The sequence below is a fragment of the Hippocampus guttulatus genome, chromosome 23, assembly GCF_054856545.1.
Source record: "Hippocampus guttulatus isolate MCC_2025c chromosome 23, RoL_Hgut_1.0, whole genome shotgun sequence".
Classification (NCBI taxonomy): Eukaryota; Metazoa; Chordata; class Actinopteri; order Syngnathiformes; family Syngnathidae; genus Hippocampus; species Hippocampus guttulatus.
The window spans coordinates 1,534,430-1,604,720 of record NC_141283.1 but is presented as its reverse complement, the minus strand read 5'-3'; the positions used below and the strand labels follow the sequence as shown (position 1 = coordinate 1,604,720).

Here is a 70,291-nt window from a genome sequence, read left to right as displayed (position 1 = left end):
CCTCCACTTTGGCTGAAAAGAAGGGAGGGCGTACAGAAAAAAAAAAAAGGAAGTCTAGAATTTACCAGAGGAAAGTTCTCTTTCTTTTCCCGGACAGCTGAGCGTCTTATTATGGGATTAGATTTAACCAGTGGCCCCCCTCCCCCACTTGGAATGTGCAACAGAGGGCTGGTGGTAAAGGGTGTGTGTGTGTGTAGGGGGGCACTGTGGGGGGGTTCGGAGGGGGGTGGGGGCGGTGCCTGCTTGACTGCTGAGGTGTAATAAGGGCGGCCCTGTATGGTTTGGGATGGCGCTTGGTTGTGGTAGTGGGACGGGTCAGGGACGTAGCTTGCGGGGAGGCCTTGGCAACATGCCCCAAATGTAGGGGTGTGCTCAGTGGTGGGGGTGTCCAGCCGCAGCACAGGGGCCCTCGTGGAGTCATGCCAACAGTGCAATTACTCCTCACGCTGAACAGCTGGCACATCACAACAGTTGTACCAAAATGTCAATACTCAGATATAGAATTTTGGAAATAAAATAGACCTGTATATTTTTTTTAAAGTTCGCAAACCAAGAAAAATAATAATAATAATAACGAGATACAAAGACATTCCCAAAATCTAAGTCAATCGATTAATTGTGCAGCTCGAATGTAACTGCCTCTCGACTTCTGCTAGTTACACGCAGAAACGTAAGCCTCACGAGGCTTACGTTTCTTAACTTGGCGGTATAAAGTTACTGACGTTCCAATGAAAACGTCCGACGACTCACTGTGTACTGCGTCCAGATATGAGCTTGTTTTGGTCCGTTTTGGCACAACCAAAACAATGGCAGACCACAGCGTCGCTGTTGCATTTGTGTTTGCTTTGCAAACATTTACTCGATAGCACGGTGGAGTCGCAAGACTTAACTGAAGCGCTCATACAAAAAACCAAAGCATGTTAAAAGTTGGTCTTGGCTCAAGATCCAACAGGTTTGTTTCTAGAGTCGCCACCTTGTGGCCTGGCATGCATATTATTTTTATTTTTTTTTTCCTTTGCCTAATAACGTGATCATCGTTTTGCAAGCCGAGCGCAAAACGTCATCAGTTGCGCTACTGTCAAAGCAGGAATCGCAAGAAGGTGCAAACACAACGCAAGCAGAGACAAAAGACCCAGAGTCATCCAAGTGCGGCGATCGGATCGGCCTGGCCTGGGTTTGATCCAAAGTAATATGTCAGCGGGCTGCGAGTGAAGAGTGTGTGTTGGGGGGAGAGAGTAAGGGGGGAAGACGGGGGGGATTCCGTGTTTATAAATTCCCTCCGTTTGAAACTCAGTCCAAGTTTATAATCCACCCACTGTGCGGTGGGCTTTGTGCTTTCCCCTTAAAGCACTCACACAATGTAAACACCACATTTTAAAAAAAAGGGGGGGGGGATTCTCTCCCCGCACTAACCCCCCTTAAAAATATACGCGCTAAAACACAGGGAGCAGAGGAAATGGACTCCTTTCTAAAAGGGGAAAACAAACAGAGCATCTGTCAGTCAATCTCATATGGTGCCGTGATGTCACGGACGGACGAGATGCTGTGTGTTCCTGGCCACCAGCCAGCCGGCTCGCACATGGCGAGGGCATGTGCGCGCGCCGATGGCCGCAACATCCGCCGGCGCTACAGCTGACTTCCTGTGTGCGAGCGCCTCTGGTTGGCAGGTGGCGGCGGCGATTGAGGTTGGCGGTGTGCGGCGCTGAGGTGCTGAGTCAACAGCGGGAACTCAATTTGGACAAAGCCTCACTCCCTCGGTTGTTCCTTGGGCGTTGGCGCATCTAAAATGTGTGAGCGTGTGCGCACGTCACGGCCAAGGCTCGAAGTAACGTTTTTCACCCAAGCATTCAACCCTTTCATGCACAAATAATAACTTGGAACCTGATAAGCTGTCCACTGTCGTAACCGCTGTCCCTGAAGGGGTTCATTCTGAGGTTTCACCATTTTGTTAGCTTAGCAATTAGCATGACTTCTCCGTCTTGTTGATTACTGCTCTTCATTCCTCTGTGAGAACAGGACAAGCTTATTCGCTGCCACAGAGGTGATGATGACTGACTTAGGAGTGACCCCCCCGCAACGTATTTCGACCCATCGGTAGCCCGTCGAAGCTCGTTAGCTCGCTAGTCAAATTTGACCCCTATAAATTCTGCTACTCAAACGCTACCCTTAAATCCCAAAGGGTCAAATTTGGCCCTAATCCTAAATTAGGATTAAAGCATTAAATATTTGAAAAAAACATATATTTTGGTCTTCAGTGAACATAGAGCAGCCATTTCATGTAAAAGTCATCATTTTCCAAAGAAGAAAACGGTTCTTGGGTTCTCCAGGGTTAATCAGAAAAAGCAACAGTGGGAGTTTTGCGAGTCTGTGTGTCTTTATCAGTATGCAAAATGTGACTTTTGACTGACTAATACGAAAACGATTATTTTGCGCCTTGTTTACGCCTATACAGCTGTGCGGAATACAAAACAGATGATGACGCTATGCCAAGTACTTAGTGTAAAATACACGCACGCAGCCATCTGAGGGAGTTTAACTGATGTCATCCGCTTTACAGCAGCGGTAACAGACACGGAGACCTCAAAGCCGACACAATCTGCCTTTTACATACGAAAACACATTTGTTTGGGCTTTATGGATCTGCTCTTGATTAAAGCGCAAAAAAACGTAATCCAATTTGTTCATCTTGATTCGTCTTTGAAATGTTTATCCAGGCGACGTGGTCGTTTATCCGGTGGCACACGAGCTCGCTAAGGTCTTCGACGGGAACTGTGGCTTCCAAAGACATTTCGAAGGCTAAATTCTTCTTACATTTGCGTGTTAGTACGGGTTGGACAGGCAAACAGCCGTAATGCTAACCCGAAAATGATCATTCTTTCAGAAATTAATCCATGACAGGATCTCCATCAGATTTTGATCTGGCCTATTTTGTAATCATATATTGGACGCGCTGGATTATAATACGCAATCTACAATGCATCCACTAGATGGAGCAACGCTCCTTCCGTTCGACTTGAGAGGCGTTCATGACCGCCTCCCAAAAACGTAAATTAACGATTAATTCAACGAAACTATGAAAATAATGCATCAAAACAGAAAGTCAAGCGAGGAAATCCCAAAATAAATTCTATAGCCCCCCCCCCTACAGAATTTATTTTGGCATGCAACAAAAACGTATTGAATAAAGCAGTGACAGTTCACTGAACCAACAGCAAGTTATAACATTTTAAGCATGTCTCCAGCAAGGAGCCATTTTGGGGTCGACATATTACCGTAATGACCATAGACAAGCGCAGCGGATTTTAAGACGCGCTGTGAGCTTTTAAGAAAATGGAAGACTTTTCGGTGCACCTTAGAGTGTGGAAAATACGGTTGATAAAAGTCATGGTAAATAAGCTACAGAGGGGGGTGGGGGGGGGTACTGGATGAGTTGCAGTTTCTTTCTCTTGCGCTTTTGGCCACACCTCCGAGCATTGACAACAGTTCATAAAATTTCACGACACAGCAGTTCTTTGGGATTCTTTTTTCCCTAACCTCATTGACCTCAACACTGAAAAGATTAGAAAAAGGGGAATTCCTCCTCGTATCATTCAGTCACTGGAAGCCGGGGTGGTTGCGGGGCTGCAGAGTCAAAGAGGCGTGTCAAACGGGGGACTGGGGGGGGGGGCGTGCCAAGAACATCGGCTTTCGGCAGCTGACTGTAATATGATTAGCGGGCCACAACATAAGTCACCGCCAGCCTCGAGGTGCAACCATGACTCCCATGCTCATGGGCAGGATTATGATAATGTTCGCCAGAACTATTGAGACAGGGGAGTGTGTGGAGGAGGGTGGGGGGGGGGGGGGGTTGTATTTGCAATAGGAAGTGTAATTACCATGGGGGAGGAAGAACATTGACCGATTTATTTTGGGTCTTATGATAAACATACAATTGGGTCGTTCGATTTCCATACACTCGAGATAAATGCATCATTCTGTATCTGTTGCCCAAGCGTGCTTTATACCGATTCACACAGCACCGCGTAACTGACCAAACATGCCGGTATATTCTAAAAGGCCCTCGTAGCATTTCCTGTTCAACGTAGCGTAAATATTTGAGGGAGGCGTCACTAAACAAATGCTGTTTGCTCATAGAAGTGAAGCTTACAAAAAAATAGTTTTTTTTTTAACCGTTCCTTAGGTTGGGGGCGCGCCCGACAACTGCAATGTAGTGTGAACCAGTCCACAACACCCCTGCGATAGACTCCCACTGAACAAAAATATATTCAAGAATCCCAATTCAAATCGACACCATATTGTACAATTTCAGAGACGCGCATATTCTGCATATGCCTGATGATTTTTTTTTTTTTTTTTAATGCTAAAACCACATCTTAATCCAAAACCGGTCCAGAACTGAATTCATTCATTCCTACCCCACCGTAAGTATTGTGGAAATGATTTACGGGACAATTTGCATAATCTTTCAAATTAGTCATGAAAATGATTTCATTTCCTCAACTGAAGACGTTAGATTGCTTTTGATTTTTTAATCTTGCGGGTCAGTTTCAAGGAAATGACCCCGAAACGGCGCAATCCCAACAGATTCGTCTTTCATTTGGAACGAGTCATCAAGATGCTGCAAATGGACCGAGGCATACATCAATCAATCGAGACGCCGTTTCATTCCCATTGATGTTGCCGAGGTGAAACTCAAGGACACATCTGCTTCTTTAAGGTCACGGGGACTCAAGTTGGACTGCGACTGCACCCACCGGACCCTCCCCCTGCACAGCTGGCTCCCGTGCAACCCCTCTCAGATATCAGCGTCTAAAACAAAAGCCCCGATGGGCTTTTAACACCCGACGTGCCAAACAAAGAGTGACCTCGGAAGCCGCCTAACTATGTTTCTTAACGCCGGGAGACATCTAGCCGGGGGGGTGTCAGCAAAGCCAAACTCGAGGCTGGCTTTCAGTGTCTGGGGGACATTTATGACGTCTGGGTACCCCCCGAATGGGGATGGCGGCCGTGATTTACAGCACTTAATCTCGGAGGTTATTCAAGCCCGTGGAGCTTACAACCTGACGAGCTTTGATGTCTTCGCTTGTTGTAGCATCTGACCGCCTTCTCTGGTGCGAAGACGTGATTGGATTCGGAGGAGAAACATCTGTGCGCTGGTCCGGCTTGGAATAATGGCTTGTTGCGTCACACTCGATTCTTGCTGCTTACTGTTTTGTTTTTTCAGTCGGGGTGTGGGGAAAAACAAAATCAGAATATCAATTTTGATTTAAAATGTCTAACTATATCAAGAGACGTATCAAATCGTCTTTTATTGGAGAACCCCGCGCTACTAAGTGTCAGTGTGTACATATGTGCCTGTAAGAGGCGGGGCTTGGCGGGCTGGGGTGTGATGTCAGTTGAGGCTGCATGCGCGTGTCCGCCTGTGAACCCCCCCCCCCCCCCCCCCGGCATGAATGTGCTCCTTTTCTGTTTCACTGCTCTCCACGCCGTTCAACAAATGCTGAAAAGTGCATGGGCGCCTTTGGCTCTCCTTTCCAGTTAACCTAGCGGCTCAGAAAAGCGGCGGCTCAATTCCATGCAACTCCCCGAGGAATCGTAATTAATTTCCATAATTACTTTGGGGGGGGCGGGGGTCGACTGGGCCAAAACAATGGGTGAGAAGTAGGCTATTGTGTTCCTACATGTCTACGCAAATGTGTGAGTGGACCGCAACCAGTCCAATTTCCTTTTCCTGTCAATTTTATTTCTTGCTCCCCCTTCGGCTAATAAAGACAGTGACCTTGCGGAGTTCCCCTACTTTGCCGCATCCCTGGCGTTTCATTGCTCCCCATTGTGGGTCCAATCTGCAGGTCAAAGTTCATGACAGGAGGTCATTAGGCAGTAAAGGGGTCCAGACAGCTCACTCCAATGCTTTTATTTATTTTTTTAAATATTATTTTTCAATAGCATTTTTGTTTTAGCTAATCACTCCGTGGGACGTTGAGATATTTATTGTTCCAGATAAGACATGCCGTTGGATTACAAATTACTAACCGCCCAGAATCTGGCTGCAGCTGGCGTCGCAGAGGTGTCAAATAGGGGAAGGGGAAGCATGGCTGCACTTGCACAGGTGGGGCTCCATGAACCGACACACCCCTCCCCAATTGAAGTGCAGAGCAACGTGGGAAGTGATATAATCCTCTGGACTTCGGCCAACGTTTTTCCACAGTGTACTTCTGCCACTGTGGATGAACATGAGTGAGTGTGCATCTGTCTGCGCCTTCCTCTTTGTGTCATCGATGCAGTTGCATTGTGAGGTCATAAAAAGCGGCATGTGCTATTGGGGGTTGGGGGGGGGGGGATATGGTACATGGCACTGGGGAGCTGCTAACCTCAAGGGATTGAGCAGAATTCCTGCACTCACCACCCCCTTTCCCCGAACGCTTTCCTCGCCCGCCCACTCGCTCGCTGCACACACGAAAAAAAAATCAAATAAATAAAATAACACTCCCGCACACGACAGGTGCAGGCTTAAGTCCACTCTCCTTCCGTCTAACGTTTCTGTAATTTAAACTGCCACCGGCGCATGGTGCGAGCATTTTAACACATGAAGAAACACATACGAATATTTGAGCCCATGCCCCAAAATTACAAGTTTAAGGAACGTTACAACGAGGTTCAATGACAATTTTTTTTTCCAGAAAGATTGAAGTACAAGGACTCAACTCATAGTCTCAGATACCGATATCAAGTATCAATACCATTAATACTTTGCACACATTTTTTAATTGAAAAAAAAAGGTAATTTTGAAAAATAACCTAAATATCCTAATGAAGCATTTGTTGCCTTAAAACTGAAAGAAATATGATATATACAGTATATATATATACACACACTACAATTTCCTTGCTTGATTTTCTGTTTTGATGCATTATTTTCAATTTTCATAGTTTCATTGAAGGAATCGTTAATTTACGTTTTTCGGAAGCGGTCATGAACGCCTCTCAAGTCGAACGGAAGAAGAGAAGGCACGGAGACTGACAAAGACGTACCCTGTATTTGTTGAGACTGTAAAAACCATAACGTGTGTGTTTTAGAAAAAAACAACACCACACAGCTCTCCTTTTTTCGGAGCTACAATAAAAACATATTTGATAAAGCAGCGACTCAGTTCACTGAACCAACAGCATGTTAAAACGTAAGCATGTCTCCAGCAAGGAGCCATCTTGGGCGTCGATATATTACCGTAATGACCATACACAAGGCGCAGCGGATTTTAAGGCGCACTGTAAGCTTTTAAGGAAATAGAAGACTTTTTGGTGCGCCTTACAGTGCGGAAAATACAGTACTTTAGTGTCAACATGACCATTTTTTCCTCGTAATATCAAACCTTTTTTTGCTTATTGCAAGTGTATTATTTATCAACTTTTTAAATTTAAAAAGCCAACATCCAAGTGTGGCTCTCGTACACCAATGCACAGAAATGTGTCTTTTTTTTTTTTCTCAAACGGCGTATGAATACTGTCGCCTTCTTGCACAACTCCGCAGACATAAAGAACCCAATGCAGTTGAGATCCTCTGTGGACCTCTCTTGTGCACGTCTGGTACATTCCAAGCACATCTGTCTTGAAATCAGGCCCCGCTTTTCTTTGTCGTTCTATATTTGTCTCCTGCCTTTGTCTATTTTTGCCTCGTCCAGAGTTCTAAATCATTTCCGCCGAATGCCTCTTGAGCATCCAATTGTGTCTGTCTCCATCGTTTTTTTTTGCTCTCTCTTTCTCGCTCTCCCCATCGTTCCATACATCCCCATACACCCCCTCCCTTTTCCTTATATATTTTCTTTGTCCTTTTCTTCGCCAAGCACTCTTTTTCTCCTTCCCCTCCCTCTGTTTGTCTCCTATTCCTCCTCTCTCCTCCCTGGTGTATCTTGTCGAGAGTCGATGCCAGACTGTAGCGAGAGCAGCGGCGACTCCAGGCGCTTTCTGTTCCTGTCAGCCGTTAGACACGCGCGCACACGCACAAGCGGAGTCAACGAGGACATCGTGTCTGGGCTTGTGGAGGACAGGCGTGCCGAGGCTGCCACCACAAGGCGGCGACGGGTATTGCAGCAACACAGGCGAGTTCATCGGTTTGGGGTGGTGTGGGGGGGGGATTGGGAGGATGATGAAATAGTGGCAGCTTTTCAGTAACGGCTAGTTCCAGGCGGGCGGGGCGAAGCGCTGTGAGCTCACCGCTGCAAGCTCACCGCTGCAAGCTTTGAGCATCAGCAGCTATTATGCAATAGAAGGCAGGGGGGCGGCAGGGGGGGGGTGTTGGAGGGAGAATTGGGGGGCTCAGGGTGGGGGCGCGATGTGAACAACAGGAGGCTTAGCGGGAACGATGATGCACCGAATGTCTTCGACGTCGGCGCATAATACATTCCGCTGGCTTTGCCTCTTTTGTCTCCGAAAGAGAGGTGACACCTTGCTTCAGACAGGGGGGGGAATGTTTTTACGACTCTCAATGATCTTCTCAAAGACAAAAAGTGATCTCCCAGGGCCCAGCAGGTCGTATTCGCAGATAAATGGCTTTAATTAGTCTCACCGAGCGGAGCTCTCAGACAGACGACTCAAGGAAATATGACGAGAACATCCAAAATGATATGCAAATCGTCAACTGCGAGGCAAATCTATTCAAAATGTCGACGGTATAGCCAACGCGGAGTGGGGTGGGGGTGGGGGGGGTGTCAATGCACACAAGGTGACCCAGAAGGAGGGGGCAACGCAGCGCTAAAGTGGCAAAAAGCATTTTCTCGCTCAATGTCTATTTTTAAGGAGTCAAGGAGATGATGAGAGTGAGAGTCAAGTGCGAGCAAGTGTCGTCTGGGTGATGAAACGCAAGACCGAAGACAAGCGCCGCAACTGGCTCGCCACATCATTTTATGCGGCCGGCGAAAGTAAATAATGAATCATAACCTCACGCGGATGCTTTTTGAATGTACGAGGAAGCTGGTCTACACACGCAGGCAATGGAGGGGGGGGGGGGGGGCATGTAAACCCCGCACAGGAAAGCCAGAGCCAAGACTTGAACCCCAAACCCAAAGACCGTGAAGCTAAAATGCTCAACACTAATGTCACTTTGTGTCATATCCCAGTTTTTGGTTTGTTTCTGCCCACACCTTCCCAGCGCCATCGGGCCAATCGCTGGCATGGGAACCCCCCCCCCCCTCACCTCCCGATGAATTTGAACCTCAAAGCACCACCCATTAAAAGACAATCAAGGACTGCGAGGACAAAAGGCTGAAGACAAAAAAAAAAAAAGTGGTGGGGGGGTGCAGGGGGGGGGAAGAGAAGAAACATTTTTTTTCTATTCACTGCCATCTCGAAGACGGTTTAGATGTTGCCAGTTTCTCAGAATTAAGCCTGACAGGCTTCCTCGAGCCCAGTGGGGTACTTATAATTTGTTGGGGGAGTAAGGGAGACAGGAAGACGGGGAGAACAATGGCATTGTCCCGCTTGTGCGAACGTCTGATCGGCCGCCTCCGCCGGCGGGTTGTTAACGGTAATTTGCTTTATGTGCAGTAAGAAGCAGGGTCAGGGTAAAGCGAGGCCTCCTCCGCAAAGATTGCATGCCCTCATCGTGCCCCAATCGAGGGGTTTACATCACCTTTGTCACGTCGACCACCCAAGCGGCCAAGATTACAAGCAACTCGCGTGAACCGGGATTGAAATCGGCGGCATACGCTCGGATTAGTATCCGCTTCTTGCTCGCGGTGACACGAACATCTTTTTGGGCTTCACAATATCGATTAGAAGCTCGGCGCGGGGGGGGGGGGGGGGGGGGGGGGCGCGACGCCTTCATCCGACATTTGGTTCGGGGGGGGGGGGGGGGGGCTAGCACGGAAGGAATCGGGATTCGTTCACACGGATGGTCTACACGCGTCCGTTTTAACCAGAATTCCCGAGCTTCACGAGGCACGACAGGAGGAGTAATAAACTTGAGGAACGGCGAGCTGGAGCCGGTCAAATAAAACATCGGGCACGACTAATGCGGCGGGACAGCAAGCTTTGTGCAGTCCCAAACGGCGTCGTAGCTTCCCCTCGGCGCTCGGTGCCCTTCGTAGGCGGTAATTTGCCATTGTCACTTTGGGTTCATATCAAGGCTGTGCTGAACGGGCCCGCGTCATATGAAAGGGCTTCGACGGTTTGCCTCCGCTGTCCCAGGGCTCCCCCAGTCAGAGGCCCCGGCGAGGAGTTCTATGGCAGAGAGTGACAGTTAACAGCTTGCCATTTGAGGAGGGTGACTTGGATCCTGCAGAGGTTCGCAAGCCAGGACCCTCAATGTACAGCATGGGGGGGGTGGATTCTCAGAGGAACATTTTTGGTGAAAGCTGTATTGTCACCAGCCATCATCTCACATTGCCCCGATGCGACCGGAGGGCCTCACTCTGCATTTTTTCTTTTTCCACCGATTTTCTTCGTCGCCTTTTCTAAGGCTCATGAAAGACAGCGTTGTCGGCTCGAAAGCTCCCGAATCACCGCGGCAACGGTCGCATCACGGGCTGAACGTCGACGACGCGATGGGACCGGACGGACTGGACTGGACTCGTAAGCGGCGCGAGGCATCCTGCTCATCAGACCGCAGGGTCATGATTAGTCATGCAGTCTGGCTACGGCACTCGTGTTCGGGCTGTCTCTTTGGAGGGAGATGTGCTCGTCAAGGAAAAGAGGGATTGGAGAGACAAAAGGTGGTGCGGGGTGATGTCGGTGGGTTGGGGGAGGAGGAATAAAAAAATAAAAATAAAAATAACGAAATAAATAAATAACATAAAAAACATGCAAGCGTGACGACAACAACGGGCAAGGACAACAGAGGACAACCGACACCATGTTTACACTCAATGATCCATTTTCTTGTGCGACTGAAATGATCACTCACTGAATTGTTGTTTGAAATCGTTTAACAGAAAAAGAGAACTTCTGACTGAGTTTTCCAATGCAGCATTCCTTCCTTCAGCGCAAAGCAAACTAGTTGGGACTGATTCAACAGCGCCTCTACTGGTTGGAGCTAAGTAGTGCACACTGCAAGAAATTCCACATTGTGTTTTCTTTCTATTCCAATGCCATTTTTTTCCCAACAAAAATGACTGATTTGAAATCAGAAACCATCCAAAATAATGAACCTCAAATATTTAAGTATACAGCTATTGCTGAATTTTTTGCAAAGCCAACTCATTTTCTGCCTTGATGAAACAAGCCAATACTTTGAGGAAGCGGCATTGAAGCACAAACATGATATTAACATAAGTGGGCGGGATCTGCCCCCTCCAACCCCGCCCCAAGACTTGAGTTTGACACCGGTGCAAAATTTCGCACCTCTGACAATGGCATCATCGTGCACCGAGTTAAAATGTGGAACCTGGTGGGAAACAAAGAAGCAAGAGATAGAGAGAGAAGAGCGACAGACAAAGGAAGATGATCCGCTACCTATGTAAGCTGTTGCTGGAAAAAAAAAAATCAGCTGTGGGCCTCTCCCCCCCCCCTCCCCTCGCAGAGCGCGCGAAGCTATTACAGTAATGAGCGCAACCGCCGGAGTGATGTCATGCATCCGTAGCGTCGCCGCATCCAACTAAGGTATGGAACAAAGAGAATGATAAGGAGAGGAGGAATGGATGGGAGCCGCTTCCCTTCAACCCTTCCCCCAGCTGACTGCTTTGTTACCTGCAGGTGTTACAATCACATCAGCTGTTAGATAACAGCAGCAGCCAGTCCACCCCCCCCACCCCACCCCACCTGCCCCCCCCCTTTTTTTTACCCGACACATTCAATTTCCCTCCACGGTCCAAATGAGAGAGACAATAAAACGCTTATTGTGCATGTTTGGTGGCTCCTCCCTCAAGACATGATGAGGATCATCAACAATAGCGATAATTAACTGCATCGCCGACCGTAATTGGCTGGAGATCGCTATCGCTCCCGAGCCGGATGTACGACGACGCTTTGTAGGCGGCAAACGGCTTATAAATTTGAGGGCGGTCGAGTGCTCGTGTAGCGTTTTGTGGTAACAACAAGACTATTAAGACACTCGTAGTGAAGAGGTACACAGCAACACTCCATTTTTTTTGGAACAGCTAAAGAGAAAGTGCACGCTAATGGTATACTCCAAAATAGGTATGTATAAATACACCCCCTGCCCCCGTCTTGATGAAAAAAAAAATACAATTGCTTTCAAGAAAATTATTAAACGCTTACCTAGATGCCATTTGACATTAAAAACACTAACTTCACAAACTGCAAGGACATTCTAGAGAGAATAGCAGAATTGGATCGAGTCGCACATGTGCAAGTCTCAAAAAGTCAAACTTGGTGATGGTCGATGGCGGGATTTAAATCCCAGTGCCCGGTTGCAGGCAAGTTGAGCACTCCCTCGGTTTCTTCATGACAATTCATTATTCAATCATGAAATCATCCATTAAAAAAAAAGCATAGAAATTAGATATAATCTGATTTAAGGAGACACAATCCAGCGAGATTGGAACCGTGATTCAATGGCGGCCATTTTATGACCCTCCTGCACCCTCCCACATGAAAAATAATAATCAAAGACACAAGACGCACCTGGCATTGAGTGAGTTCGAACCCCACCAGCCCCCACTCGCACGCCATTGTGGGAAATCATAACAAATCTCAAACACAAAAATGACTTCTGGGAGACTGCTTTACCAATGGGATTGAAACGATTAGCGGACGTCCAAACAAAGCCTTCCTTGCACGTACGCCACAAAGGCCTCTGTTGCTAGCTGAAACACAAGCTACTTGACTGAAGTCTATCACTAACGTTTCCAGAGCACAAAGACAGAGAGCCTCTTTATTTTTCCCCAGTCATGGAACTGAGGGGCCCTCTTGAGCGTGACCAACCCCCCCCCCCCAAAAAAAAAAAACGAAGTCCCGCTGTTGGCGTTGACACCGTCAAGAGACGGGCAGGAATTTTTTTTTTTTACCTCAGCGGTGGAAACGGGCTCTCCTCAGGCAGAGCTTCGTAACGACGGAGAGGAACGCGCGCACACACAAACGCACGTATTCAGACCTTGGCGGTGAACCCTGCCAAAGCACGCCGCCCCTTAACCTTCCTTGAGGGGATTTGGGGGGAGGGGGGGGGCGCTAGCTTTTCCTCACCTTTTGATCCACTGCTCGATCTGCGTTGCATGGTACAGCCATTACACGACTGCGTCAGATGGATTTTTTTTTGACACGAGTAATTTTAGTGTTTTAGAGAGTGTGTTGAATTATTGATGTCCAGCACTGTGCACGATTTAAGCAACATTAAATGGTTGTGGCCTAAGCTTCCCCTGTTGCCACTGTAAAGTGTTTCATCAACTTTGGTCATCATTTTTTTTTTTTTTTGCCAAATTCTGCAAACTGTAGCCTCCTGACTTGACCGCTGGGGAAAAGAGTCATTTAAAACAACAAAGCGAGTGGCTGTGCACGGTGTGAGCACGTCGGATCCCGAGGAACGTTAGTTTCCCAGGGGCATTAGAAGTGGACCGGAGGGGGACGCGGACTGCTCAGGCAAGAAGAATTTGAAAGTGAAACCGTGCAAGTAATTGTAGAATTGAGCAGATATGCTATTGTGCCCATAGATTGGGGGAGAAGCAAAGTTTTTTTCTGGTTAGCGGATAGCCAACGTCATTTTTGAGCACTGGACGAATGCGGTATTACGCAAACAGTCTTTACTTTGTTTGGTTGCTGCCTCTCAAATAATAAATCAGAGGAACTGGGGCATTTATCAACACACCTGGGGTAGAACCACTCCTTGGTTCCGATCGAGATAAACCAGAAGTAGTTTTGTGATACAAGTATGATCCCGGTGACCTGGCAGGCATGAAATTAACAAATCGAGAAGCGTTACTCTGCCGAAATGTCCGCAGTGCAGCTTGGACCTATTTTACAGGCAAGCCACAGATCCAATTTCATAATAAAAAAATTTAAAAAAACGAAGCGAGACATTATTGCACGTATGATCTGCACATGTGTCCGTGTGTCGCAGAAACATGTGTTTCTGGGGAGTCACTCGAGATCTGCATTTTGAATAAAGATAATGGGAAGCAGAGGCAACAGTGAATGAAAGGGAGACCAGGAGAAAAGAGGCGGAGTATGCGATGCCTAGGTAGAGGTAGAGGTAGGGTGGTGGAGGGCTTGGGGGACGGGGGGCGTGGTGGCACATTCCTGAGGCCTGATGTAGGTAGTAAATTCAAAATATTCCCGGCTGCTTGGAGGGGGTCCAGCTTGGCGGATACACAGCGCTTAGTCAGGAGGCTGGGCTGCTGATCCAGTAAGCGCTCACTCATGGCCAATTATGCTTCTTGTGATGCGTGTTTGGACCCCCCCACCCCTCCCCCTCCCCTCTACACCCGACCCTTCCACCTCGCGCCCACCGCCGCCACCCTTTTTAGCCCTCTAGCGACGCGGACTAGAGAGAAAGCGCCCTCAAAGCGCCGACCGATCAAACCTCCAATCAAACGGCGGCTGTCGCCCGGACAGGTGATGATTAATGGCTGATATTCCTGACCCGGGAGAAGAAAGGGGATCCAGCGAGGCCCGCCACAGATGGGAGTTTTCAACTCATTACAAAAGTACTGTAACATGTGCCGTGGAGACCGCCCCCCCCCCCCCGTGAACGATGTTGGGGGAGATCAAAGTCGAGGGTTTCTTTGCATTAACAAACGAGATACGACGGTGCATGCTATTCACCTGTGTCTCATTCACACATACTTGAGCGCAAAAGAGCTTCCTCTAGCTTCACCCACCCCCCACCCCCCACCCACCCCTCTTCTTACCGCCCACACACAAACACATTGAAAGAGAAAGTCTCACCAGTGGCGTCTGCCCAAAGTCTGCGGTGGAAACCAAACACAGGAGTGTTGTGACTGGATGTGATCCTTGTTTCCGGGAGCGGCGCTCGCCAAAAGGCGGATTGATGGCTCTCGACCGCAGGAAAATGTTTACAGGAAAATCGTTCACCTTGGAATTCTTTTATTTTTCTTGTAATACGGTGGTACCGTGACTTCGGAGTGCTCCCGACTTCGGCCCCGGCCGGCGTGGAGGGAGTTGCCCTCCAATCGGCGCAACTGTTTCAGATTATCGCTCGCCTTGTGTTTAAGGACGCCGATTTCTGCTATTCCTTGTCGGATTATTGACCTCGCTCGCTGTTGGGTTCGATTGGAAGGAAAGTTAACAACGGAATCATAACTGGACAGAATGTTGAGGAATTTAAAAAAAGGACACGCTTAGTGGACAGCCACCGCCCAAGGCTTTCCCTTCTTGAATATTTCACATGGCCGACAATAATTGTGATTAATCGCATGGTCTTCGCACAATGGTGTTTATTTTTCTCGTGCCTCAGCAGTTCACGCGGTTGCTTCCGTTTGCAGATTTGACAGGATATCGACAAGAGAAAGAAGGGCAGAAAATGAGTGAAGACGAGGCGAGCCGCCGAAAAGCAAAAAAAAAAAAAGAATTTGACGGAACGCCGAGGCAGGAAGACACAAAGGCGGGGGGGTGACAGTGATCGAGAGCGAGCGGACTCCTGGGACGGCTGGCAGAGGCGAGCCCATCGATCCAGGACAGCGAGCGGGCTCACATTTCACCTCCTCAGCAGTAACGAAAGCGCCCCGCCGTGGAAGTCTGGGCAGGGTCACCTCCACGGAAAGCAAACGGGAATGTCTGTAATATCGCATCTTTTTCATTCACGTCTTTTTCGGAACCTGGAGAGAACGCCGCCGCCGCCATTTCATTTCCACAAATCGATACAATCGGTCCGACTGAAAGCATTGAAAGAAACAAATCTATGAAGCCAGAATAAGTCATGGCTTCCGGGGACTATTTCAACTTGGGTACACTGCGTCCAACCAGGATCACCCCCCCGCCCCTCCAGAGTCACATGCCATCTTCCTCAGAGGCCCGAACAAAGTGCACGCATCCCTGAGGGGGTTGGACTTTTCTGGCGGGGGGGTTGCCGCGTCTCGTCTCTCAAAGCCGGGCACTGTCACCAGAGAAGGCTCAACCATGTGACAGACGACCGAACATGTGGCATCTTGCCGACCCCTGACCCAGAACCCCCCACCCACCCACCCCACCCATCAGGCCCCTGCTGTGGCTAACGGATGGACCAGAACCCTTAGCGAGCACAAACCACTGGGGCTCTTTTGTGCGAGTGGTCAATCACATCAGAGGAGGTCACGCGGGGGTCGCATGAGAGACAGGCGAACTTTGGTCTCCGTGCGCTAGCCTTAGCTTGCTGTATTTGGACAGCGTGTGTAAGACCATTGATAAGATTGAGCTTTACGGAGGAGATGACAGATAAGACAACAGTTGGTGAAGAGCGGAGGGGAGGACCACACAGACATTTGGATGATTGACTTTAAAAAGTCTGGTATCTCACATTGGGTTTGGTCTCTTATTGCGCGGGGTAATGATTCAGCTTATCCACACGCGCACGCTTACATTGGCTCTGCCCCATTTCCTGCTGAGCACTTAAGTGTCTCACTTTCTCGCCCGAGAAACTTAACAAGTGTGATTTATCAGGGGAAGAGACCTCTGAGATGTCAAACCTATTCAGAATGGAGTGTTCAAGCAAAACTAAACCCTCTACTAAGGTGTGGAAAGGCAGCCCAAGTCTCCACCAGAGAGAAATAAACACTTTACAGCTAGGATTGAAATTCTCAGCAGCCGGTGAATCTTCGACGACTTCAAGAGAAATCATAAATTCCACAACACTGGCTGAGGACTATTTTCTGGTCTCGGACCAAAAACCTCTCAGCGCCACTTGGGGTTTATGTGCCACCTGATGAACATGACCACCCAGCGGGTCGCGTCAAGCCCCTTCAGTGGCATTAGCGCGCGGCGATACCTCGTGAGCGCCATGACCAACAGGCGGAGGATTTAACTGAAGGCAAGCGGAACGTTATGCCCTCCTACACAGCTGCTTTCCCTTTTTTAACATAAGAAGAAGAACACTGCCATGCAAATAAAATATATAGCTTGTTCTTAGAGAGGTTAGCAGGCCAAGTTGTTCTTTTCGTTTTCAAACGTCAAAATATCAATCACCTGCAAAAATTGGCTGAAGTTATACATATGAATCCAGCAATGTGATATTTGTTTAAAAAGGTAAACGACAACTATTTTATAAACGTTCTTTTCTCATTTGTGTTACGACCATTGGCGGGCGACGAGTGCAGAGCGTACCGAGTCTCCTGCCGAAAGTTAGCTTGGATCGGCTCCGGTTAGCGCACAACCCCAATTAGAAGCGCCGCAGAAAATGGATGTCGAGTTTAATCAATTCTGGAAAAAAATTAAATAAAATTGAAATATCCCTTAGTGTTGTAAACATCCTCAATTATGCTCTAATACCCACTTGATAAAAAAATGTATACATATATCGTATTTTCCGCACTAAAAGGCGCACTGGATTATGAGGCGCACATTCAATGAATGGCCTATGTTGTATTTTTTTTTCATATATTGGTGTCCCCCGCCTACTGCCCGAAGACAGCTGGGATAGGCTCCAGCACCCCCGTGACCCTAGTGAGGATCAAGCGGTTCGGAAAATGGATGGATGGATGGATGGATATTGGACGCAATGGATTATGAGACGCAATTTACAATGCATCCACTAGATGGAGCTACGCTCCTTCCGTTCGACTTGTGAGGCGTTCATGACCGCCTCCGAAAAACGCAAGTTAACGATTACTTCAATGAAACTACGAAAATTGAAAATGCATCAAAACAGAAAATCAAGCAAGGAAATCATACAATAAATTCGATAGCCCCCCCTTACAGAATTTATTCAACGGAGCGTCGAGACGAAAAGCCGAAACGAAAAAAAGGGCCCAAGCGTCCAACAAGGAAGACATTTCATCACGTATGTTGACACTGCATCCGAATTCACCTCCTACAGTGCGGACCGTGAACTTCGGAACTGACACTGGCTGTAAAAACAGAGCGCGCTGACAAACCTCGCAGACGTCTCGTCCCCGCGACCGGCCTCGCAGCTCCGGGGGACAGACGTACGGCGGTGCTAAACCAACACGCCGTTGGTCGAGGGTCAGCTATTAAACACAAGAGGAAGGCGGTTGGGATTTCAGCCTGCGTCAGACGCTGTTAATTGGCAGTTTATTTTTTTTGTTCGGGGGGCCCGAGGACTCGCGCGGAAGGCCGAGCGTACATTTACGCAGCGCATACTTTTCACTGCAACTGTCATCGAATTCAACCCTCTTGTGGACGTCATGAAATGATGTCGGCCAAAGTCTGGGAATGTGACAGCAGCAATTACCGCCAACCCCAGCCTATTTGTGGTTCGCAGTTTGGAATTTTTAATTAATTTTTTTTAACTTATCATCAGCTATTTAATTCTTATGATCTATTCCAGGGATGTCGAACTAATTTTTGTCACGGGCCACATTTAGTTACCGTTTCCCTTGGAGGGCCGCTCTGACTGAAACCACATAGTTGAAGTTATTATCGCGAGAGGTTTGGAAACAAGAAAATGCTTAGAATCTCTCTCTTAATTAGTCCATATGAGAATTTACATTGTTAGTAGACATTTTAGAAAACATCATGGAAGTTGACATGTTTGATCTGCTTTTGCGGGCCACATAAAATGATGTGGCGGGCCAGATCTGGCCCCCGGGCCTTGTGTTTGACACCTGTGATCTATTCTACAATCATCTCAATATTTATATCTGAAACTATTAATCGAGGAATTTATGTTATTTTTTTTTTTACACTAACTTCTGGTTGGTTATGACCCTTCAAATGACTTCCATCATCGGTCTACAGTCGACTTTGCAGGCGGCAAAAGGTCAAGGCGAAGGCGGTCCATTGTGACTTTTGTCAATACCCCTGCACTTATCTGTAATGCAAGACACTTTACGAGACTGATCAGTTTAACCGGGATGGGGCGGGGGGGGGGGGGGGGGGGGGGGTTCATGGAACGAGTGCTTTATTTGTCTTTCTATTTGTATGCGCGAATGGTGAGAGAGCGACACAAACGGGGCCTGAGGTGAGATATGCTGAGCTCGCGCCCGCCGCAGTGCCCTTGAAATCTCGGGGCGGATGAAGGGGCGCGAGTGTTTCGAGTGCTCAATGAAAGGAGAAGTGTGTCACCTGACTCTGGGAACTATTACACCCAGGAGCCCTTGACACAGTGTGCGAGTAACACAATGTATGCAGAAGCCTATAAAAAGCCCTCGTTGGAATGGAAGCAAAGGGGGGTGGGGGGGGGGGCTGCCCTTCTTGGCGTGAACTGCGATAGCCGCAGCGAGATAATGATGAAACGATCTCGCTGGACACGAGACGTGGCGGGCGCGGGGTGATAGAATCCGAGCTGCAGAACAACGTGCTAATAATAGCGGCTGGAATTGTGCTATTCCTAACACCCGGGATCATCTTCACACTTTTCGAGACGGAGGGATACGTCGGTGTGGATTCTCAGTCACGCGGGACATAGCCGACGCAAATTCAATCAAAGGCGCATGGACTCGTCGTTCCACGGTGCATTCCCGGTTGAGACCGACTCAACAGCGCCTATGCTGAGGGCGTGCGCCCTTTTGCCTCGATTGCTTCTCGACACGATTAGAGAGGTCTTAAAAAACACTCAAACTCTTCGTATTTCGGGGCAAGAGCCTTCGCAATTTTGATTGACGGTCCTTTTGATCAGCGGGCAACTCTTCACTCAACTCCACATCAACTCATCGGGCCACGCCCTGCCCTCGAAAGCCATACGCACTCAACGTCACAGATACGACCGCGTACAACGGCCGACCCAATTGGTGAAAAATACCACCTGCATCTCACTTGTGCGTGCGATTTTGTTTCACGATGAAAAAATCCCTTTTATACACTTACTGGGTGATCAATGGGACCATTGATAAAAGACTTGATTCAAAAAATATTCTTGAGCTGCAGCCCGAGGTATTATTCTCCACAAGACGAAAAAAAAAAAACATGATGCCGGAATCGTAAACTTGGCAGTGTATCGATAACCATCTTACATTTGCGCACACACCACAGAAACCCAAGCAATCAGGAATCAAAGCCATCGCAGAGTGCGTGCATGTGCATGCACGTGCTATAGAAATGTGAGTGTGTGTTGAGGAAGCCAAAGATAAATGGAAGCAGAGTTGGGTGGAAACCACTTTTCGCTCCCCGCAAAAAAAAAAAAAAAAAGCGAGCGGCATCGCGCGCGCCTCTGATGTGCCCCCGCCAGAGAGCAAAGAGCCTCTTTTCATTCCGCATCGCCAGGGCCGCCTCTCCTCCTTTACCCAAGAGCATCTGAAGCCCATTCCCCCCCCCCAACCCGCCCGCCTCTCCCTCCCTACTTTGCCGTCACCCGCAAATATAACAGCGCCCCCTTCTCCTTCTTCTGCTCCTAATTGTGCCCAGCCGTCAGCGAGGCGGAAGAGGTGAGGAGCGGGGAAAGAGGGTAACGTGAGGAAAAGAGGGAAGAAGAAAAGGGAGGAATTAAAGATGTGTTTGTTCAGTAGCGCACGCTGACATATTCCTCTTATCTCCTGCCCAGACTAACCATATGCGCCTTTGGCCAAGCGAGCGGGGGAGAAAGATGAGCTGGAAGGAAGTGTGAAGGTACTAAGTACAGTATATGCCACAAAGCAAGTGGCCAAGAAGCGTCAATTTTTATTTTTTTTTAACAGCGCCTTCAATTGTCAGATTAAAATGTCGTTCAAACACAATTTCTTGGCAGTGGCCTTGGGAATCACGTGACGAGGAGAAAGTCAAGTTGAAAACTGAAAGAGCTTTTTTTTAAGGCCGTTTCGATCAGATTTTACACCGCTCTGTCACAAAGTACGACTTGTAGGGGTGGGCAATCTTGGCTAGCTTAAGACAACGATGTCATCTTTGTCGTATAGTGAATCCTCGATTTAATAGATTAATTAAAGCTTGTCCATCAGAGCCGAGTGTCACATTAGTTTTTCTTTTTTCAGGGTCTAAAAAAAGTCAATATAGTACAAAATTATGGACTCATAGGGTTTTTTTTCATAGCCATTAAAAAAAAAGACCACAACAGTGCAGAATTACTGGAAATATATTTTTTTAAACTCTGTGTTCATGACCCACGTTAACACTTCCATTTTTCACCTCTCTTTTCATTACTCAACATAGATAAGTGCACTATTACACACACACACACAAAAAACAGCCATCGATACAAATAGGTCGCTACGCTATGCTAAACTAGCATCTTTGCTCCATTATTCCATTCCCTGGTCTGTCCACACAACGTTTTGATGGCAAAGTCGCCCCCCCCCCCCCCGGCCAACATGGCTGCCACGTTGACGTGTTTTTTAGCCTGTTGCTGACAAGATGCTTTGAAACAATTATCAAGATCGTCATGCTATTGCCGTTATAGTGCCCGATTGAGACGGGTGGTAATTGATTAATGTGTTTGTTTAATTCTTATTCCACAAATGCAATACTTTTAAAAATCGATACGAATACAAGTTCGGGGGTTGACAATCAATCAACTCTTACTATCGCAAATCCAGAGACGGTGAAACTGTGACTTTTCAGGGAGAAACGAGAAGCTCGCTCTGTTGCCAGACTGTTGTGTTTTTTTACCATTTTTGAAAAATCTGACATAAAAAAAAAAAAATTAATCACTCTGGCTGTACTGCACTTCAATTCCCATTCAAGGTCAGCCAGGGAAGACACACATTAAATATGATCATTCAATAAACAGACCCTGAATAGACACATGGTGTGGCACCAGCTTGGGTCCAAACGGATCTTGACCCCGCCACCCCGCCACCCCCCCCCACGTCGCCTGTTGACCACACACGCAAAAGCGGAGTGCCGCGATGAACCTGGCACGACGTGCGCCAACGCCGCGTGACGTCGAGACACCATCAATAGTCTCAGACAGTCCCGAGCAGCAGGAGCCATCAGGCCGAGCTGTATGGACCAAAAAGAAAGAGAGGGGGGGGGGGGGGGTTGATTATAGAGCGATATTCGCTCTGTCAAACAGAGCTTTGACTGCTACTGTATTTCGGGAAACGTTGCTGTTTAGTTAGTTTTCGGTTACCCGCCGTAAGCAAAAGCGGAGGTTTGATTTGAGTGGTTGAATAGTGACTTGAATGTACACAGCGGTAATCCTGAGAAAAAAAGTGACCAGAGGGCCGACGTGCGCGAGACTGGTCCCACATGTTTCAACTCCCACTGAACCGAGCGTCCGATTCGCATGTTTACAGAGTGAAAACGGACACCTTTAAAGGCTTTCATTCATGCTAACTCGCGGCTGCGACGAGGCGGATTGGATCGCTTGTGTGGCATCGCGATTTTGTCTCCTCCTTGACCTCGGAGATTTTTATCAGCCTTTTTCTTTCAGCTGAGGCGCCAAGATGGCAAAAAGAGCAAAATTATTCAATTTGACAATTTGCGGACGAAACGTTTTACTCAAATTGACAAACACGGAAGTGGCCAAAAATTGGTTCCGGGGTGCCACAAGTCTGGGTTTAAAAATCTGAATGATAGTTTCAAGGCAGACATTTTTTGAGTCAACACATTTTTGTGCACCATTTAACTGAGTCAGTCAATTTTTTATTTTATTTTTAATCCTACCCTCGTCTGAATGCACTGCCGGTAGACCTTAGAGGTTCAACTTCAAATGAAAACATGCCACTACTAGGAAGACACAAAGCTATAAATCATAGTTCTATCGCCGCCGCTACTATCTGCAACTCACGGCGTGGATTTATGGCGGGCCCCCCCCCATCCCCCATCAGTGTGCTGTACTTCCGACCCATCGCGCACACGCACACACGCGCAGAGGGTGTAGAAGGTTCAGTCTTTATCACTGTGACATTTCTATTTCACATGCAGCCTATGGAGCTCTTAAACTCACATCCATGTTTCCTGTCGCCGCACCGAGGCAACAAAACAAGCCACTAAACATTAGTGACGGCACATCAGCCACAAATTCTTCCACTTCCTGACATCAGCCATGGGAAAAGTTTGATTTGAGATTGACAGAGAGCGATAACAGGTCACCAGAACACTTGCATAGCATTGAAGCATCAAACTCCACCAAGCATGAATGCGAAAAGGCAAAAAAAAAAAGGGGAGGGGGCAATGACGATTAGCAACTATCTGCAGGAAGTCTCACTTTTTCAACAATATGAAGCTGTCAAAGTCATCACAGGCCATTTGCATACTTCCTTAACACCAATTCCGACTGTTCTAAAAGGCAAAACTTTGGCACCATCTTGTGACATCAGCTCTATCAAACAGCACCAACCTTTGCAATTAGTGAACCACAAATGCGCAGGGAATGACTCCAAACTACCAACAGTGTTTTTTTTCCTGGCTCATGACAGCTTTCAGCAAAACGTAATTCAGAATTGACAGTAAGGGGAAGTCAAATATATCCTGTTACCCCTTGTGCTGAAGGGCCGTTCACGTTTTGATTCTAAACTGTTATTGATAAAGGTTGAGAAGACTGAATAGTACTTTTTTGAATGCTTGAAACACTTTTTGTGGAATACTGATAACTGCCAGACTCTTATCTCCAGCGGCCCTTGCGTTAATTGAGTTTGAGATCCCTGTGCTCTCCCGTTCATGGCAACAAATGGTTCAAAGCTTGGTCCACATAACAAATTCAACTTGCAAGGTGCAGTTCTACTTAAACAAGGTACACACATAGCACACAAAAAAACACTGCAGCACAATATGCATTTGCATTTCATTGCTTCCCACCACAACCCAAAACATGACAATCAAAGTGGCAGTTTGACCAAGCTTTAAAACATTTTGCACAGCGGGAGAATTTCATTTTCTGCCCTTTTCACTGGAAGCTGTCAAGCTATCAAAAGTAGTAGGCCACCGTGACAGGTCGGTTCGTGAAAACCGGCGTGGGGTTGGCTTCTGTGTGTGACTGTATCTTACCTCGTTGGTAATGTGCACCAGATGGAACGGATGATGGCTTTCCTCCACTCCTTTCACGGATGGGGCGGATGATGGCTTTCCTCCACTCCTTTCCTTCTCCATCTTTCACGGTCGTGTCCCGTCGGTCGTGTCCTGACCTCCACTTTCACCTGGAGGGGCGGCTGGCTCGAGTCGTGGAACGGCGGTGCTTTCACGGTCGTGTCCCGTCGGTCGTGTCCTGGCCTCCACTTTCACCTGGAGAGTCAGTCGGCCGGCTCGAGTCTTGGAACGCGGTGATTAATCACGCGACGCCGCGGGCGTGCGGGGCTACAAGCCTCAGCGGACGCCGGCGGAACTTCGGCGGACACAGAGAAGACTTTGTGTCGGGGAAACACACGTTATTGTCCGTCACGACGCCGAGGCTCGTAGGGGGGTCCGTGAGGGTAGACTTTGTGCCGGTGTTGACATAACCTAGGCCGGGCTTCTGAAGTTTCGACGTGCAAGACATGTTTCCTGGTCGAGTGGTTCGACTGGGGATTCCAATATTATATTACGTTTTGGATATATTCCATGGTTTGTGTGTTACTTTACACAGTCCATTATGTTTGTTTGTGTACATTCGACCAAGTATGTTTCGAATACTTTCCTAATGCCGTGACAAAACGCAGCTGGCTGTTTTCGACAAACCCACTCAATCTTGTCGTGAATTTTGACGTCATCCATAGCATTGCTAATGGTCTCGCCCAACAAGTCATTTGATTGGTTGATTACATTCCCCAACGTAATCAACCAATCAGATGAAGCAAACTGAAACCAGCTGCCATTTCCCCCCCACACTTCCTTATTTGCCACCAATCACACCATTCGGAAGGCGTTCCTTGAAATTGCGAAATTTGCTAGTTTCTCCTAAGCGTCGAGGTTATCGATCAGGACCAGTCCAGGTTCTCTAAAAATGTGAATCTATCCTACTGTGAAAAAAAATTGACATTTTGATTTATCACCTTGCCCCCCCCCAATAAATACCTTTATTCATCCAGTCATTGTCTGAGTTGCTTATCCTTATATAATTGAAAACAATATATGACGTCAGAAAAACGTCCAGGGCTGATATCACGAAATATATCGAATCTAAATCATAAACTAACATACTTTCCCAGCCTTGTGGAAGTATTTTTCCAGCCTCTGCACCTACGTCGTCACGGCCATGTTGATGAACTCACTGTCTTCAGAATGGGTGCCCTTGATGACCCCTTGAGCTTGGGAAAGCAGAAAAAAAGTCAGAGTCAGGTCAGGTGAGCGGGGAGTTTGCTCCAGCATAATGATGGTTTTTCTCAGCCATGAACTGTCTGATGATCAGAGCGTTATGAGCAAGACATGTTGTCCTGCCAAATCTCTTGTCTCTTCTCGCACACTAAATGAAGCAAATGCCACAGAAACAAAAAGATTAGGATGGATGGATAGGTAAGCAGAGACATACATACTGTTTTGTTTTTTTCCCCAAAACAACCAGTCTAATCCGGGGCCAGTTAACGTGACAGACAGGGTTGATGCCATGGAACCGAGTCGATCAAAAAGAAGTGTCAAACATGCTTTTCACAGGCCCAGCAGGAAGTGGCGCAACGGCGATGTCTCTGTTGGTGACCCTGCAGACTGGCAGACATACAGGCGGGTCAGGCCGGGACGGTCGCGGCTTCTTGGCAACGGGGAGAGATGGCTGCAGCGTGCTGGAGCGGAGGCGAGGAAGAAGATCACACAAACACACACGGTGGTAGAGAGGGCTTCTTTTGTCTCATGATGGCTTTCATGTGAAAGCCATATGTGTGACATATGAGCAATGTGCTCCTCCGCTGTTGACTTTTAATTAAGAACTGGTTGAAGGCCATAATGCACCTAAGCAGAAATAATTTTAGGCCTATTGTGGGGAACAGGGTTGTAAGGAATGTTGGAATGTGGCATTTGGTTTCATACAGAGGAAGAAAATTTGTTTTTTTAAAATTCTGTTATGGTTTTTAGAGCATCTTTTTTTAATGAGTTTTTTTGTATTAGTTATATATTTAAAAAAAGGTCACAAAGCAATGTGTTATAAACTAGAATTCTCAAACGATTGTTTGACCTTCTAAACAGACGCACTGCAATAAAAAAAATAAATTGGTTTCTTTCTTCCCTCTGTGTCGTTTTTGGCACAGCAATGAGGAGGAAAGGCGGGAAAATTACTTTCACAATGAGGATTGTCTTTTTGGAGGTCTCAAGACGAATCGACTTATATAAACACTATCACCATGGAAGCTGCTGTCAAGATTTTGAAGACACTTTTCTGTCCAGCTGAGCTCACTCCGAGGTGGAATTTAAATGACCCATGAAACGACACATGATTGACGCTTGTACAGTATCCTCTCTTGCAAGACAAGTTCGCCACCTGGTGGACATGGAGGGAACTTGCAATCCCATTCTTGTTAATTTGACATTTGAAATAGGTCAAGATCAGGAGGGAGAAAAAACCCCCACAGGAGTGTCTTTTTTTGCTAGTTTGTGATGGTTGTCACGGTCGTTCATAATTTTCGGGTCCAGTGGAGCAACAATAATAACTGCTCCTGGACAAACTCCGCCACGGCAAGGAGACACGTGAGGACAAGCGGTAGTAGGACACTTGACAGCAAAGTTCATTTTAATGGTCCCAAGTATTCCGAACAACTAAGTGTACACTCATGTAAAAAGAAACAAAATGAGAAGATATGACAAAATACATCATATCTACAATTCCACTCAATCTTTAATCAAGATGGGATTACAAATTTCTCCAAAAAATCTGCAGTTTCAAAGGGCAAAAATGGTAAAACTAGCTCATCGACTGAGGTCTTTAAAAACCTTTTCAAGTGTGACTGAAAACATCCTGAACATTTAAAGGCAGGTCTCTTTTTGTCCTCATTTACGAAAAGAGGGGGCGGGGGTGGGGGTGGGGTACCCCCGAAAACAAAACGGGAGAATGGCTTGCGAGACAAAGAGAAAAATGAAACGCTGAAAGAAAATGCTGGCTTTTGTTTCTCTTCTCTTCAGAGAAATTGTCTGCCAGAGAAGGACGACACTGATGACATCATCAAACTACAAGAAAAGACAGCTCTCTTTTGCCCTGGTGCTCTATGCCTAAACTTAAAAAGGACACAAAACAACATAAAGGAGGAGAGGAAGAAAAAAAGAAAGAAGAAGAAGTGGATTCTGGAGAGGGGCTGCGGGAGGTGAGTGTGTGGGTCTGAACCGGCTGAAAAATTTGGCCAAATGATGTCCTTCCCTGAGTGGGGGGTTGGGGGGTCAGTGGGTGAGGGGGCAGTGGCGGGTTACGATCCAAGTGCTCCAAGCTCTTGGGGGATTTCAGTCTGCATATCCATTTTTTTTTCATGTGGTCATTTCCTCCGTCAGCTTCATTCCAACAGTGCTTTCTCACCGCCCAGTCGTTCCTCCGCCGTGACTTGACGTCCGCCCGCCCGCCCGCCCGCCCGTCTGTCTGTCCTCTCAGACGCGACTTCCTCCTTTGCTCTCCTGATTGGCACTTATTTGAATCGGGCTGGTCCAAGGGGTGGGGGGAGGAAGAGGAAGAATCCGTTGGCATCCGTCTCCTCTCGCTGAGCCGCCGGCAGAGCGGGGGGGCTTTTCATTCATTCGATTTTTGTTGCAGGTTCATCGTTCCTGTGCTGAAGAAGACATTCCCGTCTTCAGAAAACGTCCGAATGGAGCACAAACGGAAGTCGGCGGCGCGCCTTTAGGAGTTCAGTTTGGACTTTTTCGAGGGTGGCAGAGGGTCGTCTTTACTCTCTCCTTCCTCCTCCTCGTCCTCGTCCTCTTCCTCGTCTTCATCGTCATCGGGATAGTCCACCAGTCCCACTAATCCTCCCTGGAGAAGATTTGCATTTTTTTGATTCGAGAAAGTGGCAAAAAATAAAAACAATGTTTGGTGTTTGAGGCGAGATGGGCGTCAACCCAATCTGCTCGTCCTTTTAGCATACCTTTGTGGTTACCGCCGGGGTGGGGCCTGAGCTGCGCGCTCCCGAGCTCGGAGACTCCGGCGAGCCGGGGGAACCCGGGTTCAGGGAGGCGGATGACGGCGGGCTCGACAGGCTGCTTTTGGTGGAGCCCGAAAAGGAGAGTTTGAAGCTCGGGTTCTGCCTGCCGGACAAGGTCGACTTCCCCAGAACTTCCTTGTCATCTGCTTCTTTCACTGCAGGCGGAGATGGCAACACTTCGTAAGACTGACAAAACTTGGAAAAGAAAATATGGACAATCATCCAAAACATCTTGCGTGTGTTTAAAAATGAAAAAAAAAAATGTTTTTAAATTAAAAATAGGAAAGCGACTTGCATTTCTTCCTCTCCATGAACTTGCTTATGGGCTCCATGAGGTCCTCCTCGCCCTTCATCTTTTCTGAAGGGCGCACGACGGCCTCACCGTCCTCGAGGTCCTCCTCGTCCGTGTTGAACCACATCTCCTCCTCGTCCTCCAGGGTCCGCGCGTCGCGACGGAAACGGTGGTTCCTCAGAATGGAGCGCATGCTAACCAGTAAGGCACAAGTTGTTCTTCTTATTATTTTTTTTAAAAATACGATTTAACATCCTCACAAAAGCGAGTTGACCTTGAACCTGACCTTTGTCCAATTACATCAGACACTACAATATGTACTGAAATTCCCGAGATTTTGCTAGCATTTGGGTAAAACGTGAAGCCGGTCTTCCCCTACCTGTCTAGTTTGGGGTTGTCCTGCCTCTCGCGCTGCTGCTCGTAGCGCAGCTTCAGGCCCTTGAAGGTCTGGACATAGTCCACGTCCTCCAGAGCCTTCCAATAATTCTCAATGATATGAGCGGTGAGAGACTTCACATCCTCCTAGGAGCAATGGAAAAGAGGAGAGGGGGGAGCGGGGGGGGGGGGGGGGTGATGTGGGGAAGACGGCGTGCGAATGGATCGGGAGAGGGAGAACGAAGAGAGTTTGGAGCGGCGTGGCCATGAGGAGACGCAAGGAAGAGGAGGGTAGTTTGGAAAAAGAAAAGCAGCGAGCACAGGAGAGGAAGGAAGGGAAAAAAATACACCATACAAATGAATAGGCATTCATTTAAATGCTTCATTATTTGACAGTGTTCAGATGTTTGTTTTGTTGAAGCCATAATTATTTAAACACCTACTCACCACGCGGACGTACTCAAACATCTCAATGATCGCCGAGTTCATGAGGTTGTAGCGCGAGCCGTTCTTGAGGAAGGCCTTCACGACAGGCTCGAAGAGGAAATTCCTCATAATGTAGCGGTTGTAGAATTCATCTTTCAGGCCGATGATTCGCCGCATGAAGCGCAGGGCACCTGGCGGGGGGGGGGCAACAATTATAAAGTGATCAAATGCTGACACACACGCACAAATTATTATTTTTTTTTTAAAGTCAGCGCGAGCGTGTGGCCAAAGCCCGCAAACTCACATAGTGCCAAGAAGGCGTGCTGAGAGGCGGTGAGGACCAGGACCCTCCGGAGAATGTCCTTGTTGATGATGTAGTTCTTGATGTGGTAGGTGTGGTGCTCCACGCAGAACGTCAGCAGTTCCAGAATGAGCGCTAACAACTGGGATGTTTGGAAATCATCTAAGAGAGAGGGGGGGTGGGGGGATATTTGTTCATCAAGAGCTTTTGGACACAAGCACCATCTGCGCACGCAGACATGGCGGAGGTATACCTTTGCTCGGCTTTTCCTCGGTGGTGTTGGCCAGTAGCGGAGCCGACAGGACGTGCATACAGTGCTTGTAGAAGAAGCTGAGAAACTCGGTCTTTTCGGTTTTCTGGGGAAAAAGGCGTTGTCGAGAATGACATTTTGATTTAAGGCCGAGGACATGAGAATTTTTGTTTAGATTTGACACATCCAATATGGCCGCCATCTGTGTTTTTGTCAACAAAAGCGCATTAACGACATCACTTGTTGCATTCAATTCTGATGGGAGTCGCTTCTGCAGAGTTCAGCAAATTATTATTTTTTTCCTTAAAAAAACTTGTTGAAACGAATTACATTTCCCTGTCTTGGCAACATCGAACATTTCAAAATCCACACCGGGCAAAGGCAGAGTGGACATTACCCCCACAATATTTCCAGGACATTTCCAAAACTTTATCAAACATTTCCAAGGACCTTAGAAATGCCTTTTTCAATTTCCATCACTGTTGCAGGTTTGAAAATGTATTCACTCCGCGACACATTTAAAATATTATTGTGTTTGGAAGCACGGCGGCGCAAACTCACGTTTGCGGTGGCCAGCATGTTTTCTGGATCGACCAGAGTTCGGAGCAGACCCATCAGCTGCACGGCCCCTCCCAACTCGGGGTCCGTGTCGCAGATCATGTGCTCGATGATGAGGTTGATCAGTAGGATGTCCTGGAAGATAAGTCACCGTTGTGTGCGTGTTATTTTATTTCTTTTTCTTTTTTAATGAATCGAATGCTACAAACAATTTTCAATGAGCTGGTTTGAATTCATCCAGAGTACTCACGTCATCGTTCTGCTGAGACTCCTGCATGACAAATTCTCGTACCATGGAGGGGTTGTACTCCACCAGATAAGAGAAGATATCGGTTGCCGCCCCCCGCACTTGAACATCATCCATTCCCTGTCATAAGCAGAGGTTGTGTCAGTCTGTGGAGTCTAATATTTGGTCGGAAAAAAATAACAACATCTTAAAAAACAGGAACAATTGTCTTTGATTCTTTCAATTTGCCGCAAAAAAACACGAACAAGTGTGGCGGCTCCTTGTATTTGCTCAGCAAAGCACCAAAATCCCAATAGGGATTCGGGATCGCAGCACACAAACCAAATCGGCGTTCGAGTGTCTCCGCTCACCAGTATGACCTCCAGCGCGGGGAGAATCCCCATATTTGACAGAGTCTTGAAGAAGGCATCTCTGTTTTGAGGTTGTAATGTTTGTGAGAACGCGCAGAATTCCTTCAAGAAGTTCACCTGGAAAGGGAAAAGGTGCCGTCAAGAAAAACAAACAAACAAACAACAAAAAAAACAAACAAACACTGAGAAAGGATTGGTTTGGAGCCAATCGCGGCAATACCAGTTCATGTCTTTTGTCATCATCTGTAGCCTCGTCTGTGAGCTGTGCAAAAAGATCGGTCAGGAACTTCTCATCGTCCTGTCGTTGAAGGAGAGGGAAAAAAAATTATTGAGCACGATGTATCAATGAATCCTAAAAAAGATATCATATGATCGCTGTCCTCATTTTCGGCGTGCCATGCAAGTGAAAAAAAAAAGGCAAACAATCAATCACAATCAGTTGACATTTTGTCAAGATTACAAAGTACGACGTTTTACTCGGGATGACAACATTATGTGTGGCGTACTTTTCTTGTACTCAACAGATTGACACAACACTTTTTGGTCTCTATGGAGACAGCTACACACACTCTACACAAAAGGTCACATGACCGTTTAGGAAAAAAAAAAATCAGATGGAACAACAGGAATGTTCCCGATGGAAGACCACAGCTTTTACAGTCCAGTCATCTTTGCCGTGGAAGTACTTCATTTGACATGATTTTCCCATGCGTCTTCTGTATATGAAATTTGGGCTTAGCCAGCTAATATCATCAAAGGTAAAATTTTCATAAAACCTTCCGGATGGCATCAGCATGTCTGAAAAAGTTACATGAAAACTTAAACAAGGAATTAGCAACATGTAGTTTTCTACACTTGATTACGTTTCCCAAAATTTATCGTCTATGAAGCAAACTGAAAATTGGAATAGTTCCTTTCAGTTTACGCATCTCTTCTCGACCGTCACATCTCGATCCCAAATTTAAGTTCGCGCGGATGGACGACGTGAGCTCACCTGAAGCATGCCCACAATCTCCACCTTGTTGAAGAAGATGAAGGAGTGCAGGGTGGACAGCATGTTCTCCTCAAAGACGGAGGGAGTGGGCAGTACCATGTCCTGAATGTACTGCACCCGATACGTCTGGTGGATTTTCTGACGCAGTTCAGGGTCCGAGATGGGGATCACCTCCTTAAAGCGGGCCGTCTTGGTGAGGAACTCGCGGTGCCGCCGCGGTTGCTGCAGCGCGGGGTCGAACTCCAGGCAACCGATGACGTCCATGATACACTCGTCCGAGAACATGACCTCGAAGAGCGCCGTACGGTTGAGTAGGAAAATGCCTTTGATGATTTCGTAGAGGTGGTGCAGACCCTCGCGGTTCTCCAGATCCTCGCAGACGCGGAACAGTTCGAGGAGCTTGCGGATGTAGCCCTCGTTCTCGACGGCCAGCGCCAGTTTCTCGCGCCGCAGTGGCGACGGCAGCGAAGAGGCCACCAGCTCCGCCAAGTCCTCCAGACGATTCAGCTCGCACGGCGGCAGCTCCAAACCGGGCGACATGTCATCGAAGCGCTCCTCTTCCAGCTCGTCCACCACATCTTGGGTGATGTCCACAGACGGGTCTTTGCCTTGCACCTTGAGAAAGAAGAAATCGCATGAGTGCCGAAACAGACACTAGTGGGGGTTTATTAACAGCCAGCTAGCTAGCTAGCTGGCTAAGCCAACAACAGGGCTATCGGTATGGAGTTGTTCTCATTTCAGAGTTCAGCGATCGAGACGGTTCGTGTTCTTGAATTGGGAACATTGTTGACATCATCAGAATCAGTCAGAGTTAAGATTCTCTTGTGACTCTCACTTCTCGACACAAATTCGCAATGCCCTTGACAGCAAAATAAACACAGGTGTCACTGACAAACACGGCTCAGTAACCTGGCAAATTTTCTCCCAGATCTCATCGCAACCGGCTTTCTCCTGGAAGCTGAGGGCCAAATCGTAGTTTTCGGCCTCTGACCACACGATGAGCGTATCCTGTCAAAAAGAGAGAAGCAAACGTGCATATCAACACATAGGAAATGGTGACACGGCACTTGAGCTTGGCAAAAAAAAGCACCAACCTGCTGTTTCTGGTACGCTGTGTTTGTGTTTATTTTGGACTCCAGTAGTAGGGAACCTTGAGGGCAACAAAGAGAGAAAGAAAATCAGAGTGGAAGGTATTGGCAGTTGCGAGTAATGAAGTAGAAATACTATGTCTGCCCAACGTACTCACCGTCACTTTCGGCTCGCACGAGGAGAGACGTGCCCTTCAGCCGGTCCACATACCCCGACGAAACATGTCCGGTGCCGCGGTCGTCCCACTGTCTGTCCTCATTGAGGGTATAGACTTTGACTCGTCGTCGAGTGTCCGTCATCCTGGCGGGTGGTCTTAAGCGGTCTTCACCTCCCACCACCCCCACCCCACCCCCTGCTGGGTTGTTACAGGGTACCTGCTTCACCTTAGTAACGCCACAGCTTCAAATTCACCTCTCGACCCGATCCAACAATAGAACACGTCAGTGGCCTTTCAAGCTTGTCAGATGGCCCGACAATTCGTTCCCCGTAGCAGGTGCAACTCTATATTCACACCAATGTGTTTGCACTATATTATTTCCACCAATGTTTTTTTTAAATCACCACGCATTACATAACAGCCACCGTCAAGAGTCGTAACAACTAAACATGACAAATGTACAACGCCGAGGGGGTAGGAGTGAACACACCGCGCAATGTTGACATTAATTACGTGCCCATATATATGCAAAACTATTTTTACCCCAAACACTCTCCGGTTGTTGTGTTCCACACAGACACATACACAACGTTAGCGAATAGCAAAGCTAACGAATTGACTTGCCTCCATGTAAGACAAATCCAAGCGATTCGTTTGACTGTGTTAAGGCAAAATGACCCCAGCTGCACACCGACAACATTATTTTCACATTTACGGGCAGTACTGAGCGTTTTTAAAAATCCAAAACAATGTTTCGAAATAGTACTCAATAATGCGCCAGCTGGCTAGCGCTAGCTGCTATTTCTTCCCAAAGTGTTCCGCCATGTTCTGACTCGGGGCCGCGGAGAGAAAACTCTCTCTTTTCTGGTAGGTATGCATCCCAAAAACAATACCAAGCAACGACCCGTGAGCGTCAAATTACTTCGAGCGTTTTGCTTTACACCGTATTGCTATTTGTCATTCATTGGCGATGTCTTGCTCGGATATTTGCTAACAGTCCCCCGTGAGTAGTCAGCCATCTTGGGCCCCAACAGGCTGAACGGGGTTTCCAACACAGCAACAACAGGGCAGCCCGCCACATTTAAAGAGACAGTACATGACGGAAGACACGTTCCGCTTTATTACGACAACGGTACAGAAATAGTAATGTTAAAAAAAGAGCCTCCTTCGGGGCACGAGCAGTGAACGTTCTGTGGGAATTCCACTGCGCAAAGAACATGAACGAAACACACCAAACGTTGCACACAAATTAATATTTTGAAGTGACCATAGAGATTACAAAGAAAAGGTCTCTTGCACCCCCAGAAATTGATCGGACCAGGACTCCAAAAATTAGGTGGCACGTGTAGCACGCGGAGACCTCCAAAAAAGACGTTTGTTACAGTTGTAGCTATATCCTAAATCAAAATATACAGCAAGTGAGCAATGAGTGAGTATTTGAGAGTACACTTTTTGCACATATACAGGGGTCTCACTTTTGCCCCCTTATCCGAGAGCTTTGGGGTTTTCGATATTTTGTAGAACGAGGCATCAAATTTTGAGTTTCATAATTCTTATAAGAAGCATTCTTGTTTGTAAGTTTCAATTAGACCGACAAAAATCGTCAGGGATGATATTTATAGGAGAGCAGATGCAGTATTTAACAAACTCCTCCTAGAAAATGTATCCAATCGTCTTCAAACTTGTTCATCCTAAAATGTTACGGATGAAAAGTTATTTTGTTCCATCACACTTGTGGCATTGTGCCGTTGACAAATAATTTTTTTGGGAGTCTTTTACATGTTGCATGTTAATAGATGTGGCAAACGCTACAGCCGTAACATATGGAACCAGCATACCACTGAATCAAACCGAATCCAAACGTTTTAAATTCCTGACTTCTTTGAATCGTATCGGACCCCATGTGTCGAGAATCGTATTAAATAGTCAAACTTTTGGCGTTTACTTGTCATGGTCAGCGGAGGGTATCCACCTTAAAATGCAAATCGTGACATTTATTTACAGCAGGCATGTCCAGTTGCAGTCCGCCGCTGCCTTGCCCTGTTTTCCATCACTCCCTGCAGCAATCAGATTCCAAGGAGCAGCTCATCAGCAAGCTCTGAAGAAGCACGAGAAAGACACCCGAAAAATAGTTTGGACACCCCCAGATTTCCAGGTGGAGAACCCAATATAAATAGCCACGTGTAAAGTGCATTGGACTTTCCAATAAGGCATAAGACCACTTTTCACCGCATATTTTGTTTTCAAATAACAGACGAACCACAAAATGATGTTGAACTTGAATCAACAGTCATCTTACCACCCATTGGAGCTTTATTAAGTGTCCAAAACAAAAGAAAGCAAATCACTTACAGTCAAAGATTGGGAGTGGGGGACTCGGTAAACAGGCGAAGTGCAAAGCCTACATACACTCGAAGCAAGAGCTCCGTCACATCAACTTAACCCTCCAGAGACCCCGAGCGTACGGCGTCTTGGTACGACGGGCCGCCCTCCTTGGGCTCGGGGAAGAGCTTGATGAGGTCGTCGATGCGCAGGATGGTGATGGCCGCCTCCGTGGCGAACTTCAGGCTTTTTGTCTTCACCATGGTGGGCTCGTACACGCCCGCCTGCTTGTTGTCTCGGGGCTTGCCGTTCAACAGGTCCAGACCGATCCTGACGCAAACCACACAGCCCCCGCCCACCGGTCAAATACTGCATGGCGTTTTTTTTGCATGGTTTGGTGGGCTTTCGCAAGACGCAGAATCACTCACCACTTGAGATTCTTGCGTTCAGGATTGACCTGAGCCTCATTGTGGAAGGCCCTCAGCTTGGCCACCAGATCGGTCGAATCCTGCGCCGCGTTGACGGCCAGCGTCTTGGGGATGACGAGCAGCGAGCGTGCAAACTCGGCGATGGCCAACTGCTCTCGGGAGCCCTGAGCAAACATCACAACACCGAACCGGCGCATTCATCGAGCGGTTGCGTCGACACGGTGGGCCGCATCGCGACGCGGCGCTTGCTTTACCATGCTGGTGGCGTAATTCTCCAGGTAGATTGACAAAGCCGCCTCCACGGCGCCCCCTCCCGGGACCACAGACTTGGACTCCAGCACCCGCTTGACCACGCAGAGGGCGTCGTGCAGCGAGCGCTCCATTTCGTCACACATGAAGTCGTTGGCTCCGCGTAGAATGATGGATGCCGACGTGCGCGCTTTGGTGCTGCGGGTTGGGAGAAGACGGACACAAATGATGAATCACGATTACGATATCTTTTCTCTTATGTTGTAATGTGATTTAAAAAAAAAAATTTGAGAGAACACTTTGTATGCAGCTGTGGTTATTTTCAAAGTGCTCTCTGGATAAAGTGAAGTTCTGGCCATTTACTTCTTGACGAGGATGAGCTCATCGTCACAGATGCGTTCTTGCACGACCTCCTCGGCTTGACCCAGCATGGTGGCCTCAAATGTCTCCTCTCCCTCCAAATTGGTTAGAGATGGGCAGATGGTGGCTAATGAAACGGACAACGGCAACAAAAATATTCAAAGAACACCAAGGCCGCGTGTAGAAACGTCCAGTCGGGTTGTCGTCTTACCGCCTGTGGCCTTGGCGAGGCGTTTGAGGTCCCTCTTGAGAACTCTCCTCACAGCCATGGCGCCGACGTCCACAAAGTACTTGAGGCACATGTCATCGATGCCGCCGGTGGTCAGCACCACGTTGGCTCCGGATGCCAGAATCTTCTGGATCCTCTCCTTCGTGATGTCGGATTCTCTGCAGCAAACATTTGCATGTTGCTCACTCGCTATGGTTGGAGTTTTACGCTTGGTTGCTTAGTACAGCGCTCACTTGAGAGGACGCCTTTATCACTGTGCAAACTACGTCTTCAGTAACACAGCAAATATAAATGGGACTTTTATTTTTATATTTTTTTAACTTCTCAACCAACCTCTGGCGGATTTGGTCCAGCTTCTCTGGATCATTGATGACAACTTGTACACCCATCTTCATCTTGGTCTTCTGCAGGCTGAAATCCAGACAGGCAATCTTGGCGTTGATAACTCGCTTTGTCATGCCTGCAGATACAAAATAAATAAATAAAGTTCCTCGCAGATTTCATTTGATACAGGTCGCAACGACGAGTGTCAGGCCAGGAAAGCGTTGTCATGCGCAATAAACCAACGTGACCACGTTCTCGCCAAAGCCAGGTTGCTGTATCCCACGCGTATCACTGCCAGCGTCATGGCAAAAGACAGGGCAGCAAATAAAAATGGGAAACGGGGCTTTCGATTCTGGAAGCGACGTACCTTGCGAGCCCACCGTGCAGTTGAGCGCGTAGCCGTTAACCAAGAAGCTCTCCTTCTGGCTGCGACCGTGCGCTTTCAGCACATTGACGGAGTTAATGGGGTATTTGGCCATTCCCTTGCCGTCCACAAACTTCACGGCCAGGGTGGCGTCCACCACCATGTTGGCGAAGAAGTCGGCATCACTGGCGACGACGGGTTAAGGCGGTCAATTGTGCAGAGACGGTTTCGCATCGGTAACATCTCATAAGCAGAAAGGATACACTCCAATGATCTTAGAGGACATGGAGGTCTTCGCCGCGTTGAGCAAGCACTCCCTGCCCAAGTCGTCTGTTCCGATGGTGAGGTTCTCGTTGATGTAACGCACCGCCTCCCTGAAGCAACCGGGTCAAATTGTGTCAGACCATCTCGAGTCGGCGACAGATGACCAACCTTCTTCGGGGGAGGACGTCTCACTTGCAAGCCAGGCGATAGCCGCTGATGACCGACGTGGGGTGAATCTTCTGCTTGACCAGTTCATCTGCACTCTTTAACAACTCCGCAGCGATGATGACCTAACACAGACAGACGGAGACAGGAAACAATTCATACCTCTCAGTATCATTCCACATCAATTTGTATTTTTTTTCCAATCAGCATTCACCTGCAAGTTCTCTTTGTTTTATGTGTACTTTGACAAACTCAGTTTGAAACCGCTTTTTGGAATCATCGTTTACTATTTTGGAAAATAAAGATCCATTATTCCAACGATTTTATTCACATGCCTAATCCCACGAACAATATCAAACACTAAAATGTAGACTTGCTAGAACATTAAAAAAAAAAAGCACTGTTCCATCTTTTCATTAGAGGCAGCAGAAGAGAGGCTGCATATCCTCTTCAGACACAGATGGGGAGTTTCTCTCTCCTGTTAGCATAGCCACACATCTGTAGCAGTCGGCAGACGCATGGTACTATAACAGGACACGGCGGCGCACCACATGGCAGGGACCGACGACCTTTTGACTCACCACAGATGTGGTCCCGTCCCCGACCTCCTTGTCCTGCAGGTCGGCCAGTTCACACAGGACTTTGGCGGCCGGGTGCTCCACTTCCAGGAGCTTCAAGATGGTCGCTCCGTCGTTGGTGATGGTCACGTCCTACAGATAGATTTGAACTCAATTAATGAATACATCATATCCGGTTATATAAAAGAAAAAAGACGGTGGAATGCGATCAATCAAACTCACCCCAATGTCATCCACCAACATTTTGTCAAGGCCCACTGGTCCAAGGGAACTCTTGACAATGTTAGCGATCGATGCCGCAGCCATGACTGAAATGACAGACAAAAATGCTACTCCCAGCATACATTTCCCATTTTAATTTTCTTCTGCAACACTTTTTCTTTAAATCTCTGCCGGTGTTCACACTGCCATATGGACCTTTCTACAAACCCTGGGAAATCACATTATAAATTAGCTACTATTAGCACAGGCCGGTGGAGTACTCATGATGTCCCTGGGGGCTACCAGGTGCCCACTGGGAGCATATTGGTGACCCTTGTACTTTATCTTGTCCTATATTGTGGGTTCACCATTTTGTTGGCCTAGTGATGTCTCCCCGAGTTAATGTTACATATTCCTCTGGTTAGTTAGTTAGTTGAGATGCGCCCTGCTGCATAATAGTATCTATCCAGCATATGGTGGCATCTAAATAAAATCCTGAAAATGTAACTGTAAAAGGCTGGACAAAACAATGAAGAATCCTGATGTATTGATTCTGACGCAGTTTGGGCGTGTATTTTTTTTTTCAACGAAGGTGTCCAAAATATAGTAGAATTGAGGACACATCATGGGTCATGAACGAATGAGTTTTGTTGGTAGTATTCTGTCAATTTATTGGGTGAGGAAACACCGACGCAACCACACCTTCAGATCATGACAGAGTTCGTCTATCCCTTTAGCATAGCCATCCATCCATGGTTCAGAGTGGAAGGTACTTCAATGGGATTGCAATAAAATAATACAAGTGGTTAAGCTGCGGGTATGGCTGCCATGTTATCATTGTTCTTATTTTACTTTGGAGTTCCGTTAATGCTTCATATGACGTGCATGATCATGACACCTACTTTTAAGCTAGCGTTAGCATATAGCTCCGCACATGTGCTAGACAAGAAGCTCAAGGAATCCTTCATTTGGCCCCAATAAGGAGAGCAGAAACCACCAAGATGCGGCTAATAAATGTCGTGTAGTTAAGCGCGACTACTCACCATTTTGGGTGCGAACCGACTCGCCGGTTGTTCGCTGGCCGAGCACGTTTAACGGACCTTCCAGTAGGGACATTTTGGACCACCACTCCACCAAGAAGAAAGAAACCAGCGGCGCAATGCACTATGGGTAAGCTGGCCTATGTCGGAAACTTCGAGAAAAAGAATAAAAACATAATTCTCACACCAAAGGTTGAAGAGTGTACATTTCATAAATTAATTTAGTATTAACATCACGGAGGTGTATGATGACTAAATCGCACGAAACACCACGAATATCAAGTTTTTAACGTGTTACTTTATATAAACTACATATTCCAGAAATCCGCAACTCTTCTTCGTGGGACTTCTTGGTGGAGCCGAATAAGTCTGCGCCACCTGTTGGTTATGTTTACAATGGGGTAATACTGTATAATTTAACCTTTTGTTTTATTAATTCCCAAACCTGTCAACTTTTCGGAGCGCCAACATGTATAAACTACCAAAAAAATCCTTATAAAGAGCAAAGAATCCTTATAACATACCAAAGCATTTTATATGTCAAAATAACGGCAGAAAAAAAAACCACGAAATTTTCAATGATATTTATTGTAGATCTCCATAATTCAATGTCTGGTTAATGTCTAATCATCATTCTACTTAGTGGCATTACTGTGTTCAGAGTTGTATTCCTGCGTTACTTTTTTCACCAACTCCAACTGCTGACCCATCGGCTCGAAGTTACAGCATCCATTCATATTTACTTTCGAAAAAAATGATTTATTAGATATAATCACATAACGGTGTAGGACTAGATAAGTTTTTTACTTCTTCCTACTCCCTTGAACATAATAACTGTGTTGAATGAAGATTGATTTCTTTCTTTTTACTTTTTTTTATCTACCTTATTTTCTGTCAAATTATTACTGTATATATGTTTTATGTTCAATAAACAAACAAACAAACAAACAAACAAATGAAAACATTCGAGTAGTCTATCACCATTCTGGGCAAAATCAAACGGAACTACCTGTTGGGGGGCCGGGGGGGGGGGCGGACGGAAATGTTCAGAATCCGTATGATTTGTGCGATACGGCCATATACGTAAGATTCACCACAAAATCCGTATGAACTATGGCTAAACCGTATGAGTTGACAGGTATGAATTCCCAAAAAAGGTTTGTAACAATTACGAATGGCATGAAGGACTATGATTTTCAGCGTGAGATTTGATTTTAAAATTTTATTTTTGCCCCACATACAGCACTTTGTATACAGCAGTGGTTGTTTTAAAGTGCTCTCTACAATTGAGCTGAGTTGAAATTCCATTTCATACATTTTTTTATTATGCCATAATATTATTTAGTTATATTTCCTCATCAATTTTCAGTTACTTTTAAAAAAGTATGTATTTGTCTTTGCCGATTAGTTAAAATCTCCGTTTTTTTCCTGCCTCATCGTGCAGGTCCCGTTATGACTGCCCACTCTTCCATCACATGCATGTATGTACATTACACAACTCTGTGAACTTAGGATGTCCAAGTTAATAAATCCATTTTATTTAGTGAATGAGGACACACATGCACACAAAAAAACAACACGACCACGTAGTTTAGATTGAAATGTATTACCTCCAATACATTGTTTGGTTGGGCAATGACAACTAGGCCGTTAAAAAAATACAGTACACTTGACCTAAACATTAAAGCATTGTAAAGCATACTTGGCATACAAGAATAACTTTCCTAAAATGTACATCTTTACAAAGTGTTTACAAAGTAGACGTTTGAAGCAAAGTGCAAAAAAAAAAAGTCAATGAAGATTGAGAATCTCCACTAGTGAAGCAGGGGACAAACGTATACAGTCAAACAAACAAAAACAAACATACTTCATATCTCTAACTCATGTTTTTGATGCATGTGTCCTGAAATGAACAGTAGAGCGTGATGTTGTGCTTTCTAACTTTACATTTGGAACTTGCATTAAGCAGTGCATAATTTAAAAAAAAAAAAAAACAATAAAAGAAAAACCACCCATTCACAGTTTATGTCTAGAATTTTGCGAATGAACACCTCCAAGCATCTGAATAGTCGTTCAATAAATACATTAGTCTTTCATTTACAACCTGTAATGGACCTGCCCTTGCATGAATTGTCGTAAAATATCACAAGGACGCTTTGGAATAAATAAGATGACATGCGTATCTGTCGTAAAAGTTGTCCTTAAGATACTAAGAAAAAAACCTTTTGATCAACACCTCCCTTCAACCGTGGCCCTATAATCAGTAGTGTGATGCATGTTGGTGTTAAAAACTCACTCGGTCTTCAGAATAATTCTCAATGTTAGCCATGATGGTCCCAGAAGATCATTTTTTAATTGGTCGCTTAAAAAAAATAATAAATCAAAACAATTCACGTATTGCAATGCACACATCCATTTTGCCTTTTGCTCGCATGTTCAAAATAAATATGAATCCTTAAGTTCTTATTGAGAATGCAAAATATTATCAAGTCTCCTTGTTTGAAAGCATAACGGGTGGCAAAGTGAGTGAAGAGAGGCTTCAGTCTTCTATGTGAACTAGCCAACATGTGATCCTGCGTTATTTGCGTGACCGCTATCGCTCGCGTACGTGCAAAGTGACATTCTCGCCCGATGACAGCCATTCTTAAAACGTGCAAAATTTGTGAAACGTGTTTCATGCCGAACAAATACAAGTTTTCTTTTATTTTTTTAAAGTTTTTTTTGGGTAAGGCTAGGCAGATGAAAACCAAAGAACTTGAAGAGGTCCACCGGAGAAGATCCTCCAAAGATCTTGTCCGGTTTAGCCACTGATGCGATTCGACTGTTAATCACCGGTAACACCCGTTGCAGTTTGATAATTTCGTGAGAAGTGCTAAGGCAAGAATGATTCAAAGCGCCGTCATTCCCAATGAACAACTTCGGTCTTTTACTTTGAAGCCTGTGACATAAACGAGAGGTATTTACAGTAAATATGTTAGGTGCTCGAAAAGATCCGTTTTGGCTTGTGTAGAACTTTGTGCTCGATTCCCTTTTGTTCGTGGGGTTCACTGTCGGTAAAGTAGTAGTCATAGCAGGATCTCTGATTTGTAGTTTGTTCGTATGTAGTATGTTTGGTAAGATTTAGCTTCTGGTTGTGAGGTCGACTCAGGCAAAGCTACTGGAGCTCAGACACTGGAACTTTTCCCGAAGAGAATGGACGATGTTGGGCTGGCTCTGCTGCGGTTCACTCCAGAGGTATTTCTCCAGATGCTCGCGTTCCAGAGACCTCAGCGCGTCGCCGGAGCGCACGGGCGTGCAGGGCAAACTCCGCGAATGGACCAGAACCCGGTTTTGGTAGGTGCAGCCGGCCGCCGACCCGCCCTGCTCCGATTCCACTTCGTCCTCCGAGCGGATCTCCACGTAGTCGTCGTCGTCGTCATCGCCGTCGTCCTTAAAGTTCGCAAAGTAGTTCTGGGTGGCGGCGAGGATGCTCAAGGCCGACGCTCGGTTCAGGACCACCACGTGTTGGCCGTCGTGTAAGGTGAGGTCCGACTCTCCTTGGGAAGATCTTTCCGGGAGGCTACTCTGTCGACCGGCACGGCTCAAACTGGGACCGCCGAGGCGTTCTGTCGATCCGTTGCATTTAAGTCCCGACTGGTTATCTTCCTCAGGCGGCCGGCTATTCAGAGAGCCGACCGACTGACAGTTCCGAGACGGGGAGGACGGTGCGTTAAAGGAAGGATGTCTCTTGATGGTACTGTAGACGTGCTCTTCTTTTTCGCTCGGGGCCGATAAGCAGGAGCTCCATCTCTGCGAGGGCGGGCTGCTCGGTGAGGCCGGGGCGGTCTTGAGGGACGGGATGGAGCGGGAAGAGGCGAGTCTGCGCTGGGGGGTGGAAGAGGCTCGCGTGGTGTGCAAGTCGCCGCTGGAGGTCATGTAGCTGGAGAGCTCGCCGTTGCTGTAGGTGGAGTGGAGCCAGTCCTCCTCCAGGGCGGTCTCGGGCATGGACGGAGAGGACGGAAGACCTGGATGAGTGGAGTGTGTCGGCGAGGAGGAATCCTTGAACATGACTTGGTCGTAAAGCTGGGAATACTCGGCTATCCTTGCACCTGAAGAATACAGGAGAAAAAGATTTTTAGTCAATAGTTTGTTTGTTTGTTTTTTAATGAAAGGTTTTGTCTTACCGATGGCGGCTCCCCCTTGCTTTTTTTCTTCAAGGATGGCCGCCAGGTCTTTCTGCCTTCTGTCAGCTCTCGCTCGACTACAAGAGTCCCCGGGGTCCATGCTCCTCATGCGCAGCAGCTGATTGGCTTTCTTGATCTTCTGGCTATACTGCCGCGCCATCAAAAAGACACGACTCTTTGTTTTGTCCATCAGTTCCAGCGGAAAGTCCACCGACTCGCCCAGCAGGAGCGAGGAAGAGGCCAGCGGCGAGTCCAGCGAGCCACCTGCGAGCTGCCCCGGAAACAAACTATGGATATCCTTGATGGCATTCTCTCTCTGCAGAGGGATTTTCGGAGGAAGTTCCACAAGGTCGTCGTCCTCGAGCCGAAAGCTACCGCTGCTGAGGCGGGCCAGTCTGTTGCGCATGCTCTTCACTGTGCCTGGCTGGGGCTCTGGCACGACTGGGAAGGGTTGCGAAGCGGGAACTGGAATTGGATTTTCGTCTTCGGCGGGTCGGTCGCTTTGAAGGTCAGGGAGGCGGATGACCGGGATGTTGAAGGATTGTGACGGGCGCACAGGAGGGTGTTTCGGTTGATGCGCAGCGCCACTCTTAGTTGGACGACCGCACGCAGGGAGCTTTTTTGTACGACCAGCTCGGGCTGAGGATTGCGGCTCGGCTGACTCGCCGGCGCTGACGGGGAAGGCGGCGGGCAGTCGGTCCGCTTTCTTCTCATTGTTCCTGATGTAGTTCTCCAGGTCATTCCAGAGCTCATCGGCATGCCCCGACATGTGTTCTCCTTTCGGGGACTGTAGGGAAGCCAACGAAGTGGATGACGACAAGTACTCGGCCTCTGAGGAACACGGGCCGGGATGCGGGACATCTCCCAAGTGAAGGCTCTCCTGTGAGACAAACTCTGGCGAGCTTCTAGGTAGGCCTTGCTCTGTCGCCATTGGAATGGCTCTCTGGGGATCGGCTTCGTTCACCTCATTGATCCTCTGCGCATTGATCGATGGAGGATCCCGAAAACAAATGGTGTCATAGATGTTCTCCTCGACGATCTTGAGCTCAGGAGTTTGGGGCGATCTTTCTTCCTGGGCGAAGGACTGAATGTGCTCCTTTGAATGGCTGTCGGACTCGATGAGGGGTTCCGAGATGCTCAGGGCATCTGGAACATTGAGTGCCCGAGCCGCTTGGATCCGGGAACCCTGCGCGGCAGAAGAAGGTTGTTTCCGTGCCTGGCGTTCACCCGAATCTCTTCTAATCAGGCCCATTCGCTTGAGGTCTTCGTAGCTGATGTTGTCGTACACGTTTTCGATGTCATCCATCGTCAGCTGCTCAGCGGATGAGGATCCTGAGATGTCGTTGCTGGAGGACTCCGTATGAATCACTTCCAAGTTGCCACCCGCCGCCCGGCCATCATCCGGACTTTTGCGAGCCTCCGTGGCATTCTCGCCGACGCTGCTCGCCCTTCGCAGAACCCTGCCGCCGCCGGATGGCGGTTCAACCTGGAAGGAAGGGGGCTGCTCCACGTGCCAGCTGCAAGGCCGGGTCGACCTCGGAGACGACGGGACCTCTGATCGCTCGGAGGGAGACTCCGGTTCTGGTCCACTTGTCTCGGTGGGAACGAACATCTGATAGATGTCGTCGTCGTCGTCGTCATCGGGGTGCGTGGTTCTCTGTCGGGTGGGGAACATGGCCCTGCGAGCGCGGTGGTCTGCCCAGATGTTTCGAACAGAATGATCATTGTCTGTCACGACGACGGATGGCACGAGGGACTCTGGAGGTTCTTCCGTCACACGAGCGGTCCTGCGGAGCGGCGGGTGGTGACTTCCGTCCCTCACGAGGGATTCTCTGGCTCTCTGAAGGAACCGAGGCAAAGATTCAGACAGGCACCCTAATTTGTCACAAAAGCGATCCTTTTTGAACATACCTGAAGATCTGAAGCGCTCATGTTGAAGGTTTTCCACTGCTCTATGCTGTCCACCGACGCTTGAGGGTTCAGCCTCTTCCGGCTGCTTTTGCCCGGGACTCGCAACCTCTTTCCGCCACCCTGCAGGCACGGTCGCAACATTGAGTGTCAGATCCAAGAAAATACCAGTCAAATGGAGTCAAAATTAAAAGAAGACGAGATGGTTGCGATGAGCTTCACTTCCATTTGGTACGTCATTTGTGTTGAGCTATTCCGTGGTCTCTGGTAATGATTGGTCGAACTACAATTCAACAAAATACGGAGACGTGAAGACGACTCCAAGCCATTTGGGTTGTGTTTTGATTTGATTCCACTCGCAGCCAGCATCCGTGTACCAATCTGCGATCTCCGACGAGTTCACCTTACCGAGACGCTCTCGTCCTCGTCATCGGCGTCTTGTTGGTGCGGCTCCTCCCCTTCCTCTCGATCGCTGTGGTCGTAGTGGTCAGCGGGGTCCAACGACTCCTGTGACTGGTTGATGAGACTGCGGCTGCGGCCTATCGTGCCCAGAGCCAGCTGGGACACGGGAGAGAGCAGGCTTGCGCCCAGACTTGTTCGCTAGGGTGAGGAAAATTCAAAGGGTTATTTCTGTTATGCGAGCGGCACTTGCGTGCGGTGGATGTGGGTTCTCGAGTTGCTTCATTTGAACCCTTTAGCTGTGTATCGTCATTGCTCAAGACCAACCTTTTCTCCGTCGCTGTTGACTGCATTCTGCTTGGCGTTCTTCAGTAATTTCGAGAGCGGTTCTGACAAGACAAATACAGATTTATTTATTTTGAAAATTGGGTTTAATGGTGCAAAACGTGCTAAAAAGACATTCTCACCTTTTCTGCGCCCCCTGCGAGGAGTGGGGCCTTCTTTGGTCTGTGGGGAATCCTTCTTGTCACTGTCAGGACTGTAGTGAAATCCGGGATGATCTGGAAAAAAAAAAATATATATATATATCACACATTAATTTACAAAATATCACGCGACTTGTGAAAATGAAATGCAGCAGTATCGTGACTTGGCACTTACGCATCCCGTCCATCTCCAGGATGGCTTGCTTCGCCTGGAAAAGGGTGAAATTAAACAAAGTTAGACAGCCATCATTTTTGGACACCAGGTGTCACTCAAATCACAACCTTGTTAAAACCAGAAAAGGACTCTGGTAGATAAAATGGATCGCGGTGGATTGGAAATGAATGACTGCTTCATTTGAGGGTGTGAAATGAAAGACACTGGATCGGGTCGTTGCACAAAAGCTTGTAGCTTCTGAAAAAGAAAAAAAAAAAAAAAGGGAAGCCATCCGCAGACAAGCTGTCCTCACCTTGGCGGGGATTTTGGCAGGGTGATTTTCAAGTATAAGTCTCTTGAGGTGTAAGATCCACATGCGCTTATCTTGCTGGGACTTGGCCTGCGGGCAGCATCAAACAGCAGAGAAGATAATAGCGGTCATGCCCACGAGGTGAGATATGTTTGGGATAAAGCCCCAAAAAAACGGAAGAAAAAAAAAAAAAAGGAACTCAGCTTGCAAAGTTGAACCCTTTCAGGGACCGTGGTTACTCCAGCTTACAGGGTGCACGAAAGCGTTCAACACGACATTTGAGTACACCCGCAGCGCTCATGACTTGTTATTGCCAAGTCTGCACTTGATGTCACGTTACATTACCTGGACAGTGTGCTGTAGTTTGGGATTCTTGTAGTGAAACACACTGAAACTCAGCGGCTCTTTCGGGATGACTTCCACCAGCATGAGGTTGCAGCACTGCAACGGGACGTCAGGTTCAACGCGGGCGCCGTCGGTCACCACAAAGCGTCACGTGACGCGAGTGCCAACTGACCAGGATGTGAGCCTTGTACGTGAACGTCTCCTCCCGTTTCTTCGTGATGAGCAGGAGCTTGTCGAACAGGAAGAGCGTTCTCTCGTTCTTGGCTCGCTGCAGTCGAAAGGTTCCTTCCAGGACCAGCTCTCCGTAGCCCATCAGATCGGGGCCTTTCCAGTTGGTGAGCAAGCTCTGGATTTCCTGCAATGACGGTTGATACGGTGGTTTCGTTTGACTCAACTCTGGGTGGCTGCGTTTGGATCCTAAATCATGATCAATTCTTCGATGTGACAAACACTATCAGTTTAGGTCTTTTGTGTTTAATCAACAGCGTGCTGCTGAGCGTAATCAAATAAATCTGTCGCCTGGAAGCTGCGGACGGACAGCAATGAAATCATGCAACAAATGAGCCGGGATTGTAAAAGTGACAAAAGTTGTTTCACAACCCCGCACGCATTCCTGAATCCAATTGACTCTTCCGGCTGATCGAAGAAACAAGCTCCCCTTTTATGTGCCCTCCTTACGCAAGGCCGTCAATCAGCCCAGTGGAAAAAGTGTGACAAGCCCAAAGCTCACATCAATTCAACAACAACAACAAAAAAAGAAAAGATCAAAGTGCGCCGGCTACACATTATTTTAATGGTTTTAATGGTCAGGAAGGATGTTTGTTGACTGTACCTGCAACCTAACGGCGTGTTCGTGCTTCCGCTTCATGTCGTTGATGTGCCAAGCCACTCTCTGCATGGTGTCGATGGCTTCCTGAACCACCTCGTACGTCTCTGTGTCCTTCTCCATATGGTTGGCGATCTCCTACAAACACACCGCAAGCATAATGCCAAAGTAAGCGGTGGATTTTTTTTTTATTTTTCCACCCCCAGTAGGCTGGGCCCCCCCCCCCCCGAAAGAAAAAAATACATTCAAACGAAGGAAAACATCCACTTTGTCTCCAAGTACGCTTTACTACATTCTCTTCTATTTAGAGCATGGCAGGAACATTCCTACCGAGTACCATATGTGTGTAACATTTGGTGGTAAAAGGAGCCTCATCAGAAACTCTGCTTTTGTGGTTTGGAAGGAAACGTGACTGATTTTGTGCCATGCGTGTGCGGTCGAGTAGAAATGCACGTTAACCACGAGAGAGGTGCCACGGGGACGTACGTGAAGCAGCAGATGGTACTTGAGGATCCTCTGCACCGGCTTCAGCAGGTAGGAGCCCAGAGGCAAGGAGTGGCGCAGAGATTCTTGGCGCTCGCGGAAAAACTTGGCCAACGCCTTGTTCCTCATGCACTCGGTGAGCACAGCCACCGACCTGCCGAGTCAAAACAAGGCAATGACCCAAAAAACATACGGCCAACACAACAAAATAATCCCGCGGGTGGTAGGAGTTGAAGGTTTTAAACTGGCCAATTAAACTGAATAGAGCGTGCATTTTAGCTGCCAAAGAGGAGACTGAAGGGATAAAGCCACAGAAACAAAGGAGAACTAAACAAGGCTGCAGTAAAGGCCTGGAAAAGCATTTTGCAGGCTTGATGTCGGGGTTTTTTTGTTTTTTTTGCAGGTAAGAGTTAGGCCGCCAAATATGAAATGCTATTCACCTGAAGTTCCTTTAATAATGTCTGTTCCAATGCATTTGCTCCAAAACTAAAGCTCATACTAAAACTAATAAAATCGAACGAAGATCACTGGCCTCTCAACTGAAAGACCTTCAAGGGTGTAGCGAAATGTGACATTTCTGCATGTCCGAATGCCAGCGCAGCTCCCGTACAGTCTCCACATTGTTCTTGGGAGGAAACCCGACCTTAGAGTCCGGCGTGACCTCGATACATCTGCAGCCGAGTGACCATCTTCAAATACGTCTGTGTTGTTGTTGTTGTCCGGTGTGACCTAAACCGGGGTCACCAGCTGTGGCGTGGACGGGGGCGGGGAAGGCCCGTGTACAAAAAGCTGACAGACCCCACAACAACGAGACCTAATCATCAGTGAACTGTTGGCGAGTATTATCATAAAACCCGTGAGATTTGCATCCCGAGGGCAAGGTGTGCTTGTAGCGTTATCTTGGCATGAAGATCAGCCTCACGTTTCAAACTAAACCGAATCACGCACTGTCACATTACTCCATCCAGGTGTCTCGTAGGAGCACCCACCCAGAAAAGAATAATAATAATAGAAAAAAAATTTGAAGTAGGTAGCTCTGATAAGATGATAACAACCCCTTCTGTCAGCAACGTGTGCTTTAAGTCTGTCAAGCAGTGAATGAAAGAATTTAAAAAGGGAGGGAGGGAGGAGTGAGCGGCCCCGAGGCACAACTGCAAGCAGACAATTTGACTCCTTAGCGAGGAGCTAATACATTGATGGGCATACACAGCGGAGTCATATGAGACTCTGGGAATAAACGTGGAGATGCGATCAGGGCGACAATGACAACAGAATAATGCCGTCGTACAGCAAAAAAGGATGGGAAATGAACGCCGTGCAAGCTCAGACGCTCAAGTGTCGTCCGGCAAGACGCCACGAGAGACTTGGTCGGCGTGAGGCGCATTAGACGCGGTTCTCAAACTGGGGTGCCCCGGATCCCCGGGACTAAAGTCTTACCTCGGGTAATTGGTGCAGTACTGGGTGTATATGTGGAATTCTTCACTCTGAAATGAAGAAGGAAAAAAAAAAGAAGGCAAAATTAGATGATAGATGTATGTCACAGGACGTGGCTTAGTCCTATTTAAATGGAGACTTCCTAATAAAATAATTTCAGGTCTCTCGGCTTGTCTGCGTCCCACCCCCCAGCCTGTATTTAAAAAATGAGTGAGGCACATCACGCACAAAACGCTGACGAGTGCAGGCATTAAAAACCCCTCCATTGAGCTTTTCCGCCCCCTTAATTGAAACCTTTCTCACATCGCACGCCCCCTTCAGTGAACATCAAACACGCGCGAGACAGTGTGACTTCATCGGAAACTTTTCCTGGCAACTCATCTGAATATCGTGCGGCCAACTTCGCTTTTGGTATTTGAAATTTATGCCGGGGCGGTTATGCTTTCGTCACGGGTGACAAAAGCGACTAAACTAAGTTCCACTCTATATTACACTTGAACCATTTGCGGTGCAACGAGGTTACCCTTCAAAGGGTTTCAAAATTGGTTGTTGATAAGGACGCTAAACCAGTTGCTGATAGTTTTGATTTACAAAGACTGAAAGGCATCGTTATAATACACGATGTAATTTGGACACCCCAATTTGCGACGCAAGGAGTGCAAATTAATAAATAATGTGAGGCCTCGACCTCGGTTCAACTTTTGGACCCCAGCAATGTGGCAGATTTTTAGGGGGCGGGGCTCCAGGAGGCTGACAGACAACAGGAAGCGACGTCACAAACGTGCAGGGAAGATGATCAGCGATGCGGACCCAAGAGTTTATTTTTGACCTCGCAGGGAACTGTGCATTCATTTTAAGGACCTCCAAACCAGTAATTGAGGAGCCCGAGGTGCTCCCTGGGAAAAGGAACTAAATTGAAGAGCAGAGGTCTCCTCCTCGTCTCCAGTCGTCGGCTACCACAGACCGGGCCCTAATCGCAACCAGATGTATCCGCCATCCAGTTTTTTATTTTGTGGTACACACACAGCGCTAATACACACTTACTGGACTTTAGTATTTAGACCGCAGGATATATCAACGTTTTGATAAGAGTACTAATTTGTGTGGCACATACGTATGGGAAAATGCAGACCTCCAGGCATGTGTGCCCTCAAATTCGACCGCACTTTTGTATTTATGTCTTTCAGATTGTTGAACATGGATGCTAAAGTGAAAAATTAATTAGGACTTATGACATTTAAAGCACTTTGGTGTTGTAAGAACTAACGGGTAGATAAAAACATGATCAGAAACTAATAAGGTCAAACGGGTAAAGATAACATCGTCTCTTTAATAAGTTGGCACGAGGCCTGTGCACAATTCTGAAAATTAGCCTTGCCTCGGGGTTGCCATGGCGACAGTTGAGACATTTGTCCTAAAACCCCCCCCCGCCCCAAAAAACATTACTCCATTCTCCAAAACTGAACGTTAGCATTAGCGCTAACACCAGAGGCCCACTGCTCCACTCACTGACTGTGACAAGTGATTCTTTTGGAGCGGGGGGGGGTGTTGCCATAGTGGTCAGAAACAATGAACAAATAAAAGACATGGTCAGACCAGCCAGTAAACATTCTGAGTTGAAAAGTTTCCACAAGGCTTGCACACAACTCCAAACATTAGCACTAGCGCTAAAACAAGTCATCCTGGCTAGTCGACAAAGTCGCTATAAAAAGTGGGAACTTAAGTTGCCTGAGCAATAACAATACAGGATCCTCAAACAAAACAACCACATCCCCCAACCTAAAAAAATGGTGAAGTGAAATGTTACAGTTATTTTAAAAAGCTTTTCTTGGCACATTCTTATCTCAACTTCACCACAAAGCGGTCATTTATCTTTACAACCATTTGTTTCATTCGCTTGCACAAGAGCAACTTCTAAATAAATCGGGCAGTGAGATGAAATTTGTTTTATCAATGTAAGACGGCAGATAGTGTATACACACACCAAAACAAAAGTAGCTGAATGCGTGTTACATGGAATGCAAACCGGCTTATGGGGGCGGCGCGCCGCTTTGTTTACGTTTCTGGCGGAAGCGGCGCTGGGAGCCCGCGGTCAAACGAGCCACTGACAACAATAGTCAAAATGTTTGCGGACCAAGCCGGTGACGCGAAAGCTTGTTTCTCCAGCCACGGTCGGACTGCTGGCTTTGTGGCGGTCGGGTGCGACGGCCGTTGTCTTTAACGGTGCCTTTCAGGGGGAAATGTCGAAATGCGGCATTTTGGGATATAATTATGTGACATTTTATGGGGAAATCGTTGGAAGAGGCATAAAAGCAAGCAAGACGTCAACAACAACAGAAGAGTTGGACAACGCTTCAAATTCCTGCGGGATACTGTACTATTCAAATTTTAGCCACAGAAATAACTTTATAACATAAACTGTCTCCTCTTCGATCGGTCCAAAGTTTACGTGTGTCAAATGCTGGTGCTGGAACAGGCCGCAACAAGTAACCGAAACCAGCGTGCATGTTAAGAAAAAAAACTGTCTGGGGGTGGAGAAGGTGATGAAAAGCGCTCAACAGATTGAAGCCGAGGCTGCACATGCCAAATTTGGATTAGGGTCAAATTATACGCCTTTGCACACCATCTGAAAACTCTTATGAAGAAATTTGGGAAAAAGTTGAGATGACACAAGACACCGTGCATCAAATGATTAATTTCCAAGCCTATGTTTACCTTGATTTTTTTTTCCTCCCACAACAAATATCCCGTACCACTGGCGAAAGGAGACTTTGATTCCACCCTTCTTTCATCTACAACCACTTAGAACAATGAGGCGGGTGCATGAATAGTTGTTATCTCTATTGTTGATGTTTTATGGACTCAAATTGAAAGTGGTCAGACTCCAGGGTTAAAATGCACACAGTATATGATTTGTTACGAAAGTGAGAGTTTAGATATTTGAACACACGTGGTGCAACAGGACACTATAACAATACCCAGTCACGGGCATATATTCTTGATCCTCTGCGATTGTTACTGCAGCTTACTCAGTCACTTAAAGCAGTAAAACTCCACACGCAGGAAGGAACAGCACTGAATGAATGGATGTTATTTTCATGTTGAAAAATACCTTATAAAAACGTTGGGGGGGGGGGGCTGGAACGGATTAATGGCATTTCGATTCATTTCAGTTTGGCAAGATGATTTGAATGAATTCAATTTGTACAGTATTTGAAGGCACCACTGCCGTTTTATTTTTATTTTTTTTCAAACTTGATAGTCAAATGACTAGGCCCATTTTGTCCATTGTGGCACTCCAACAAAAAAGTTTGCCCACCCTTCTGTTAGTGATTATTGTGTCGCCTCTGCATAATCCCTCCCACTGACAAACAAACACAAACAAAAACACTCAGACAATCATTTCTACCTTCGATACGAAGCATTCAGCAATGGCCACGGGGTCCGCGTTGCACTTCTCCAGCTCATGAAGCAAATCTCTGAAAACAAGAACATTGATTTACATGCCTGACAATTGTTCCCATATCACACAAACACACAGATTGACTCATTAAAAAATGCTGTGGTTTATTGTTTCTGACTATTGTATTGGACTTCACAAGTCACACTGGGAAAATAAATTCGGACTAAGGGCAACCGCCTTTGAGAAACTTCCTTGAATTCAAAAGCACAGCTCCTGTGGGTTCACAAAACCACCCCCCGGTGGTGAAGTTATTGTTTCATGACTAACAGATGAGGTCACTGCTTTTATGCTTCCTTAAACTGGCCCATTTCTTTTTGATTCTTTTTTTTGCTGCCCGACAGCTGACAAATGACTGGGTGGCAGGAAAAAAAAAAAGGTTTTGTCCAAAGACCACCATGATACTCAACTATCTTTCAAACCGCACAAAAAAACTGTTTAGGGCACTGTCACAGAGAGCAAGTATACAGACGGGGGGACTTCATGATAAGTCACCTCTTTTCATGACATTTTTTTGGTTTTTTGTCTCCAAGGAAAGTTAGTGTGGTGAGCACCGTCCGTGGTGGGTGGTGTCAAAGCACCCTCTTTCTGACCAACCGCCGCTGACAGGACTCCCTTCTCGAATACAATGCTGGAGGGTCTTTTCTCCTTGAGTCATAAGACAATAAAGTAAGAGAATTCTCAAGTGTGTCTCTGCAAAAGATGCACCTGTTGAAGTGGTAGATGTCCTGGATGTTGCCAAACAGAGAGCCTTTATCCTCTGAGCTCAAACCCAGCCGAGCCTGGCTGCTGATACTCTCCAAGTAGTCCTGCAGAGAGAAGAAGGAACAGATGATTTTGTTGTTCTTCCTGTGGGTTTCATATAGTTTTGAATTTTTCTATTTCGCCAGTCTCAAAAAGAAATACAGTTGAGGGTAAAATGCAAATCACTACACTACGAATGGCCTCAAGTTTTCTTTTAAATCTAATAAATGTCTTCAACCATGATTTTGACCCGCCCTGATCTTCAAAACACATTAAAATGTACTCATTTATCATTACTCATTATAATTAACTGCCTCATAATCTAACCTAGATAATCACTTATGCAATGTCACCTGATTCCTAATCTATAAATTCACGCAATAAAAGTTCTCATCTTCGATGTTAATCATCCACCTGTCCCAGTTTTATAGTCAGTCATGCCTTCGCATTCACTTCAGCCTTGATTACTGCGTTCAGAGCGAGCAGAACACTTCTTAAGATAAGATATAGTGAAATTTCAGGATGAACCGAAAATGCACCCTAAACCTTACAGGTCGACGAGTGCGCAGTAAAGTTTGTACAAGCCCTGCCCGACAGGAATTTTAGTGCAGATTTGAGCGCAAACTCACAACATTGCATCCGAAAGCCATGCTAACAGATCAAGACCTTGAATTATTTTTGCGTTCGTTTATGGACCTTCGGTAGTGATGTCGGTTTTTATCATTTCTTGGCGCAAACAAATGATTTTAGCATGGAGCTCAGTTAGCGTAAGAGCCACTCCTAATTTAAACAGCAGCTTTAGCGTAGATGCTAATGTTCACACATTGTGAGAGTATTCCCGAGATGGTTCGCCGAAACCGGCTTCACTATTCTGCTTATTACAAACCAATGTACGGTAATGATATTCAAGAATGTTTTTAGCAAAATTTACTGTATGCAGTCTCTCTAATTATGAACCACGTTGATGCTAGCTCCTTGTTACGACTACTCCTACTAGTAATGAAGTATGACGGTTAAAAATGTGATCATCCGAAACTAATTTGTCTTTTCCAATCCGCCAAGTAAAAACAAAACATTTCAAATGACAATGTGGCTACTCTAGTCATATTTTGGTTTGAGGTTTTCATTCTTCAAATCCAGAGTATGAGTCAATGCAGGGCTCATGTCGGGAGGAGACATGGGAAGATTTTGTTCATTATCAGAGGTTATGTGTAAGGTGATGCTCTATTAGTCACGGGGTTGTGCACGTGACCCGGCTTGACCTCCTCACTCAACGCGTTCACCTCCGGCCTGAGTGAGCTCAACAATGGGCAGCTCCGACGCCCGCACCTCTCTGAAGGTACACTCCCTGCTAAAGCGTCAGATGCAACATGTACTAACTTGATGCTCGCTGGAGTTAACCATTAACCTTCTTCAAATGCACACTCGTTTCCAATCCAAACACTTTACTCTGTCTGCACTGTAGTTGGAAGTCATTACTCTTGACAATTCCCAATGTAAACATCCACATCTTCAAACTTCCAAACGTCTAAAAGGCCTCACAATGTTGATCAGGCGTCAGTACAAAAAAATGTTTATGATAGTTTGGGTTTGTCATCATTGTTGAGTTTTTAATTAACTTTTTCCTTTCCTGATTCAGTTCATTTTAATTCATTTTGGGAATAGATTTGTTCATTTTTATTAGTTTGAGGGGATTTTTTGTAATATAGTGAATTTGTAAATGATTTTTTTCAAAGGTAAAAAATATTGCTTATTAAAAAAAAATATATATATATATATATATTTTAAAAATATATTAACCTCCGAACAATATAGAATTAAACATCAACAAATAAAACATAACAGTGCATTACTGGCGCTTCGAAAGTGACAATGCAAATTAAAACACAAAAGTGTGAATGACAAACATCTCCTGTCATTTTTGTGTTGAAAGCGGTCACCGCTGGGGAGACGGGACAACCTTTGCAGTTCCCGACTTTGGAGGTAGTATCAGAATCGGTTCAAGGTTGAACAATGTCAGGTCTACTCGCACGGCTCAAAAGACGATTTTTTTTTGTGTGGAAGCGGTGTGATAGGAGTTTAAAAACGACAAGCGCGTATGACAGTTTGCTCACAGGAAAGGGTATGACAGCTCTGACCACCCTGCTGTGAGAAACCGAGCCCATGGGAGTCTGGGTAAATATTTGTCTTAAGCCCGTCACACCCTTTTCGCTCGCAGGAAGCCGCATGGACTCGGGGATTATGGAAGAGGGGGGGTTGCAATAATGCAGGCTTTGGCCATCAATAAGGGGATGTTAGTGTTGCTACTGATACGATCTGGCCTCACTGGAACCGTCATGTAAGAGGCCAGGACAGGCCGAACGCGCATATATTGTGACAGTAAGTGCCGCTGAAGAATCGACTGCCACCTAAAGTGGTAGTCCAAGGGGTGGGTGGTCCATTAACGTGGACTGGCGGTGGTCTGCGGGCGGTAGAGGGTGATTAACTGCGGCTCTTGAGCCTTCTTCGGTGTTTTCTTAACCTGCTGTAGACACTCTTATCTCAGAGCTAAATCCTTCTTTCCTAGCCTCCTGTCGAGATGCCCCTTTTCCTCACCTCTGCATCCGAAGAGGATGGGGAGGGGTAGGAAGGGGGAACATCCATCAAAAGTGTCACGCCTAAACTTCAGTGCCTTTACTCATCCAGTCTCCTGGGATTTGGTGGTCCCTGTTTTGATTTGAAACAACTTGTTGAACCGTCTTGGTTTTGGGGAGGACCGACTGGTTTTGAAATCAGATTGGATAGTCTTGTCAGACATGGGAGAGTGATTAACAGATTCGCGACCGGGTGCGGTTTGGGGATTACGGTGATGGTTCTTCTTCCCCTTGATAGGTTTGACACGTGATGACAACGAAATGTTGCGCGTCAGCAGTCAATTTGTGGCTCTTAGTTTGCGCAACGTCACTCATTATAATCGTTCGCTTTGAATTACTGGCGCAATACGAGTTGGAATTGGGAAAACAATGCTTCTGAATTGGCCCTTTGAATGCCAAGCTTTGTCAAAACAGACTCAATATATTGTCAGAAAATCAGGCCAGAGTGATGTTGTCCATGGGGGATTTAGGGGGTGGAGGGGGTTTAAGGTTCACTGTCACTATCACTTCAATCAGAACTGGTTAACCGACATGAAAAACATGCGTCACATCTGTTCAACAAATTTGAGAGCAAGAAAGGGGCAATAACAATGAGGAGGGGATCGAGAAAGGTGAGCCAAGTACCACAGACGATCCAAACCAAAGTCTCCAAATCCCTGAAAGGAGGCAAACAAGATCCATTCCGCTCGAAGCGAGACTTAAAAAAAAAAATAAAAATAGCCCATTTGTCTAAACGTGTGCATGTACAGTGCGTGCGTGTTTGTGTGTGTGTTTTCGGCTCAGTGTACGTGCGCACACGTTTTCAATGTGCGCCTGTTCTTCCAGGACAAAGGCACCGGTGTCGTGTAACTCAACCGAACCCGAAGGCTGCGAGCACAGGTGACACTATTGTGATGAAAGTTTCCGACTGTTAACAAGCGGCGGTGTGTATGTGTGTGTTTGTGTGTCACGTGTGTGAGGCGACGCACAAAAAAACAAAAAACAAATGCGTGTTTTTCATCACCTGATTCAAAGCCCCCCGCCCACTCTTGGGAAGAGCAGAGTCAACCGCATACTGGACCGAGATATTTACAACCGTCATTTTGAACTCATGCGACCTCGACCTTCAAATACGTCACACTTGAGAGGTTCTGCAGTTGAAATCCCAAAAAATGATGTACAGTAAATGTGTTACTTACTTCCACAATGCTTCTCAGGTCTTGGACGTAGGTTCTTTCGGTGTCCAGTATCTCCTGCACCACACGGTCTACATACGTCCTGGGTCCTTGCACCTCACCCATCCGCTGTCTGCCCCCGTCGAGACCCAGCTCCGGTTCCGAGTGATCTGTCGGTGTCTGTTCGGTGCCCTTCCGGCCCGGCTGCCTTCCTGTTTCCATCCCTCCGTCATCTCTGGGGTCCTCCTCGCCGAGGCCCAGCTGCCGGGCGGGAACCAGTTCCAAACGTATCGCCCCGGAGTCCTGGTCCGAGTTCACGGGGTTAGAGTGGGGGGTGTGGACAAGCGTGGACCGGCTGCCCAGTGAGCAGTGACTGTCCCGGGAGGAAGCGGAGGAAGAGGTGGAGCTGTAGCTGACGGGCCTTTCGGCGCTATCCGGAGAGGAGTCCATGCTGTGGGCCGAGCAATAGCGCAAGGAGGCGTAATGGAAGGCCGGGTTGCGGAGGCAACGGGCGGGGATGTCACCGGAGCTCAGGACCGAGCCGGAGTCCGGCACTTCGGGTACAGGTGGCAACGCATCGGGCAGATAGCTGTAGTCGTCTGAGGAGAAAAAAAAAATGAGAATGAAAACTCAGAAATTGCACAATGTGAAAGTCCGAAAGAAAAGCGCGTTCGTGTCTTTTAGAGGCGCGATCGGCTTACAAACATAATTCCTCGCATACCGGCGGACCGCGACCAAGCTGACCGGCCGCCAAAACCGCTAACCGTCACGGTTTGCCTGAAAGAATTCTATCAGGACGAGCCAACGGTCACCACCTTGCCAAGAGAGATAAGACACTCATTAACAGGAATGCAGAGCATTTAGATGGAGAGATGGATTCCGATACAGTCTAAATCCGAGCGCCCACAGCTGATGGTCATGAATGAACGGTCTATTCCTCGAGGACAGGCAAGGTTTGTGCTTGCGGCGATTTCCACATCAGGGCGGTGCCAAACTGGCACCTGGCCTCATGTCGGTGGATGGGATCACTAACTCCCGGAGTGCCAGAGTCAGACCGGCTCAAGTGAGAGCAGTCTTGGAACGAATCGGATCGAGCGGCCCCGCGCTAACAACCCTTAACCCAAGTCCAACGTTGTCGCTGAAGTTTTACGAGGTCCTTCTCTGTAAACGGGTCAGCTTTGAGTGGAAACCAGAATGGATGCTCAAGGATTGATAAATCACGATGTGTCACTTGGCCACAATGTAACAACTTTTTGACCGAACCTTTCAAAAACCGTGCGCTGGCTAACGAACAAACGACCCAAATAATCAACCATTAATCACGCCAACGTTTCCTCAGCATTGCGGCTCGCCTACGACCCCGCAGGTCCAGTATTCCAGTCACACGCCTTTGCGCCGCCCTCTACCTGCCAAGCGTCTGAGGCCTTCTCACATCAAAGCCACCGAGATCACTCAGTCGCCTTCAAAAATAAATAAATAAATAAATAAAGAGAAAAGAAACATGAAACGGGACGCAACCTCAAAAGAAATCAAGAGCGCTTGCGCGCACACTCTCTCACCTTTCTGGTACGTACCCGAGAGGGCTCTCTGGCGCACCGGCACCGTTTTCAAGCGTGCTCTGGCAGCACGTCCTGCTTGTTGCAGCAACAGGGGGGGGGGGGGACGAATCAAAATGTGATTGGCAACAATGCGAGAGTCAGTCCAAATGTTTGTGCTCCCGGGGCCTGACCGGCTTTTTAAAATTACACATCAGACAATAATCATGAATCAAATGAGTGACCACACACACACACACACACACACACACAGAGCACAAAGGCCTGCATTATCACCAATCGTGATATTAATAGGTAACAGGCCATTTCCTTTGCCCTTTATCAAATGTATTCGACGCTGGCGCTTATCACTGGGAGCTATACACTTAAACTATGGCGTGCGTGTGTGTGTGTGTGTATCTCACTGAAACAGTTACATTATTGCCAAGGAGATAAGACTGAGTTAAAAGCATAATGACCCTCACATGAGCTATTCTATCCAGATACAGGGGGGCAACGGGTATGCACACACACGCGCATACACGAAGCTCCGTCAGGTAAGTGCAGCAAAAGCATTTCCTTTCCCAGTGAAACCCAAACACGAGTCGAGATTGCTCCATCTTGTGTTTGCCCAAGCCCTCCCTCTTCCCACCTTCCAGCTTCATGTTTGGGACCCACCTTGGATGTTTCCTGGGTGAATTTCCTGGTGTACACATGCAGAGAAAGGCACACACGCACGCATACACACAGAGTGCCAACACAAGCAAGCTCAGGTTACCGGTTGCTCCACACTGCGTGCAACTTGATCTATGTAAATGATCTCTAATTAGGCTGCAAAGCATTGCAGGTTGGGACTGTTTCCCCCTCTGTGTGCGTGTGTGCGGGCGGTGTGCAGGGTGTTTTCCCCACTGCGCCAGAAATCAAGAGAAAGGAAGAAAAAAAAAAAAAACAAGAAAACGTGTGAATCATCATAAGCCAGCGCAGAAACCAGGCTTCAACCTCTGCTTTTCATTTAAGCTGACAAAGACAGAGCAAAAGGGATGGGGGGGGGGGGGGGGGGTGATCATGAGGACAAGTTTGCCAAGCTTAATATGTTGAACATCAGGCTTGTCTGGAGCCAATCAGAGGGAAGATCAGAGTGCTCCACTAACAAAAGAACAGCGGCAAACGCTGACAAAAAAAAAAAAAAAAAGCTTTTGAGTTCGGTTTTGTTTTGACGCATTCCAGCAGTGGCCATTTCGATCCAATCGACTATTGTTGCTGCACAATGAAAAGCATGTCGAGTATTAAGAAAACAACTTCTCTGCTGTGATTCTTTCAACACTAGGTCATCAACTATTTCAGTAGGGATGTCAGACAGCATCGCTGCCCAGACTCCTCCATTAACTTCACCGCCAGTCAGTCGGCTTTTGTCACACTTCGCTGCGCAACGGCACACTTTTATCGTCGCCACTTGAAGTGCGCTCGTTATTCTCGGAGGGGCCGGCAGCGGCTGCGAGCACCTTTAGTCTTTTTTTTTTTTTTTTAATGACGGGGAGGTGGGCATCTTTTATGAAGAAGATATCAAAAGGGGGTTGCTCATCAGGTAAAGGCGGCACGTCGGTTTTTTGGCTAATATGTTAAAAATTTATGGACGCCGTTAGTGTGTCTAGTTTTATCCAATGCTACGATGGCAAATGGTTTCTGCTTTTTCCTGCCATTCAATTTGTCTCCCCTATTTCCATCATTTAAAGACTGCCGTGCCCACATTAGCACGGGGCATTCCTATGGGGTCGAGCCATGCCTCTTCCAAGCATACACTTTACTGTGTAAAAATACACACGCTCCGGGCATTTGACTGCGGACCACCAAGGAGCACACATGGTGTTCATACGGAGCGCGGTGAACTGACTTTAAATATTACACGGTACAAAACAACACAGAAAGAAGCCAAACAAACAAGAGTGAACATGAGAAATGGTGACACACTTTGGAGTCTGGCATGAGTTGCCCCTTCCCCACAATACAAGAATTTCCAGTGCCTTTCTTCGGTCATCCAACCGAAAAGCGATGTGCACTAAGCTAGCTAGCGATGCCGACAGTCAAAAAAATGCATCGCTTCGGATTGTCATCCGGCTTAGCCACTTTAGACGGCCATATTGTCAGCCATGGGTGTGTGCACTATACTGAGAGAGATGAGTGAGGAGGAGGGATTTTTTTTTTTTGGGGTGGGGCGTGGACAATTTAGAACGCCTCATTGTCGGCCGTTGCGCAGCATGGAGAGAAGACGTTCAAAGTGAGTGTGGAAAGTCAAAGTCTAACGTGACAGCCAGTGTGTGCACAAGAGGTGGCTGGCGCTGAACTGGATGCTTTGGAGAGCCTCATTGTCAGCCACAAGTGCGTGCCTATCACGGGATGGATTCCAGCCACCTAATGAGGACAAGCACTATTAAAAAAAAATCCACAGATGTTTAATTCAACCTTGGTGGTCATTGTACTCTCTTTTCTAGGGCAACTGAGCTCATCGTCGAAATATTACACATGAGAAAAGATATCGTAATCTTGCAAAAATGCTCAACATGTGCAGGAAGGGAGATGAGGAGGCCCCAAAGAATGAAAGTAGGATGAGAAGCTGTAAGGGGTGGACAGAAGGTCAAACACCACCCACTGCCTTTGCTTTTTTTTTCTTCCCATGTTTCCTTTCTCCCACTTGTGACAATCCAGCAATTGGAATCCCTCCCTTTATAGCTCGCGAAGTCTCCAAAGTCCAAATGCGATGTCATCAACAGGACGGCCCCGGTGATAGAGATGCAGACTTGATCGCAACTGACGCTAAGGACCTTAAAGTGTCACTCAGGATTTCACAGCAGCGCGCCGCCGCTGAGGCCATCCAGAGGAGAGAGGGCAGAGGTGGGAGAGGCCAAGGGTGGGATTGTAGTCAGGAGGCGGGGTTTACCAAATGGGTCAATGCAACGTCTGTCCCAACAAAGACCTGTGCTGACGAGGCAATCCGTTGCACGTTTTCAGCTTTCTCTTTTTTTTTTTTTTTTTTGTGGAGGATGGGGGACGATTTCAAAGATCCCATTAAATGCCACCATAGTGGCCAGGTTTGATGTTGAAACATTGATTCGAGCTAACTTATGGCGTCAGACAGGATTATTATTACTACTGTTGTCTTTTATTTAAACATATATTTTTTTGTTAACATGGAACGGATGATTTGGATTGACATTTCCACTTGTTGCAAAATTGCAACCAACTTTTTTTCTCGAATATCAATTAATCACAAAAACTGAGGTTTCACTAGAACATACAGTAGCAGAAAGAAAAAAAAAACTAACGTGTGAATAGACCGCTGCAGTTTTAACATCCTTATGAAAATTGGTTTCAGTAAAAACACACAGCTTCTATTGCTAATTGGCTGCATTTTTCTTTTTTCCCCGAGCAGTGAATGATAAAGGTCAACATGCACAAGCGCAATGACTCAGAAATTCCCTAATCAGCCTGGGCCGTCCTCCAACAATTTTCACTTCTGTTTTTTGACATGCAGGTTGAAATCTGCAGCATCTTGCCCTGGTGGGAAAACATCCCAGCGCAAAACTACACTGCCTATTTTTAGGGCTCGCCACCCTTTCGGGACACAACCGTGCGACCCTTGTCCCTTTCTCTGACCTGATTGGATTTCAGCCCGGTGGAAGACCTCACGGCTGCGTCCGAACCTTTGCCATTTTCCACACGCTTAAAAGAATACTGATTGATGAGAACAAATGATTCCAAAAAGGGACGTGACCTCTATTTTGACCCTTTTTCTTCAACCACTCATGCAATAGCTTGCCTGATGTGATGTGCTGGGGGGGGTGAAGGGGTGAGGGTAGACGGGGCAGACGTCCCTCCAAAGGATGACTGGGTGGGAGAGAGGCATGGATGGTGGGCTCGCCATTGTCTCCATCACTTCAGAACCAAATAGTTTGCCCTAAACAGTAATTATACCGCCCCCCCCCTTCCTTGCTTTGCCATTTGTATTTACCCCCCGCCCCCCCCACCTCACCCACCACTCCTCCAACTCCGTTCCCCAATTCGGGTACCCTTTAGGCTCTAATTTGGGTCACAGGCTGTAGAAAGGCATCCCAACCCTCCCACTGAGAGGAAGCCGGCGAGTATTGGCTTTCAGAGCCGTAAACTGTTAAACTCACAAAACGGTTGTTGTGCATTTGATGACTAGTTTGGGAAAACTAAATGAAGATTTTTTAGATTTTTTAAATGAAGTCTCATGGTCAAATTCATGATGCTTCAAAGCGTGAGACAGTGAGCCACATCAAAGTAACGCCCCCCCCCCCACCCAACTGACCCCCGTGAACAGCAATTTGTGGCTGTTGTTGCTATACTGTGTAAAAATAGGTTCAAGAACATGCTAGGTTACACTCACTCATGCTAGCATTTTCCCACCATCACTTGAACTAAATGCCACTTATTTCCTTATTTAACATTTACAGGCATTCTTTTAGACACCCCCCCCCCCCACTATTTACAAACTCGTTGCAGGGGCCTGATTTTTAAGCGCACTATTGTTGTTTTGTTTTTTGTTTTATTTTTTTTGAAAGACCGCTTCAACATAAATACATTCCGAATCTGTTTCTGGAGTTCAAACCATATACAAATCTGAATCACACACATCAGACTTGCCTTTGTCCATATTAAGCTTGTTTTGTCCAAGATAATCAACACTAGGTAGAGTAAAAATTGGTAACTAAAATACTATGGCTGCACAAATTTCACTTACAAAAAAATGTCATGGCTGCAATAGACCACAATGATTCCTACCGTGTAGCCTCCAACTCTTTTCCTGACACTTGACGTGTGCCATAAAAGCTGCGCAAGAAAACAATCAGACTCTGTTAAATCGAACGAAACTGTCAGATCTTTCAAATGACGTCAGTAAAAAAAAAAAATTATAATTTGACCAAGACACCATGTAGACCACAGAAGATGTTCAAAACCTATGAATCCAAAAGTATCCCACCATGGGGAATCCAAATCCAGAAAGCCACAAATGAGCCATCAAGGGGGGAGCTACAAGAAAGCAAATGCGCTGCTTTTAACACCCTTCTGTTAGAAAACAAGCGCAGGGGACGGCGTTCAGACAGCAGGCTGGACACTGCGGAGTCACTTCGCGCACAGCTGTCAACTGAGGACCAACTATCACGCGCACACGCCACCAACGAGAAACACACCAGCAACACACACCAATCATGTTTGTGTGTCATCCCGGCACACTACAAGGAGTCATTTTGCCGCCATCATCAATGCCGTTTGAAGAAAACATTTTTCTTCTACAAATGCATGCATGGCGTGTTTTTGAGCTTACCGGTCGGCATGGTGACAAAAAAAAGTTTTCAAAAGGGACAAAGTGAAGGATTCCCCCACTGCATCAAATAGTCCGAGTATTCCAAGAAGTAAATTGCCTCATCTGACCCGCAGTCTTCATTTCAGAGTGAATCCCTTCTCCAACCCCCCCGCGGGAGCAAAAAGTGCGCCCTCCACTCCTGGAAATGCGCTCAGCTCACTCATACATACACGGCCAATTGCTACTGTGTCCTTTTGCTTCAGTGCCGTTCCGAGGGGGACCCCTTCTTCGCGGCGCTCTTCATCCTTCAATTCTGTGGCAACACATCCACCGCACGCCTGAGTGTGTCTAAAAGTGTTCCCGAGTGGCTTTCGATGCGATTGCGAGGTTGTGTGTGTGTGTGTGCGTGTGTGTGTGAATGGCCTCTGCTTCTTCCCTGCTGGCTCATTCCCCTCCCCCTGACTCCTCCCCACCCTGCACTCCCAAGCTGCAAAAATGACAAGGAGTTCTCCTTTCAGTTCTCTCATCTTTTCTCTCGACGTCCAAGACTTTATGCGCAATCAGAATGGAAGGCTTTTGCAGAAATTGCGCAATTTTACATGCTGCGTATCGGCGTGTGGGAGCGCTTGATCAATCGTCCAGCTCAAATCAAAAGCTCCTCGCTCCAATGTCGGGAGGGCACCATTGTGTGCAAGATCAGAGGAAACTCAACCGGCACAATGACAGGGAAGAAAAATCGGGGGAGGCCCGGACGCATCATGTACATTAATGTTCGGGGCGAAGGGGGTGGGGCTAAAAAGTGACCCGCATTGACACCGGACTCTTGTTTCTCTTTCTCCCATTTTCCATACCTTTGACCTCACTTGGAAATCAGGAAACCTTTGCTGCCGCTGTCATCTTGGGACAAATAAGATAAGATAAGATATCCTTTATTTGTCCCGCGATGGGGAAATTACAATCAGAATTCAGAAAGGAAAAAACGCTGGGTAGGGAGAGGGAAAAAATGCGAGACGTAGCGTTTTAAGTAATTTCTACTTGAGGCTAACACAAACAATATGCTCCAGAACGGGCTCTCAATAGGTGAAAATCTGTCCCTGTATGGGCCTTTAAGGGACCTGGGTCCTGTTGAGTGACATCAGGGGCAAAAGCAAAGTTCATATGGCCGCTATGCTAGAAGTCTAGCTAGCGGCATAACTAGTGCTGCAATGGGCAGCAAAAGTTGGACAACAGCAGCACTATCGGTGAGGAAAACAAGCTGCATGTGTTCCTTGAAGGGAAAGAAAAGCTTCGGGCCAAAGGGTTGACGAGAAGAGACTGTAGGACTGAGAGTCCCAGCGGCATGGGGCCACCCCCCAGCTGCCTACCAATACAATAATCAAGCCCCTCGCCTCGACCATTCTCCGGACCCCAAGAAGCGCGACCCCTGTTTAATGACCCGAGGGTCCGCTGACCCGCGAAAGGCCTTCAAGCTTCACTCCCAATGCAAACGTCCCACCCCGCCCAACGTAATGAGCACCTCTAACTTTGGTAAACATACACGGCGGCGACAGTCCGAAAACACTTCGCTTCAGCCGATGACAGAGAACTGCCGCGGCGGTCTGCTTTATCTGATGGCCCGTAGGCGCTCCCCCTGAAGGATGTCGACCTGAGAGCCACTTTGGTTCACAGCTTCACAACACGTAAACAACGGGTAGACAAATTGAGCCGTGCTTTCAAAGCCATCCTGGCATTGAAGTTTTAGCACTGCACCCATCAGTTAGGGGTTCATCTCATCTAGATTTGAACCCTTTCATGCACTCCGTAACCTGATCACATGATGGGCTGTCTACTGTAGTAAGGGTTAGTAGTGGTACTGTAGATATCCCTGAAAGGCTTCAAGTACAGTTATTCAGGATCTTGTACGACTTTCGATGGAATTTTGTTGAAGCCTTGGGAAACTTAGGACGTGAATTTGTTTCAGCGGTCCTTTGCGAGATTTACCGCATGGCACGACGGCATAAGTTCCGAGGATCAATCTCGCCGACCATTGCAGATACAAATCAACTTGAATTAAATCCTGAGAAGGAAATAAAAATTGCTGAAAAAAACACAGCCTTCATGCACTGAGATTTACAAGCGACAGAAGCGAGTCTCGGGCTCTTTTGGACTTTACTGTAAGTTCTCGCGGAGTCACCATGGTGACGGCAAGTGTTCATCCCCAACGCAAAGTGTCGTGGTGTGAGGATACAGCGGGCAAATGCTTGTTGCCAATAAAGTACTTCATTTCTCATCATGCCGGGGCAGCGTTAACACTAAAGAGGTGCACAGGGTTCACACACGCGCACACACACACGCACACAGACCCACACACACACACACACACACACACACACACACACACACACACACACACACACGGCCTATTCAACATTTACTGGCGCGCACTCACACGTAGTATTTGCTTTTGGATGGCATCGTAAACTCCAGCCTTAAAGGGGAAACGGCCTCTTGCAAACGCTTAAGAGTAGGTAACAAGACATAAAAATAAAAAAATAGATCGCACGCGTGCGGGCGAAAATCGACAAGTCAAAATAGGACGCGTGGAAGTGCGAGGAGAACGGCTGGAAAGAATGAGCGAGACTGTGACTAATGACACCAGTTTGCGGGTGGCGGAAGGTTGAGGAGGTCATTCATATACAGTTCGCCCCCCCCCCACCCCCCCTCCCTTGGAGGCCCTCGCTGTGCTGGTCACAGGCCAGATGGATCATCTGCAGACACACGTCGTTTTTAGTCCGGAGATGCACACAGACACTCAACTGACAGGGATCTTTGTTGTCACCAACTTTAATTCATCGCTCTCGTTTTCGCCCTCTCAGCTCCCCCTTTCAAATTTAACACCGGACAACCATCGCCAACTACTTCAATCTCACATGCGCCGTCTGAAATATTTCAGATGACATTAGAAAACGTGCTCCATCCAGCCATTTGTGAATGATACGGACTTCATTTAATGGTTCAGTTACGGAATTCATTAAACGCCTGAGTCCTGTATCGATTTTCCCCTTCCCGGATTACACGGGGGCTTCCAGATTCCCAGATGCTATTCCCCGAGGCAGTCTTGCTGCCTGCTTGCAGCCCCAACACTAATTCGGGAATTTGGGAGCCTTGCTGTCCTCCTCCAAGAAGTTTCAGCTAAAAGAGAACCGAAAGGAATTTCCAGCAAACTGAGGGACCATCCTGGTGAACTACACACACACACACACACACACACAAAAGTGTGTGTGTGCGCGCAAGAGTGCGCTTCAATGCGCGTGAGCTATTGAGAGTATACATTGGCGGATATGTGGAGGAAGCTGTGTTTGGCCTGAGATTAAAAATGCAGGACGAGGGTCCCCGCTTCAGGAAAAGGAGTCCAGCAGAGCAGGGAGCGAGGGACTTTTTGCCATCGAGGGGAAACATGTGACTTGTACTAAAATACACATTCATGCTAAAAACCACGTTAAGTAGAAAGTTATCGGAACGTACATAGGCAGGCTTAAAAGAGATTTGGATATTTTTTGTTTTGGAACATGAAGAAAATGTTCTATTTACGATGAACAATTACGTCAATGGCAAGACTATCGAAGCGGTTGAATGTTCTAATGTGCCACAACGGTCTCGACCGCTGTCAGCCACAATAAATCCGTCCCCCTTGATGTGTGTTCCATTTGCTCGCTGCCCCAGTTCACCTAAATTGGGACGCGTGTGTGTGTGTGTGTGTGTGCAATCAAATTGGTCCCAGAATTGCCCCTTTATTTTCACGTGCTTTAGGTAAACATAGAGAAGCACATTTAAATTAGTTTTGAACACAGCCAAATTGTGGGAAGACACGCCGAGTATCTTAGAGAAAAGGTTCAAGTATCGACCGAATTGGACATTTAGGCCAATGAGATTTTTTTTTAAAAAAGTGTTATTTTGGCAGTTGTCTAATTAAACAAGCAGACAGAGGTGGCATTTAAATAAAAAAGAAAGTCTGCACCGCATAATTGTCGGTTTAAGTGGCCTTGGTGGAATTAGCCAACTAAAACTATACTTGGGGACTTGACGACATGAGCTCATTTTGTTGCTTTGCGCTTGGTCACGCAACATTTTTGCGTAGAATTCGACTGACTTTGTCATGTTTCAGTTAGTTAGCGCAACAGGGGGACTTTTCGTTGTAGGGGGAGCAGAAAAGTGGGAATGGCTTTAATGCATCACGATTTTTTTCACACTAGGGGGTATTTCCGCACATGTAGGACTTTTCACTAAGGCACATTAAGTTGGAAAAATCGTACAGCACACCAACAATCAAAAATGTCACAAAAAAAGGATACAAATGTCAATGTCATACTTTCAACACTCACAGTGCTGTTAGCCTCCAATCACACACAAAAACAATGACAAGCTGTCACTCACTGCCAAGTGAACATTCCCAGGGCTAGCCTTGCCTCTGACGTCGGTATCCCAGCATCCCATCACACATTAATCCCATCTCCGAGGATTTGAAGCAATATCGTTCGGGAAAAAAAAAAACCCTACAAAGGCGATCCAATAATGTGCTACACACCTGTCTGAGGTCAGATCCGATAATGAGAGACACTGGGAGAAAGTGAGAGAGCGCCAGGGAGATGGTTGCGGGGGAGGGTAAATCAGATGGAAGCAACCAAACTGACTGCCCACTGACTGGGAGGGTGGCGGTGGGGGACAGGGCGAGAGGAGCTCCCGTATCGGAGCAGCAAACAACAGGAAGACCAATCACCCCGAGGCTCCGCCCGATTTCCGGCATGTCTCATTTGGTTGTTTACAGACGAAGCTATCAAACAGGATGCGACATCATTAAGGCAGGTGAATCATTGCTCATGTGACGGCCTCGTCACGACACTGATTTCAGTGATGGTATCTCCCGTCTTCTCGGACGTCCTGCGGACACACGACAAGCGGTACAGGAAATGTTGACGTCTTTTGTTGTTTGTTTTACTGCCTTGACGTGATCCTTGTCACTGTCGTTTCTATTCTGGCCACCTTTCTAGGGGTCATGAGTTCTCCACGCTCAAGTAATAAACCTCAAAACAACCTTTGGTTTGGAGGTCCTGCGTTGAATGACACGACATGATCTCAGAGTCTGATTGACCTCAGTACAACGAGTCGATAGAATGTCGGTCAGTTCAAGTGCACCTCAAGGCTGGTTTTTTTTTTTTTTTCTGCAAAAGGGTACAAGGGAGACTTCACTGCGCCAACCGGGCCTTTCCTCAGCGAGAACAGAGAAGATGGTTGTTCAAGCATGACATGACCCAAAACTCTCGAGTGTCCAGACTCCTCCATTAAAAAAAAAAAAAAAAAACTTGGGAGGGACCTGAAGCTTCCAGTTACTAAGCGGCATCTGAGGAACTTGAAGGATTTGAAAGTTTCGGTAAAGAGGGGTGTG

The 70,291-nt window shown here is 47.1% G+C and overlaps 3 protein-coding genes and 1 non-coding gene across 6 annotated transcripts; all 4 read right to left on the bottom strand.

Annotated features, from left to right (window-relative positions):
- Positions 1-26,531: 26,531 nt before the first annotated feature.
- LOC147185641 (serine/threonine-protein phosphatase 4 regulatory subunit 3) lies at positions 26,532-34,014 on the bottom strand. Of its 2 annotated transcripts, none has more exons than XM_086104441.1 (15): positions 32,990-34,014; positions 32,838-32,893; positions 32,653-32,751; positions 31,744-32,358; positions 30,970-31,047; positions 30,750-30,866; positions 30,403-30,519; positions 30,156-30,287; positions 29,598-29,700; positions 29,348-29,506; positions 29,065-29,234; positions 28,622-28,764; positions 28,246-28,436; positions 27,894-28,105; positions 26,532-27,781 (listed from the first exon to the last, which is right to left on the bottom strand). In XM_086104441.1, the coding sequence occupies exons 1-15, from the start codon at positions 33,129-33,131 to the stop codon at positions 27,650-27,652; spliced, it is 2,466 nt and encodes an 821-aa protein (XP_085960567.1). In that variant the 5' UTR covers positions 33,132-34,014; the 3' UTR covers positions 26,532-27,649. The 2 variants fall into 2 exon arrangements, with proteins under 2 accessions (XP_085960567.1, XP_085960568.1); XM_086104442.1 differs by having other exon boundaries at positions 28,622-28,761.
- A 1,265-nt stretch (positions 34,015-35,279) lies between these two features.
- Positions 35,280-39,676, bottom strand: LOC147185639 (T-complex protein 1 subunit alpha). Its single transcript, XM_086104519.1, has 12 exons — positions 39,517-39,676; positions 38,495-38,580; positions 38,276-38,404; positions 37,722-37,819; positions 37,529-37,639; positions 37,269-37,450; positions 36,911-37,037; positions 36,560-36,735; positions 36,352-36,475; positions 35,994-36,186; positions 35,740-35,903; positions 35,280-35,641 (listed from the first exon to the last, which is right to left on the bottom strand). Exons 1-12 carry the CDS (start codon positions 39,587-39,589, stop codon positions 35,428-35,430), a joined length of 1,677 nt encoding a protein of 558 aa, XP_085960645.1. The 5' UTR covers positions 39,590-39,676; the 3' UTR covers positions 35,280-35,427.
- Positions 39,124-39,258, bottom strand: LOC147185640 (small nucleolar RNA SNORA29). The gene has a single exon (XR_015099473.1). It is a non-coding gene; the product is annotated as a small nucleolar RNA SNORA29 (small nucleolar RNA).
- Positions 39,677-41,029: 1,353 nt separating the features above from the next.
- On the bottom strand, positions 41,030-69,442 carry LOC147185638 (pleckstrin homology domain-containing family G member 1-like). Of its 2 annotated transcripts, none has more exons than XM_086104471.1 (17): positions 69,283-69,442; positions 58,036-58,610; positions 54,189-54,289; positions 53,430-53,499; positions 50,024-50,070; positions 48,590-48,740; positions 48,110-48,241; positions 47,450-47,632; positions 47,278-47,373; positions 46,936-47,022; positions 46,644-46,677; positions 46,451-46,543; positions 46,311-46,372; positions 45,993-46,184; positions 45,588-45,707; positions 43,677-45,516; positions 41,030-43,601 (listed from the first exon to the last, which is right to left on the bottom strand). In XM_086104471.1, exons 2-17 carry the CDS (start codon positions 58,459-58,461, stop codon positions 42,658-42,660), a joined length of 4,578 nt encoding a protein of 1,525 aa, XP_085960597.1. In that variant the 5' UTR covers positions 58,462-58,610; positions 69,283-69,442; the 3' UTR covers positions 41,030-42,657. The 2 variants fall into 2 exon arrangements, with proteins under 2 accessions (XP_085960597.1, XP_085960596.1); XM_086104470.1 differs by lacking the exon at positions 69,283-69,442 and adding an exon at positions 64,891-65,230.
- Between the last annotated feature and the right edge of the window lie 849 nt (positions 69,443-70,291).

Bases quoted from the DNA above. Each gene is read 5' to 3' on its own strand.
- LOC147185641 (XM_086104441.1), bottom strand. From the start codon at position 33,131: ATGACGGACACTCGACGACGAGTCAAAGTCTATACCCTCAATGAGGAC. The intron at 32,894-32,989 runs GTGAGTACGTTG...GTTGCCCTCAAG, and splicing joins CGTGCGAGCCGAAAGTGACG to GTTCCCTACTACTGGAGTCC. The intron at 29,235-29,347 runs GTGAGTTTGCGG...CCCCCCCGCCAG, and splicing joins GCACGCCTTCTTGGCACTAT to GTGCCCTGCGCTTCATGCGG.
- LOC147185639 (XM_086104519.1), bottom strand. From the start codon at position 39,589: ATGTCCCTACTGGAAGGTCCGTTAAACGTGCTCGGCCAGCGAACAACC. The intron at 38,581-39,516 runs GTGAGTAGTCGC...CTGTCATTTCAG, and splicing joins GTCGGTTCGCACCCAAAATG to TCATGGCTGCGGCATCGATC. The intron at 36,476-36,559 runs GTAAGACGACAA...CCGTTTCATTAG, and splicing joins CCTCGCCAAGGCCACAGGCG to CCACCATCTGCCCATCTCTA.
- LOC147185638 (XM_086104470.1), bottom strand. The intron at 50,071-53,429 runs GTAGAAATGATT...TCTTCATTTCAG, and splicing joins CTGAATGCTTCGTATCGAAG to AGTGAAGAATTCCACATATA. The intron at 47,633-48,109 runs GTACAGTCAACA...CCGTCATTGCAG, and splicing joins AACACGCCGTTAGGTTGCAG to GAAATCCAGAGCTTGCTCAC.